This window comes from Sinohyriopsis cumingii, chromosome 5 (assembly GCF_028554795.1).
Source record: "Sinohyriopsis cumingii isolate HCF-2022 chromosome 5, ASM2855479v2, whole genome shotgun sequence".
In the NCBI taxonomy this organism is placed as follows: domain Eukaryota; kingdom Metazoa; phylum Mollusca; class Bivalvia; order Unionida; family Unionidae; genus Sinohyriopsis; species Sinohyriopsis cumingii.
This window is the reverse complement of record NC_142965.1, coordinates 63355839-63427927: the sequence shown is the minus strand read 5'-3', so window position 1 is coordinate 63427927 and position 72089 is coordinate 63355839. Positions and strand designations below refer to the sequence as shown.

The following is a 72089-nucleotide window of genomic DNA, read 5'->3' as shown; positions in this document are numbered from 1 at the left end:
TAACGACCCCCTGTCATCATGGGCAGTAAATTTGAAACATACTACTTCCGGGTCAATCTATTTTTAAGGTGCAATATATACTAGTACATAATGGGAGGTAACTCAAGTTGTGCTATTCAATTCAATTCATTAATGAAAAAATGGAAATAAATAGGTAAAAAGGCAATTATTTATTTTGCAGATGAATATTTATCGAATATTTAATATTCAGCAGGGTAAATATGCATTTATTTTATTCATATTTGTGGCAAGAGTGCAGAAAAGGACGACGTGCTTCGTGGGCAGATGGAAATCTGCCCACGAACTTTTATCTGCCCACGAAACCGTCTGAGGACGACAAAACTGCCCACGACCCACCTTAAATAATAGTATATATATATATATATATATATATATATATATATATATATATATATATATATATATATATATATATATATATACTATTATTTAAGGTGGGTCGTGGGCAGTTTTGTCGTCCTCGGACTGGTATCGTGGGCAGATGAAAGCTTCGTGGGCAGATGGAAATCTGCCCATGAAGCACGTCGTCCTTTTCTGCACTCTTGCCACAAATATAAATAAAATAAATGCATATTTACGCTGCTGAATGTTAAATATTCGATAAATATTCATCTTAAAAATAAATAATTGCCTTTTTACCTATTTATTTCCATTTTTTCATTAATGAATTGAATTGAATAGCACAACTTGAGTTACCTCCCATTATGTACAAGCATTTCTTGCATGGTAAAAATAGATTGACCCGGAAGTAGTATGTTTCAAATTTACTGCCCATGATGACAGGGGGTCGTTACAAAGAAAATCAAGGGATGGGGTTCTAACCTGTAACAATATAATATGTTAATATTGTTACAGGTTAGAACCCACATCTGTTGATTTTCTTTGTAACGAGCCGCTGTGCCCGTGATTATTATTGTGAGAGATCACAACTGCCCGGGAACCAGGATGTGGAGTGAATAATCTGCCAATCGCCAAAAAGCACCATACATATATACTATTTATTATGATATCTAAGAAGTTTTCAATAATGCTAATTAGTAATGTACATGTACTGTTTAAGGTACAAAACTGTTTTGCATACTTCATAACTTATTTATCTAATAATGCAAATAATAGGAGACAGAAGACATTTAGAAAGAATTAATTTGTCAAAATAAGTTAAATATCAAGATTAGTTTAATGGACGTTTGAAAATTTACTATTAAAGTAAAATTGCCTATTTTTGAGAGAAAAATCCTAATAGTAATAAATGTACTTTTATTTAAATTAGCAGTAATGTAGAGGATGCTGATTTATTTATGAAATATACCATAAACGTGTGTTTCATGTTCATTACTCCAAAGTAAAATACCCAAGAACCACCTCAGAAAATCAGTAATGACATATTCATGTAAAACACAAAACACAATTCTAAAAAAGTGTTGGAGATGCAGTTATCAGCTGTGAGTCACATAGCTAACACATGTTGAGTAGCAGACTGGATGCTTGGTATGGTAGGAATTGTATTTGCCTTGTCAGAATAGTTGGTAAAGATTGTAAGAGGACTTCCTGGTTGGAAAAAAGTGAATTTGAGAAATGTATTATTTTTTTCATCGTATGTGTCCTTGTTTCACTTCATTAATAATAATGATATGACTTTTGACAAATCTTTTTGTCTGCGTGACTCAATGCTGATATGTGTAAAACAAATGTCGAGGCTGCGACAGATGTGTCCTCTGTAGAAATGGGTGTTTATTAAACTAGGTCAAAATTAGGTAGCGTAAAAATAGGAAGTGGAACAATACACAATATGGAAAACGCTCGCTTTGGAAGACATTGGGCGGACATACAGACACATCAAGATCTACTTAATAAGATTCATACACATATTATATACTGTTGTATAGCTCTCCTTGTATGCTTCAGATTTATACTATTAACTTTGAAGTTTGTGGTACCGAGGCAAACGGCAATGGTAGATGCACGTATCAAGGATATAAAGATCGTTAAATTCACAACCGATACAGAGTCAAAAATACCAAAAATTTCACATTGCATTTTCTTACATTTCTACTATCACAGATCGATTTAGACTGATGCGAAACATATCAATTTATATCAAATTTGTCAAAATCGGGGTTTATTTACTATTGTTATGAGTTATTCACCTGTATGGAAAACGATCGTATAGGAAGACATTAGGCGAAATGACAGACAAAGACATTCTTAATAAGATACATACACATACTATTTACAGTTGTACGGCTTTAATTATATGCTTTAGCTATATAGCAATAGCATCGAAATATGTAGTACGATCGCAAAACGGCAATGGTAGATTCACGTAGCAAGGATATGAAGATCGGTAAAGTCGCACCCGATATTCAGTAAAAAGAACAAAACCTTCTATTTTGCATTTTCACACATGTCTATTGGCACCGATCGATTTAGTATGATTAGAAACATATCAATTAAAATCAAATTTTTCATCTGATATCAAATGTGTCAAAACCTTGTTTTTGCGATTGTTATGACTTATTCGCCCATATGAAAAACTTTCGTATAGATCGGATCTAGGCGCACGGACAGACAAATAAAGACGTGCTTATTAAAATATATACACACATTTTATAATATTGTATAGTTTTAATTCTATACTTCAGATCTCTAATATTAGCATCGAAGTATGTGCTACAATCACAAAACGGGAAGGGTGTATTAAAGTAGCAAGGATATGAAGACCGGTAAAGTCGCACCCGATATTCCGTAAAAAGTGGAACTTTTTTATTTTGTATTTTCACACACGTCTATTGGCACAAATCGATGTAGGTAGAGGAGAACCTATATATTAATATGAAATTTGTCAAAAGCTGTGTTTGTTTACTATTGGTATAAATTATTCACCTATATGGAAACCGTTCGGATAGGAAGGCATCGGGTGCACAAACAGACATATGAAACCGTACTTAATAAGATACATACACATATTATTTAATGTTGTACATCTTTAGTTATATCATTCAAATCTATAGTATTAGTATCCAAGTATGTGATACTATCGCTAAACGGGAAGGGTAGATGCACATATCAAGGATATGAAGATCGGTAAAGTCGCAAGCCATAATGAGTCATAAATACCAACTTTTTTATTATTAATTTTCTCGACTTTTTTTGGGACAGATCGATTTAAACTGATGAGAAACCTATACATTGATATTATATATGTCTAAATATATGGTTGTTTAAGATTGGTACAACTAATTTACCTATATGGAAAATGTTTGTGTTGGAAGGCATTTGGCGCACGGAAAGACAAATGAAGACGTACTTAATAATATATGTAAACATGTTATATGCTGTTGTTTAGCTTAAATTTTATGCTTGAAATCAATAGTATTAGCATCGAAGTATGTTGTAACCCCCCTCCCCTTAGTACGCTACTGCAAGCAGACTTTGTCAAATGCTAAGAGAAATTAACTTGCTGGAAAATTATAATTTTAAAAATATTTGTGGACTCGTATATTATAACCTTATAATGCGCCTTCATTTTCCATCAGGTAGGTCTCCAGGTCGAGTTGTCATGATAAACAGGAACCAGTATCGTACATTCTTTTCTAAGCGACTTCTCCGATGGTGCAATGTGTCTATAGAGCGTCCGCCTCGGATGCGAGTGGTCGCGTATTCAAACCCCGGCCGAATCATACTAAAGACATAAAAATGGTACTAGCAGCTGCCTCTTTTGGTGCCGATCATTAAGAGGTTAGTGTTCGGATTAGTCGGCCTGGTGTCAGGATAGTGTGACTGGGTGGGACAAGTTTGTCTTGTGTCCGCTAAAATGCAAAAGCCTACTGAACCAAGTCGAACAGGATACGTATTATACAACTTATTTTCGACGTTTCAGCGCCCCCCCCCCCCTTAAATGCGTACATTTATTATCAGCATACCTCCATACGCAAGCCTATGCATTTGGGTTACCCCCCTCCCCCCTCTATGCGTACATTCTAAATGGACGGCCCCTAACCATTCATGAGATGGTATTGATTCAAATTTATGAGTGCGATTGTGATGTACGCATTGCCCTACACAAACACGGGATGGTATTATTCAACCGTACATGTCCACAAAACTATATATATTTATAGATATATGTATACAACCATGGTACAACAATTAGGTATCTAATTACATAATGACAGTGTAGTGGTTAGCAAATTTGAGAAATATGCTTTTTTATTCAGACACCATGCCAAAAGGAAAGAACTAACTTACAGTTTACGCTAAACTGAATTAAATTTACTATTTTTGTTTCCAGCATGGTCGGAATATGTTTAAATGTTTCATATTATGAAACAATTTGCATTATGGCTAAGTATATCTTAGAAGGAAATAACATGTTCTTACGAACTCTTATTTTGTTGGTGTATTGGTTTTACCTCTCAACATATGAACCATTCTTTGCCATCTCACGATTATAATCCGTATGTACTTATGTGTTGTCTCATTTGTAGTATTAATTTTTAAATGTATACTTTGCTTGTAAAATGATCCCACTTTATATAAATGTACAAACACCGCAATCGTGATGTGCTTACAGGAATACATTCTTCTGAGTTCTACTGAAGTCAATTATTCAGTATAATTTGTAAAACGATATGGACTGATTGATAAAAGTGACTGTTTTCTTTACTTTGGTTTGTCGCAATATTTTTCTAACACAATACTAATATACACTGGTCACACATGATGCCCCAAAGAAGCAGTTGTAGTTAATTCTTTTTTCCCTGTAGTAATGGGATTTTTACAATATATGGCAGTGGCAGATGTACGTCGATTATCAGACAATGGTCGGCTTTTGCATTATTCACTTATTTCCCTACTTCGAGTGCGGACTGATTGACCGTTAAGCAAAATCTCAATTAATCTCTGCGATTTATGTGTTATCATTTTGATGCAACGTACGATATTGTCCCCAGTGTTTATTTAATTCCATCATCGTTTAGCAAAACTTCTTTTCTTATCCACTCTAAATCAACTTTTGTTGACCAAAGACAATACATTTTATAAGCAAGGCAGAACGCAAAATCACATTGTCCATCCACGAGTACAATGAAAATATATAAACAAAAATAGTTAATAAAATTCCAAGGTATGTATAATATTGTAATATATTTTGGAGTATGCGCATTTGTTTACAGCTCTCCATTTTAAGGATTCATTATATACTTGCTTGACTATGGGAAGTCGGTGCTGGGATTATAGTCTTTAGACCGAAATAATTAGCCAGTTACTAGGGGCAAACGTTACGGAGTGAAGTGTAAGTGAGTTTCAAGATGACATGGTTTACTTTTGGTGAATTCAGGTCAGAGCCGCATGAGTGTCCCTGTCACTCAGTAGTCCCTATTCAAATCCAGTTGCGTGAATTGATCGTGTGACTCCAGGTGCAGTATTTATGACTGGAGATTGGTAAATTATACAATGGAATCAACAGGAAAGGATTGTTGCTATGGTGGTAAATATGTTACAAAGTTACAGGCGAAATTAAGCAAAAAATCATGATTTAAATGGCCTAAGGTGGTGTAGTAAAAACGGTTTAAAGTTCCCTGTATTAGGTTGTTGAGTTGTATAGTTTCACGGCGTGAAATACTGGTGGTACGTTACGGAAAGTTAACGAAGAGAAGCTTTGCAGTTGTGACCTTGACATTCAATTGGGAAATTGGGATTTGTGGTCATGTATTAATTAGAGTAACATTATTGATAGAATGGACGCGTTGGACTTTCCAGTTTGCAGAAGTAGTTGTACAGGATTCCTTTGAATCAGGGGAAACTTATGACTCGTAGCGGGATTCGCGCAAGGGCTTGACATCGCTCGGTCAAGAAACCCCTTTGGTTGATACAATATTTCTTGCGTGAGCATAATGCAAATATGTATACTGGCTTGCACTGTTTTCAGCTATGATGTACGATGTTGAGATCTCAGTCGGTCAGAATATTCTTTAACAATGGTATCTTTTATCCTAACACGTCTCTCAATACGGTTCCATTTCAATAGGGTACCATTTACCCCTTGCAATAAAGTATATCAGTTGGAGGTTGAGGATGAACTAATCGATATTGAATTTCTCTAAGTACTGTTTGGTCAATGTTCGGATCTCATTATCTTGTTATTGCAAAAAATATATATTGGTTATAATCAATTACACCTTTAGTTTTATGATTATTTAGACATTCTATTTAAATCCAGCCTGGTATTAGTTAATATTTCGACGATATTATTATATGTGACCAGTACATTTGAACAGGTATGATTATAAACAGTAAATATAGGCATTTAAACTGTAGGATAAAAAATTCTACTGAAAAATGTTTCATCAGCATAAAAAAATAAGGATTGTCAAATCCGAGACTAGACAACATTTTATAGTACCTATATTTGCTCTTTTCAGGCCAAGTTCTCACATAATGGCTTGTTTTAGTAGATATTTGAATTCACTTGCTTGTTTTTGTGTGGGGTTTTTTTTTGTGTGCTCCCACACAAAATGCGCATGCGCGGAATTTAATTTCCGTTGCCATGACGAATAAAAGTTACCGGCCATGCACCAACATTTTTCTTTTTGCATCAGATTTGCATAACATGATTAAAAGTAGTTATACTTGAACAAAAAGAACCAAAAAAAAAAAAAATAATAAGTGTACAGAAAAAATAATTTAATTTCTCGAAATAAAAGTATACATCACTGTTACTTAGCTACGAGTTTCCACCTATAGAGGACGCCAGCAGGAAATGACGTACATTTATCCCCACAAGACGAAGTACTTGGGTGGGTGGGGGGTGAGGGGCACCAGACAGATCCCCCCCACTTTTCCAAAAAATTATAGTGTTTTATGTGTATTTATTCCCCCCCCCCCATGTGTTGTATGTTTTATATTATGCAAAAGAATTTTGGTAAAAAACATTTCATTCTAATTTTTAACGGGGTATTTTTTTTAAACTTAGTTTTATCTATAGGGTTGTTTTTCCGAGTAGGTTTCCATCTTTCCATCACCTGACTTGAAATCCCTTCCCTATACTCTTGGTTGACCTTGGCTAGAGGTCGCCTATATCCCGTGTGTGCTATATGTATATAGGCTATAGTTTGTGTATGCTATATTTTGCTTCCATGTTGGGATAGCCTATATTTTTTTTTCCCCAAATCTCCCCAGTAATCTTAGGACCTTATAATCGGATCAAGAAAAGGTTTATTTTTATTTATTTAACATATTTTGGAATTTTGGCTAAGTAGCGGTGTATTATAATTTAATTAAGAAAAAAAAAACTTAATGTGTTCTGTGTGCAAATATATTGTGTCATTATTCACATATTGAATTTGTAAATTGAAATCCGCTGTACTCGAGTTGGAGTCCATACACCTTTTTATTTGCTTGTATTTCTCCCACCTAGAGTTAGGCCGTCTCAAATTATTCATTGGATTTCTGCCAAAATCTCTAAAAATGGTTGTTCTTCCCCCCCCCCCCACACCACAAACACACAGTGGGGATTTACCGTGCAGTGCGAGAGCTGCACATTTAGAGCGAATAGAATTAGAAGAGAGACTTATTAGATCCTTTGTTTTCGTGTTTGTATGTAAAGTTTCCTATATGGGGTGTTTTCCCCGACTCTTTCATAGCCCCATGACGTCATTATCTCATACTTTTCCCATATAGTTTCTCTGTCCCGATAATTAAAATTTGTGATAGGTTGCGTAATATAATTAAAGTCTATTTAATTATTTAATTTTAATTTTAATGGATAATAAAAAGAAACTGAAGCTTTTTAGGAAAATTTATAAGAAATTAAAAGGGTGGCGACTGCAGCAGATTCCAATCCGGGGTGGGGGTATGGGGGCAAGGGTTCACTTTGTGGTGGTCCCCTTTAAGGGGAGACTATCCACTGCCCCATCTCCCTCCCCTTCTTTTCACCCATTGCAGCCCCGTCCCTCCCATTCACAAATCTTCCTAGAAGGTCTTTTTTCTAATTAATTTGAAAGGATTACAAAAAAATTGGCCTATTCATTTTTTTATGTTTATGACTTGGTCACATGCCATCATGGTTTTAGTTATGTAATCTGTTATTTTTCCTATTAAATTTTTGTTAAAGTTGCCGTCTTGATATAAAATTTGGTTTCTTCTGTATTCTTATTTCTTGGATATCTCCATAATAATTGTATCCTGTCTTGTTTCCTAAACTCGCACTGTGCTATCGCATGATATTTTGTGGAGTTCGCACATTTGCACATGAGATATTTTACATGTATGCGTATCATTCTCCTTCGGAGTGCCACTTTACCAGTCAGCCATATGTCGTGTAGATATTTGAATATCAAGCTTTGTATTTTTGGAGAGCCGATGTTGGTCCAGTACCTCCAAGGTCTGTCCCAATTAACCGAGATATTTCCTCCTCTACTTTATTTTTAATTTTAGAGGTTAAGTTTTCCCTTATCTAATTATATGTTTCCTTAGTTTCAATTCCCCAAAGTTCCTCATTTTCCCTATATTTACATAAAAGTTCCTTTATACTTCTAAAGGTCCTTGGTTTTTCTAGTCTTTTTACCAGTTTATTATTTTTGTAGATGTCACTTATGTTTTTCATGCTAAAACCAAACCCGTAAATGTATAAAGCTTCCTAAGGGGTTTTGGGTTGATATTTACTTCTTTTACATTATAAATGAAATACTAGAGAGGAGGCCTAACTCGAATTGGGAGAAACACAAATAAATAAAGAAAGAAAGTGCGGACCCTGACTCGAATACAACCTGCCTCATTTTGAAAATAGACTTTAATGTGAGAAACGCCACACCATAGTCACTCACATAAAACAATCGGTTTTTTTTTTAATTTCAACTGGTAGTATACCGTTCATCTCGCCGGAATTCTGAATTGCAAATTAATTCAAAAGCAACTAATTTTATGCCAGGACAAACAAATAAATTTGAAAAGTCCATAGAAAAATATATATTAAGACAACAGGGACAAATTTGACATAGTATTGCTGTCCCTATACACAGACTATGTAGCATACACACACCATAGCATTGATACACATAGCATACATGGAACATAGGAAATCCTTGGCAAAGATCACTAAAAATCAAGGATATGAAATCTGAAAATGGGAATAAGACCCATGTTTCAGACTACTACCCATTAGAAAACACTAGGACTAATTATAAACTAAACGTTTGATCAAAATTCCTTTTTTAAAACTTTAAACAAGCACACACATCTTGGGGTATACAAGAGTACATGAAAACACTTTATTTTTTGTGGTGGGGGGTGCATCTGTCTGGTGCGTCCCCCCCCAAAAAAAAAAATAAATAAATAATAATACTTTCGTAACCCATACTATCGAAAGATTATCATTTGCAGTCACATTGTATGTTCTTTAAAATAATGATTTTTTTTTTATTTGCGAGATATCGTCGTATAGTTAACCAGGATACAATACAATCTTGGTCCGTTTGCACCTTGTAACTTATCATGCGTGAATGGCAGGCGCCTTCAAGCAATCTGGGGATATTTTCGTTTCTTTTGCGATATTTTTTTTTTATCTGACATTAGCGATTCACACACAGTAAGGATGCATACGCATGCCGGCATCCGCTACATTTACGGAGTTCGTTGATATATTTTGTTCTCTAAATTTCGCATGATGAAAAAAGAAGGAATACATTATAACAATGCAAGGTTAGTTTCTTTTATTTTATTTTCAATCAAGTGTTTGTTTATTGTACCGTGCCGGGGTGGGGTGGGGGTGGGGACACAAATTCAACACAAAATTAGTTCCTTTCTTATCTGCATGGAATAATGGAGCAAATATGATTGACGATATTGACTAGTAATAACAAGCTTTCAATTTACACACACGAAGACAACTTAAAAAATAGAAACAAACAATAAAATTAACTGGCAACTTCGCACTTGTTCAAGGTTTTGTAGTTACAATGGGGGGGGGGATTTTCTTTGCTATTCTTTGGTTAGGCATGACTATTTCGCAGATATACAAACAAATCTTTTGAGATGAGCATAAAAGACAATTTCTTTTCCTCCATACATTTACGATGCTCTCAAAGGACCCACATATTTAGGTAAAATTATGACCGTTACCAGGCGTTACTGAGTTGAAAAGATGCCGAGTAAACTTACGAATTACGCCACGTACAATGTATAAACAACACTTGGCAACTTTTAATGATAAAAGTTGGTGTTTTTATTTATTTACTTATTTATTTAGTTATCAGAACTCTTTCAGAATAACAATGTAATTACCGATTATACAGCTCGCCTCTAAGAAGATTTTCGTAGTTTCCAACTGCCATGCATAAAATAAGTTTATGCCAAAGTGGTCGTGACCTGCAAAATGTTGGCCATTGTCACAGGGCATAACATTCATAAAACAATAAAGAGCATTCCTTTTTGTTCTATCAAAGCAGCGGAACCATAATGAGTTGATAAAACACAAGGATATTTGTTGTTGTTTTGCAAACCATTGCTAATAAAATCAGCTTCAGAAACTATTATTATTGTCCGCCCTAGAGGAAAGATTTTACAAGGTGGAAATCACTGACTGTCAGTATCCCTGGAATGACAACCAGTATGACAACTCTAACTAGTTTGTGCATCAGTAAATAATCTTGAGTAGCCACTGCACCTGAAATGCATGCAGTCCATTCCTCGAATACCTCCTATTCATTTATTGTATAATACACATTTTACTTACTAAGAATACCCTATCACAGTATAAATGTTTAGTCATAAATCGGGAAAGTTTACAACTGGATATGCATATTTATTTCTATTTTAACCGTACTGTCATAAAAGTACTTCTGTGGAGGCTAGTGTGTATATGTCATGATGAAAGGTTACGTCATCAATAATTTTCTTTCTTTGCTCTTTACAAAAAATCAAAATAATAAGACTTTCGTTCATCTTTTGTTAGATTTCATATTTTCTTGAGAATTTTTTTAAAATGTATCTGGAAAGTAAACATAAAAATATACTATAATTTACAAAATGAAATTTGGGTCTCCATCTAAAGAATTTATATATTCTTAGTTACTACTCGGTAATTTTTAATTATTCATAAATGATTGTAAGAGAAATTAGTTTTACAATGTAAAAGTGCGAGTTTGCTCCGTTTACAGAAGGGTTTACTTGCTTTTCTCTTTGTATAATTCTCCCAGCTTTAAACTGCAGATACAGAACATTACATAAGACAGCGAATTTCAGTCTTAACCTAAAGCTCGATGCTGGAGAAGAGGTCACTAAATTACCGTTTCCATAGTTACACACTGATCAGATAGAGCAGTCTCCCGCAGGTATCATTCCCTATAGATGAATTAGAGGCCAAGTAAACTGCCTTCATTTCATGAGCTATACTAGTGTAGTATAGATGAAATAAGTTTTAAATTGCAAAAGTTGTCTCTTTTGTAACAAGGTTGTCTCTTTTGTAACCAAAGTGCAAATCAATAAAGGAATATAATGACATGTAAAATTACATGAACAACAATGAAGGATCTTTTACGAGAGTCGCAAAAGATTGAAACTATTTAATGAATTTCATAAATTTCATTTTAAATAATCTTAAATGTAAGATTATGTTATGTGTATCACATGACAGAATTGATATTCAATAAAAAAGCATAAAAATAGGTTACATAATTGACTTTAAATTACATTCGTCATTACACCTTCAATTCATATGTCGTCATGCCGGCATTTGCTGAGTTATTGGGTGTTATTAAACGTATCATATAGTTACGTACGATACTGGAAAATATCATATGGGTATATTAATCTTAAGAGGAGCCACATTGGCTCAGTGGTTAGCGTCTCAGACCTGCGACCGAAAGGATGCAGGTTCAACCCCTGCCATCGGATCAAATCCTCGACCTTATTGGAAAATAATGAGATAACAAGTACATTCTACAAAGACATGGAACCTATTACTTCCACTGAAACGTACGAAATGATCATCTAAATTTGCAAAAAGTGATCAGGAGAAGTGCGATCTGTTGAACTCGCAAGTTTGATATGTTACACGTTTAAACAATTATGATAAACAGTTACCGCATTTTGAAGTTAGAAATCAAACTTTTATTTCTGCCATCATTATATATAAACAAGAAATTACTGATGTAATAACTAGTCTTGACCTAAACAAAACCGCTGGAACCAATCCAATAAGTAATAAACCTGTACAAGTATAGTTGAAGAAATGTATGTTCCATTGCAAATACTTTTAAATAAATCACTCCCAGCCAGCGTGTTCCTAACATAGTGCAAGCTAGCGTATGACATACCGATGTATAAGAAAGGAGATAAAACACTACCGTCTAAATACAGACTAATTGTTGACTTCGGCTAAATTATATACACTATTCATAAGTCCAACCTTAGAATATACTTCTGGAGTCTGGGATAATTGCTCTATTGAAGATTCGGAAAGATCAGAATAAAGGGGGGAAAATCAGATGGAAGATGCACGGATCGTTCCAGATCTATACCCATTAATTCTTCTAGATAGTCTCTTTATGCGGAAACTGTTTGGTTTGCACAACGAAGGAAAAGGAAGAGATTATGCATTATGTATTCGATTATAAATACTCAAGTACCTAACTATTTAAGCGAACTTCTTCCACAAAGGAGATATGAGGCATCTAATTATCGTCTACGTTACTCTCAAAGTATCATACCAATCTCTACCAAACTTTATATTTTCACACGACCTTTTACCATATACATGCATACACATATTGTATATTGTTGTATAGCTTTCCTTATATGTTTGAGATCTATAATATTAAAATTGAAATATGTGGTACCGTGGCAAACTGCAATGGCAGAGGCACGTATCAAGGATATGAAGATCGTTAAAGTCGCAACCGATATCGAGTCAAACATACAAACTATTTTATTTTACATTTTCACACATTTCTGTTGGCACAGATCGATTTAGACTGATGAGAAACCTATCAATTGATATCAAATTTCTCTAAATCGGGGTTTATTTACTATTGTAATGACTTATTCACCTGTTTGTTAAACGATCGTATAGAAGACATTAGGAGAAAAGTCAGACAAATGAAGACGTACTTAATAAGATTCACGCACATATTATTTACTGTTGTACAGATTTAATTATATTCTTCAAATTTATAGTATTAGCATCGAAATATGTGGTACAATCGCAAAACGGCAATGGTAGTTTCACGTAGCAGAGGATATGAAGATCGGTAATTTTGCACGCGATATTCAGTAAAAAGAACAGTCTTTTTTATTTTGCTTTTTCACACATGTCTGTTGGCAGAGATCGACTTAGTCTCATGAGAAACGTATCAATTGATATCAAACTTGTCAACATCGCTGGTTGTTTGCGATTGGTATGACTTATTCACCTATATGGAAAATATTTGGTTAGGAAGGCACTAAACGCACTCAACGCAAGGACGTACAAATGAAGACGTACTTCATAAGATGCATACACACATATTATTTACCGTTGTGCAGCTTTTATTATATGTTTCAGATTTATAGAATTAGCATCGTAAAAATGTGATACGATCGCAAAACGGGAATGGCAGATGGACGTAGCAAGGAATCGATGATCGGTAACGTTGCAAGCGGTACTGAGTGAAAAATATCAACTTTTCTATTTTGCATTTTCACCCATTTATATTGGCACAGATCTATTTAGACTGATGAAAAACTTGTCAACTGATATCAAACGTGTCAAAATCGTTCTTTGTTTGCGATTGGTATGACTTATTCGCCCATATGGAAAACGTTCGTATAGGTCAGATGTAGGCACACGGAAAGACAGATAAAGACGTGCTTAATAAGATACATACACATATTTTATAATTATGTACAGCTTTAATTCTATGCTTCAGATCTATAGCATTAGCATGGAAGTATGTGCGACCATCCCAGAACGGGAACGCTGTATGAACGTAGCAAGGATATGAAGATCAGTAAAGTCGAACCCAATATTCAGCAAAAGTACACTTTTTTGTATTTTGCATGTTAACACATGTCTATTGGCACATATAGAGTTAGACTGATGAGAAACCTATATAATAATATGAAATTTGTCAAAATTGGTGTTTGTTTACTATTGGTATGACTTATTCGTTTATATCGAAACCGTTCGTATAGGAAGGCATTGGGCGCACGAACATATATATGAAGACGTACTTAATAAGATACATACACATATTATTTACTGTTGTACAGCTTTAATTATATGCTTCAAATCTATAGTATTAGCATCCAATTATGTGCTACCATCCTAAACGGCAAGGGTGGAAGCATCAAGGATACGAAGATCGGTAAAGTCGCAAGCGACAATGAGTCACAAATAGCAACTTTTTTATTACTCATTTTCGCCATATTTTTTTTATTGTGTGTGTGTGTGTGTGGCATAGATAGATTTAAACTGATGAGAAACCTATAAATTGATATCAAATATGTCGAAATCGGTGGTCGTTTACGATTGGTACAACTTATTTACCTATGTGGAACATGTTCGTGTAGGAAGGCATTTGGCGCACGGTAAGACAAATGAAGACGTACTTAATAAAATATATTAACATGTTATGCTGTTGTTTAGCTTTAATTTTATGCTTGAAATCAGTAGTGTCAGCATCGAAGTATGTTGTAAACTCCCCCTCCCCTTAGTACGCTACTGCAAGCACACTTTGTCAAATTCTAACAGGCACTAACTTTCTTGAAAATTATAATTATCAAAAAAATTCTGGATTCGTATATTATAACCTTATAATGCGCCTTCATTTTCCCTCAGGTAGGTCTCCAGGTCGAGTTGTCAAGAACAACAGGAACCAATATCGTACATTCTTTGTTAAGCGATGGCTCCGGTGGTGCAGTGTCTCTACAGAGCGTCCGCCTTGGATGCGAGAGGTCGCGGATTTAAACCCCGGCCGAATCATACTAAAGACTTGTAAAAATGGTACTAGCAGCTGCCTCTTTTGGCGCCCATCATTAAGAGGTTAGTGTTCGGATTGGTCGGACAGGTGTCAGGATAATGGGATTGGGTGGGACAAAATGCTGTATGTTTGTGGCATGATGCCACATTGCTACACATCATTATAAACTGTCACAATGCAGACATGGTAGCGATATGATTGCATTTTTTTAAAGCTACGTAAAAAATTACACACACACACACACTTTGCTAGGGTATTTGCTATTTAAAGAGATGGAATCTTGTTCATATTTCAACCGCTTTTTATTAATGATCATAGCTGTGACCAACATATACGATAATAATAATCCCGATGATGATGATGATGGTTGCTGTTCATGATTTGTTTTATTACTACTGCTCCATGGTTTTATTATATATCGAACTTGAAAACAGAAGCACTACCAGCAATAAAGCAACTTTGAAAACAAATCGCACTTAGTCGATATAAATATATATTGACATCAAAATGAACGTCAAATGCTCTTGTGGAAATGTATCGAAATGAACTATCACAAGCTGGGTTTTTATTTTATTTTTTTAATTTTTTTTTTTTTTTTTTTTTTTTTTTTTTACATTTCTAAACCGAAATAAGTAGTACTTCAAGGCTCTGTCTATGATATAAATATGTTCATGTACACTTTTCCATTGTAACTTTAAGTGTATAGACTGCAAATACGATGAAGCACAAATCGAGTACGTCGAGTGGTAACATTCGGTCCAGAAGGATAGCGACCTATATATATATTCCTGCCCACTACCATGTAGGATGTATCAAACTGTATATTACTCAAGCGCTCTTTGTCGAGCGTGCTGGTGTGTGTGTAAATATAATAACTTTAACTGAAATATATACAATTAAATTATATTTAAAAGTGATGCGGCACCTGGGAGTAAAGCAAAAATGGAAGAAACAAACTTCCGGATCGCTACTATCAACAGCAAGGGGATATGCAAAGCGAAAGCAGACAAAATAGCCAAAGAAACAAACTTTGAGATAATAATGATACAAGAAACACACTATGGAATTAGCCAGAATTCAAAATTTTAGTAGAAGACAAACTTAACGCAATAAAGATATGCAACAATTTTACAAACAATGATATTAGAGTGGGTTGCAACAATACTATTTTTTAATAAAACAGGCAGTAAGCTAGTAAAGGTTTGAGGTGGGGGAATTTTTTTAAGGGACGGTTGCTACATGTTAAAATGTTGAATTGCCATATTATAAATGTGTACATGCCAGCTAATAGAAATAAGAAACTAATTTTAAAGAAAACTTATATACCTACCTACAACAATATTCGATGGAAAATCTAATCATAGGGGAAGATTTCAACTGGGTAGGGGACGAAATTGACAGAACGACTGACCTAACAAGTGACAAAATATACCGAACTGAAATGGTAAATTTATTAAATAAACACAATTTACATGACATTCATAGAAAACTGAACATTTTAAGAAGAGAATTTACCTTTAACTATAAATAAAACCAGTCTAGCAGGTTTTATAAATTTTACGGGAATTTTTATGATCCATTAATATATATTAATACTGTAATAACCAACCAAAAACTATCAGACCATTTCATGTTCATTATTGACCTAAAAATGAAAAAAAAAATAATAGAAAAATATGGGCCAAATAATAAAATAAAAAAAGAAATTGAAACCTTCAAAAATGAAGAAAATATTAATATAATAATTGATTGGGATGTTTTGAAAAAACATAATAAAAAGAATATATATTCAGTACTCAAATAGAGGGCGGAAAAACAGAAAAAAGACAAACACGAACTCAAATTTGAACTAAGCAAAACAACAAACGACGATGGAGAAAAAAAAACGATTGACAGACAAAATTATAATCGTTGAAGAAGACGAAAATCAGGGGAGAATAATAAGGGCGGGAAAATTTATAGAGATCTACAACAAGGCAAAAAACGTATATGAACGAGAAGAATTTAGAAAAGGGGGTGATACAATTTTAAACAAAATCAAAATAAACAATGTAACCCATACTGTAAAAGAAGATATCCTAAATAATATTTCCCAATATTATAAAGAACTATACACCACACAGAACATATACTTCAGCACAATCGACAGCTACTTAAAAAATGTCGACTGTGAGATGACATCAACAGAACATAGAGACCAATGTGATGACGTCATCTCAGATGAAGAAATCACAAAAAGTATATCTACACTCACAACAATCGCCAGGGAACGATGGACTCACCGTGGAATTCTATCAAAAGTTCCACGGTGAACTGACCCCGATCTTAAACGCTTTGTATAACAATATATTTTTAAGTAAAAATAAAATGACTAAATCTATGAGGGAGGGAGTTATCACACTTATATACAAAGGGAAAGGGGATAGAGACGAGATTAAAAACTGGAGGCCCATATCACTTTTAAACACGGACTATAAGATTTTAAGTAGTATTTTAACAAATAGAGTAACGGGTAGGATAAACAAAATAATTATTGTAAATCAAACTTGTGGGGGAGGGATATACAAAACAAAATTTTAAACATTAAAACTATAATTAACTACATAAATGAAACATGTATGATGAGTGTTATGGTACTCTTCGACCAGGAGAAAGCTTTCGACCGATTTGAACAAAACTATATAAAGAATGTTTTTAAAAAATTTGGTTTCAGACCCAGTTTCTGAAATGGACCAAAATCCTACAAACTGGGATAATTTCATGTGTACAATTAAACGGGAAATGCACGAAATAATTTGAAATAAAACGATCAGTGAGACAAGGATGTCCACTATCAATGCTACAATACGTAATGGCAAAAGAAATCCTAAGTCACACGATAAGAAACAACCCAGAAATACAAGCAGGGGCGTAATAACCATTAGGCAGACTAAGCACTTGCTTAGGGCACCAGGGCCAAAGGGGGCACCACAAAGCTGAGAAAAGGGTGAGAAAAAAAAAAGCGAATGAAGATTTGTAAAAAAAAATTGATAAAACTAGTGTCAATTGATCATAATGTTCTGTTTCTTGATCATGGTACACCCTAGGGTTATCTTCCCAGGTGTACGTTGAAAGGAGGGGGTCACCAAGATTTGTCAGTGCTTAGGGCACCAGTGAGCCTTAATCCGCCCCTGAATGCAAGGCATACAAATACCAAACCTAAAAAAGAATAAAAATGCTCTAACATGCATATGATTGCACCAACTTTATAAGAGAGGGGAAATGCTATATGCATCTAGTAGAAGAATTTGAAAAATTTGGTAAAGCGTCGGGTTCCAAAATAAACCACAACAAGCACGAAATCTTTAAAATAGTTAACTGGAGGGGCAACCACCCTGGATTGCCCCCCCCCCCCCCAACACACACACACACACCTACTGAGAGACACGGTAAAGGCTCTAAGGGTTTACTTTGGTAAAAAAGAAAAGAAGCTGTAGAAAACTATGAACATATTATCAACAAAATAAGAGAAAATATGAAAATCTGGCCATGGCGCCATTACGTATCATGGAGCGGGCCCAAGTGGCCAAGACTTATTTATACTCAAATATTAACGACATAATTAAATCCATATATATGGATAATACTATTTTAAACAAAACAGGCAAGGAAATATTAGATTAGATATGGAATCATAAAATGCATTATGTAAAAAAGAGACATTATATAGGGCCAAAAGTAAAGGGGGCTTGGGGTTGCCGAGCCCCCTACTACTATAATTAACTAACATAATCAATAGATTAAAAAATTGCAATCAGACCCGGCTACAGCGTGAGAAGCACTGTACATCTACTGGTTCGGCTTCACCTTGAGAAACCGACCAGAGATATACAAAAATAACAAATTAATATAAAAAATTGAAGTGCCACGCAAATTTAAACATATAAGAGAACTAATTTTAAAATATAGAGACAAAACAGATTTATGGAAAATAGAAATAAGTAAAAGTGACGCTTGGATTAGGGAGGAGGTAACCAAAAATATAAAATGTAGATTAGAGCAGGACAACTGGGGGGTAAATTGGACAAACACTTGGAAAAATTGGTGAAAATAAGATCTGTCAAACACAAAGTATAATTTTTTAAATACCTGCACAACACCTGGCTAACAGACGAAGAAGCAATCAAAAGTCGTATGCTCAGGATAATGCCGAAATGCCCTTTATGTAAAACAGCGAACTTCACCAAACTACATACGATTGCCCAATGTGAAAAAACTAAACATAATAGGATAAAGTTAATAATGGAAATTTGCAAAAAAATATAAGTATAACAAAAATAACATTTTATTCATAGATGTAGACTACGAAAACAAAATCGTTCTAAAAATGTATAGACTATATAGTAACTACGATGATATCCTGTGAACAGGTGATAAAGATTTTTAAATAGGATACGCCGTAAAAATAAGAATATTAACCACAATAAGAACTCAGTACGTCTTACGACGAACAGATACTTACCGTCAGGTTGATATAACGCAATTGGTGTTGGAACTGGGGGAGAGAGGAATAGGTATGACAGACCGAAGGGTCGCGTAGCGCAAGTGCGAGATGATGCCATACCCATACCCCCTCCTCGCACCCCACAACAGCCATATTTCAAATATTTCAAAGAAACCCATATAACTTTTTTTTTAAAAGAGAAAAGGGAAGAAAGGAAGAAAGAAAACAATAAAAGAATTTTGTAATTTATTTTTTTTTTCTTTCTATGAAAAAAAAATTCTAAAGACATATGTAGTAAGGGATACAGGGAAAATATAAGGGGGAAGTAAATAGCGATGACATCATGGGGCTAAGTCACATGGCGCTAAGCGAAGTGGACAGGCCCATCAAAAGTCTTTGAAAACACGCCATGTAGAACATAAACAGACAAAACAGAGACACAAATACATACTGTATAACACTTAATTTAAAACCCTACTAACTTCTTCTCTATCTTAAAATCCATACAGCTCCCGCACTGCATGGTTGACCACTGCACAATAATGTGGTTTGGATCTTTCAATAAAGCATAATCAGATAAACTAAATAAAGGAAGCCTAACGCGACCCAGGAGAAACACATAAAGAATAAAGAAGCGTGAACCTTGGATCGAGCGTAACCTACCTATCAACATCTTTAAAACCTATTATGAGGAACGACACATATTATCACTCGAATAATAAAATGAGAAATTATTTTTTTTTAAACAAAATCTAAATAGTACACCATTCCATCGTCAAAATTAGAAAACCATAAAACAAATTAAAAGATACAATATAACATCATAAAGGAAGAAATACAACTGGGAAAGATAGTTGATCTATACTTGCTGTCTCAAACATAAAGAAAATATAGCATACATACAATATAGCACCATTACATATAGCAAACACTGAGACCTAGGCGACATATAGCAAAGGTCACAAAATATTTCAAGGGAAGGAACTTCGAGCAAGGTGAGGGAAACCAGACTCGGACGAACAACCCTTTAGATAACACTATGGAAACATAAATACCCCATCAAAATATCTACAAACTAAATTTTTTTATATAAAATTTTGTTTTAAATAAAACATACAACACATCTGAGGGGGAAAGACACAAACATAAAATACTTTTTAATTTTTTGGAAATGGGGGGAATATTTCCGGCGGCCCCCCCCCCAAAAAAAGTGTGTTTGTGTGTGCGTGTGTGTGTTACTATACCCATTACATTACTTGCAAAATATATATGGTGCTGACATTTTCGGCAAGAGGGAGACATACCGATATTCTGCATATAATTATTTTAATGTTTTTCAGAGCGAGGGGCCTGATCTGTTCAATATATTTCTCAACTGATATAGCGGGTATAATAGAGGCCCCCCCCCCCCCCCCGAGTTCGCCACAGAGCGCTCGTGTAATATACGGTTTAATACAAAATACATGATCGTGGGCAGGAATATACAAATTTTGGTCGATATACATGATCGTTGGTATCTATTCAAACGAGGGCCATGAAATACATTAGCAAATCCCTACAGTATTTAAGGCAGGCGATTACGAATTATTTAAACCACATTCTTCATCTGTCACAGATTTTATAATCATTTTGAAGTGGCTGCTTTATCTCGAGGAAAACGAGCGGTAAGTGTTATATAAAACAAAATCTTAATAGCAATTTGATCACTTTTGCGTCATTTTACAGTAAGAATAGTAACAAATAGAGGATAATTTCTTTTCCTACGTTAGGCCTAATACCTGGTATGTTTCTTAGTGTGATACACACACACACAAAAACCAAAACAACACCAACAACATTTTGAAAAACCCACAAAAACGAGTGGCGCGCCGAAGCCACGGGCTAAAATGTTTTTTTAAATATTTATTTATAGTATCAATCACAAATTGAAATATATCCAGTATTAGCATTGGAAAAGAAAGTTTTCTTTTTGTTTTTTAAAAAATTATCTCATCCTAGCGAAACACTTTCTGCAAATGACCTTAATAAAGGAAAATAATAAATTAACCTAAACCACTTTGAATGTCGACCGTAACTTGTATTTACACGGCATCATGCGCGGAAGAAAATATCAACTGAACCGGGATTTCAGACAGCAGATGAACTTGATTCATTGAACTTCATGAGCGATTGTACAATCAAACAAATGCAACGGTGAAAAAGTGGAACTATGAAAAATCAAGAATGTTAGATTTGCGGAGGATTTATTCCGAATTATTGTCTGCTAATAGAGAATTCATGTCAGTTGCTGTGTCAGGGATGCCCACACAGCACGCCGTCCAAATGTGAAGTTGCGTCGTGCTGAAAGACATAACACTGTGCCATAATTTATCTTATGTCATGTAAAGAAGCTGCCTAAATTATAGTATTTAAAATTTTCTTCATTTTGTAAGGGCTCAAGAAATTAATTCTGGTTTGAAAGACAAGATGACAGTAAAACTCAGAAGACGTATCTGTACAGTACCGTTGGTGTTTGAGACATCATAAAAAAGGTAACTGCGTTAACTTCGCTTTTTGTTTGGTAATATGTTGGAGATTATCTTTTGCAGATCTTCTTTGAGCTTGGAGTAACTTTTACATTCTAAACATTTTTATTTGCACTTATCTGCTTAACATGTATTGCTGGGATATCATATAGAATATGAAGTCAGTATAATGGTACTATATTTTAAATATTTGAATGATAAATTACTGATAAATGTTATAATGATAAACTACAAAATAAATAATTTGCCCATTATCCAAAATATGTTAATTAAAACAAACATTGAATGTAAATTCAGATATAATGAGCAGTTGTAAGAAGTCAGAAATAACATTTTATCAATTGAACCAGTTATGTGTTATCATCATCAATTGTAAAATAAACACATGGAGACAAGTATGCTTAAATTCTAAAATGAACACACACACACACACATATGGTATTTTAATTTAATACAGAAAAGGTGACATTGATATATGCAGACCAATAATTTTTTTCTTTTTCAGATACAAATTAAAAAGCCTAATTCTGAGAGTTTCACCTACAACATTTATGATGGGAAAGGGCCACTAATTAAGAGCTGACATATGTGGAAGAAAAATACCATCCATGTTGAAAAGGGCTAGAGGTAATGTGAGAAAACATAATTTATCAATCTGAATTAACATTATTGTTGCTATTTTATCTCAACTGGTCAAAAGGCTAAGTGGGTTTATGTAATGGTCCAGAGTGTGTTATTTATTTCACATCCCTTCTGTCTTTCAACAGTAAGAAATTAGCTACTTTGGAGTCCATAGTTCTGATCAATTTGTTTATATAAAACTTGGTTTTGGGCTTAAATCAACATCTTGGATAAATCTAATAATGAGCAAAATCCAAGTATATACACGAGGTGATCATGTATAAGATTAGTTGAGTTCTTTTAACCAGCCTAAAAGCCATACTTCCACAATATAGACTAAAATCATTAAGTTGTCCTCGAAGTTTGATGAGTGTTAACCATTAATAATAATAAAGTGATCTTTCACCTGACTGAGCATGTTACCACCGCATGCAGTATTTATGCATATAGTGCAGTTTTTACTAAATTTAGAATACATGCTTATATAAATGAGATCTAGATTGAAGAAGTGAAGATGCATACAAATACACGAGGTTATAACCACTACTGCTGATTCAAGTTTGATCATACTTGGCCATTGGGCTTGTATAGTCAAGCTTCACAATGATGCTTATTATGAGTGTGATAAAGGTATGTTAATGAAGTGACCTTGCATCTGATTGGCAGAGTTTCTTACGACTTGCACAACAGTGTTTATGGTCAAATTTAGATCTGACTTGTTTAATTATTTGCTTGTATGTCTGAGGCTGTAAGCAAATTCTATGCAAATAATGTGGTGGTTCTACATCTCACTCGCCATTCTTGCTACTGCTCTTAAAACTATTTCTCATTAATTTTATCAGACTTGGTAAATAGATTTATCTCATCAAGATATAGCAAAGGAGCAATTTTGTAAAAAAAATATTCATTCATATTAAACTCAAATTCTGCATCTGATTGGTTGACCTTGCAAATACTATAAGGGCTCTATTTCTGACAAAAAGATTATTTTGATCTAATGTAGCAGAAATGCTTATATGATCAAAACATCTAACATATTTGATAACAAATAAGAAATAGTTTTTCATGTAAATTTGATAAACATTGATAAATCGGTTCATATCATTAAAAGCTTGGAAGAGTTTGATTACATGCGAGACCTTCACATATTAATCATGCTTTATTTAGAGAATTATTTTTGTCACGATTTAGTAAAATAGGTAAAATCAATATGGACTGGTTTTGTTATGTACAGCAACACTAGTTGTTTACTGAGTACTGAGGGAATTGGAGTAAGGCAAGGGTACATTGCAGTAGGTAACCTGGTTGACTTGATAACAGGATTGTAACACAAACATTTTTATCAGGAGTCTATCATACATACCATTGATTCACTGCAGATCCTGCCCCCATTAGTTACCTTTTAATACATAAAGCATTTGGGTTTTTTATGTCACAAATCCCATAGGGATTAAAATTAACATCATAGGTCTCACTGGATAATTTTGTATTTTGACATACACCTAATTTTTAAGGTAGAAGGCATGAACCTAATTATCACAAGCCTAGCATTTCTAAATTCACACATAAGCTAAATCTATAATGTGGTTTAGATTTACTTTGAGTTAGGCATGGAAATAGGTTGGCTTGTTAGTGACTGCCTGTCACAGTTAGATGAGCATTGGAGATCAAATGCGTAACTTGATCTGCAAATGAGCTGCTGACCATTATGTGTGTCTGCTACAGAGGCAAATATAAAAAAATCTAGATGGTTGAGGGTTGATGAAAAGTATGCTAATTTGTTATAGTACTAGTGAACTTTATTCATGCATAAGCCACATACTGATTCTTTTAGCTGCCTTGTCACAGAAAAATATTGAAAATAGCTATTTCTTGTCAAAAATGAATGTAAAATTTAGGAGATGGTGGCAGTGATGGTTCAGTATAGAAATCAATAGCTGCATCAGGAATTAACCTGATTACTGCAGTCAAAATCTCACATGTATGCTTTCTACAAAAATCATTAGTTTGTTTTTGTTAGTATCTTCAGTGTAAAATTATTCTCATTTTTCTGTAATTGGTCATTGTCGGATGAAAATTCACCAGATAAACTGTCCAGTGAGACCATAAAATACACAATTAGAAAATAAAATAAATTTATTCTAGAAAGAAATATTGCATGCAACTCTGTGACACAAATGAAATTAATGAGAAAACACTTAAACAAATGGCTAACATTACTCATCTGGCTTATATAACTTAACAGTTGGCCATTTCACTGTGGAGTAGTCAGGTATATCTAGTATTGTAAGAACAGAGCCTAAACAGTAATCTCAAAACTTTTATCAGATCAATTGCATACTTAGGTTTGGAAAGTATTACATGGGAATTATGTTAATTTTTAAAGATCAAAATGTACCTGCATGTTTTGACCCTACCAGAACCAAACTAAAAGCTCAAATGTGTGCAGTGCTTTTGCTCATCACAACATAATTGGGATTATAACTGCTAACCCTACCCTCTAGCACACATTTAAGATCTTTAGAGCTTTTAAATACAGCCTTCTAGTTATATAAGTTTCATTACATTGGTTAATAATTAGTCACATGTGATGACACTTGTAACTAATCAAACCTCAGCCACTGAGAGCAGACTAAGCATTGATATTTATATGGTACAGTGGCAATATACAGTCTGTCTGCTGCACAGTTAGTTACCTGCCCATTAAACTGACAACACTTGAAACAAACTGGACAATTCTGAAAGCCTTGAATTTGACTTTATTTATCTGTATGGTAGAACAGAACATGAGTTGAAAAGCTTTTAATGAAAGACCTTGATATCAAACCTAATAATAACTGCAGGAGTTATATTATGGATAATTAACCATTCTCTCAGTTTCAAACTGGGCATTCCATCCCATGGGGTTCTAAATGTAAACCAGTGTAAATGATATCCTAATGAACTGTAAAGACCATAGCAGCACAACAGCAGGGGACCAGATATGTCCAGATCCAGGAACCATAGACCAGTTTCAAACTGATAATGAGCCACATAAAAATGACACATCTGCTAGAACTTATGTGATGAAGATAACTTAAACTGCATTATTATTAATCCTCCTCCTCCACATCATCATAATTGAGATGCATCATATATGTTTTATTGTAAAATAGTTTATGCAACATAATTCAGTGAAGACCTTTACTGCCAATTTACCAGTGAACCATTTGTTTCAATGAACATATCTTATGTTGTAACAAGGAGCATCATTTAAACATTATGATACACTTATCATACCTGTATATGAAATCTTAATACTAACACTTATACTTGCAATACTACTACTAATAAAAACACCTGCACTGATAATTTGATTATGTTCAATTGGACTTGTATCTAAATGATCACCAGCTGTATGAAAAGACATATTTTAATATATAGATATTGGATGGAATACTAGTTACCACAATTGAATAGTCATATGATAAATGATATATTATTATTTTAAACAATTTATATTTGCAGTGAAACATACTTTTACATTATCTTCCCTTAAATTTCATTTATAGAGCAGTATACTCTGCATTCATTAAATTACTGAAATGGTTAATAATACAACAACAAATACTGCAACTTCCAGAACCACAAAAATCAAAAGATATAAACAAAAACTTCCCTACATGTATCAACAGTTGTCACTTTATAGACAGAACCATGAAGATTTAGGACAGGATGTTAACAAATTAGGTATTCAAGTTAAAAAGAAAAAAATACCAAGTAAACTTACTACCAAAAAAATCAAACAATAACAGTGAATTTTAGTACATTCCCAGGAAACAGAATATATAATTTTTCTTAACTTGATCTGATACATCTTAAATCTATAGAAAATGATTCATATTGTATGACTAAAATATTATGTAAACAAAAATTCCATCACTTTTTTCAGATGCAACATGCATACCCCAACCCATCCTTCTTGATCATAAAGTATACTAGCATTCCACTATAAGATGGGGAGCTGTAGTTGCTCAGTGGTTAGCTTTCTGGACCTGTGAAATAAGGTAGGTTCAAATTCTGCCATCGGACCAACCTGGGTTAGCTACCATGGTGCGTCCTTGGGCAAGGCACTATACTTAAAGTGCCTTGGCACTAAATAACTTACTTGTGTTGCTTTACCATAAAAAGCCAAACCAAACACAAAACAACAACTTTAAAATATGAGTTGTGTCACTACTAAGTAAAGGAAAATCATACTGAAGAAATGTTTTTGTTAATACAATTTAATGGATCTAAAAATCTCTTTCTTCTGCAGGAGTTTAAAATGTTAAATTAAAAGGTCATGGCACACATCGCTTTGTTCGTACACATCAGGCTGCGTATCCCATATCCAGCTAAAATTTTCAGTAGAGTCTGAATAAAAAATATTTTAATCTGGATGATAATATTCTTTCTCCATTCATATATTACACCAGCAAGATTGATCCAGATAAGATTACATTTTACTATAACACTGATGATGAGTATGCCTCTTAACAACTGACAAATGTGGAGAGAATGGAGTTAAAATAAACTTTGATTTCTTTTCAGCCATAACACAAGATGATCATTTATTATGAAAAAACCTGAATAAAGTTGGAGTTCATAACCATGACAGTCTTGATATAATATAAATTCAATATATTATTGTTGTCTTGAGGTATAGTTCTGTATATTACAATCTCACACAAGATCAGGGTATATTTTAGTACCATACAGTTAATTCAGGATTGTATTAATACCTATTCTGGTGAATGAAAACTGAATAAGTTTTACTATTTTGGAACCAGTTGCAATAAAGTTCACTACACAAGAGAAAATATGACTTTACTGTAATATCTAAAATGTAAAATCTGCAAACAGAATACTTGCTTGACTTTACACTTCAACTATATCATAATATTTGTTTGAAATGAATTTATACAAATGGCATTAAATTGGGTTTCAGGCTGGTAATGACAATGGTCGCACTGACTTAGACCCAGGGTGGGCAACCTTGTCACCAATTGCCACAAGTGGCAAATTGGCCATGTAAGTTTGGCTCAGTTGTGGCATCGTATGATGTTTTTCACTTCTCATTCGCCACACCTGTGGCTACATTGAAAAATAGTTTGCCCACCTCAGACTTAGACAACTAGTAAATTATGAAAGAAAAATGTCATTAAATTATGCTTTTCTGGATTGCTAGATTAATAAGTTATTGTTGACTTGAAGTTAGAATATTATGTCAGTGAAGATAACACTCACAGTGACTTTGACATTTTGAGCTTTTTGTGAAGACATTGGAATTATGTGTATGAAGTGCTAGATTAAGTGTGTGTGTGTGATTTGGATTTGTTACATTACAAAAAAATGTAATGTAATTTAAAAAATTACTAGTTTAAAAAAACCTCAATCATATCATGGATTAAGTAATGATTAAATTGTATTGCAAAGATCAAATCAGCAAGGATAACACTCACAATGACTTGGGTATTCTATATCCCTAAGAACATTTTTGGACCTATACTGTATAAGAAATTGAATCATGTATTGCAGCATAAGAAAAATTTCTCAGGCATGGAATTAGAGTCTTAAATACAGAAAATCAGTACATACAAAATAAACGTGTTGGTATGTGAAGATAACACTCACTTGACAATATAGCCAAGTTCTTATAACAAATGATATAACTATATGTAGTTTGCTTGTAAAATAAGTTAGGAATGAATATTAATTATATAATTTAGAATAGAGAAAAGCACATTAAATTCCATCAATAAATATTTTGTGCTTAAATAAAATCTTAAACAAAAATGTACAAGTCCAAAATATTTTGTTTTAGTGCTATGTCTTACTACCCAAATAACGGCCATGTATATGTGTTCCAATGTCAATTGTCATCGGAATGAGTAGTCCAAGTTTCAGGAATGGCTCACACACTTGGCAGCCTATATCGACACTCTTCCACTAATTTATGTGTAATTAATACACTTACAGTGCTGTCTTTATTCTGGTGGAGTGAAAATATGACACTAGCAAATGGACACATTTTCATGTTCCATTGACATACATTTGAATTTGTTGCAATGCAACAGTAGTCGAGGTACGCCAAAGTTTGTTTAAGTAGGTTCATGTGGGGAATATGTTTCTTGAATGAAACGAAACATTGCTTACAGTTCCAATAGGCAAAACATATTTTTATTTGTTTCCTTAAAGAGTAATGTTTCAGCTTAACCTGATTTTGGCATTCCTGACTTTCATCGCTTTCCAGCCAACTGAAATGTGGGCCAACAAAACTTGAAAACAGGTCTGGTTCTTTTGTGAGAATTTGAATTTATTAGAGAAAAGACATCAGGGTAAGTAAAGTCTGACAAAAACATTATAACTTTACTTTGTAGAAATGCATTGTTATTGGTTACCAGTTGTGTGTGATATTTCTGAAAGTTTGACTTTCATTACACTGTTAGTCGACATCAAAACGCTCCACACAGCACCCTTCGTTAGGCAGTAAGACCCATCAGCCCCCCAACAAATATATTGGGTGATGCGTCTTATGTTATCGGACTAGTCCAAAATATTGCTTAAAGTTTCTAAACTATATACAGAACAGTAAGAAACAACTTAAAGAAAATAAATAACTTTTAAAAAAGCTCATAGTAATTGCAATATTAGTTAGAAAGCTGCTGAGCTGTCTTCATACATGCAGCCCACAACACCTTATATACTTATGACATATTGCATAAAAACCCCAGCTTGTTAGAACCTTTAAACAAACATGGGACTTAGTATCGCAAAAGTACATTTAGTAAATCTGCACAATAATTATATTTAAAAAATTACCAACTTAATAGTTTACACATTAGTACCTAATGATTTTATAGCCAAGAAGAAAAAAGTTGATTTCTAGTGGTACATGCCATGTTTACTGCTGCTGCTCATAGCAAGAGTTCGAAACCTGTGTTAAGCTATGCACTTTTACAGTATGATCGAGATACACCACATGACAAAATTAGTCAGCATGTGTTTGTATCAAGTGAAATAAAACAGAGAAAATCAAAACTTAAACACAGTGACATACAGAAACTTAATATTGGTATAAACACATTGAGAGTAGTGAAGTGGGACGATATAGCATCATTGGGACTTACCATTAAAAACCACCCTGGGACGATATAGCGTCAATGGGAAATTTAACATTGTGGAAACCCCTGGGATGATATAGCGTCAGGGGGAATTTAACATGGGAATATGGGACTGTTTAGCGTCAAGGGGAATTGAATAGGGTGGGACTGTATAGCGTCAAAGCGAATTTAACATGGGCAAAAAAAATTAAAAAAAATCTTGGGCCTGTTGAGCGTCAAGGGGAAATGGAGCAGGGTCGGGACCCTATTTTAATAAGGTCCCGACCTGATGGGTCTATGGAAATGGAACAGGCGAAAATTCAAACAGGGAGGGGTCTCTATTTTTTATTTTTTTTAAAAAAAAAAAAAAAAAAAAGGGTAGGCAGTGAAAGTCAAGATCTTTTCGAGACCTATGAGTGGCCCTGAAAAGGGCCTTTGGGTTTATGTTAATATGCCCTTAACATAAAGGGCATCTGTGACTTCTTCTTGTCCTTAGGCTTCGCCTGACTGCAGGACCATAGACTAAAACTCTTTTGAGACATCCTTGCCTCTCCACATAGATCCTACGTATCCATAGGCTGGTATCTGTCCTATGGACAACTGTCCACTTGGATCGGACGTACATCGGTATGTCTGTCCTGAACATCATCGAAGACACAAGCGTAGAAGATTGAACGTTGGTCCACATGTTGAGGTGCCGAGAACAGGTGAAGGAATGCAGTGAACTGCACTTATTTATAGGGAGAGGAAGGATTGAAACGGATTGAGTTCATTGACCAATCCAAACACGCGTTACAAAATTCAGTCAGCCCACATCCAATCCGAAGAGAGCAGTCTGTGACGTCATGTGGTCTATATAGATTTGCTAGCACCTGTGTGCAGTCAATTCATGCGACAGTTTTTCAACATGACGGAAACTCAGAAAACGATAAATTGGGGTGCACCAGCTCTGGAGACTACCCAAGGGAAACCGGACTTACTTTCAGAAGAGGTGAATTGGGATTTTGTGGATTTTCTTACCTCGCAAGAATTTGTTCCGGAACCTTCGTCACCTTCTCCTTCATTACCACACGTGGAGAAATTTAGACAGAGACAGAAAGAAGAATTGGAGAAATTTATACAACAGCAAAAGGAAGCGGAACAAGCTTTTCTCCTACAGCAACAGCAGCAAAAAGAAGAGGTAAGAAAAAAACAAGAAGAAGAAGAAGCAGCAGCAAAGAAACAAGGGTGTGAAAATCAAATGGTCACGGTACTGTTAGACATTTTAGCGGAGTTAAGACGTCTGAAACAAATGTTATCAGACTTCTTTACTATGACCAAAGAGAATACGACCTTCCCGAACTAAACACTCCAACCCTGTGACAAAGCCTCCCGTGCCACCCTTAGTGATTTCAACCAAATCATCATCATCAACACTACGCAGTCCAGAAGTAGGCCTTGGCCGTGGCAAAGGCTTAAGGCAGTTAAAGTTGATTGCTTAAACTCACCCCTACACCAAAAAAGGCCCTTTTCAGGGCCACCCACGTCTATTGAAAAGAGATAGACTTTCAATTGCCAACATCCATTCAAACTAAAAAAAAACAACATTTTACCTCTATAGTACGTGTGTATGAGTGTGTGAGTGTAGGTTCTTATTTTAAAATCAAAACCCAAAGACACTTACCTTTTAATACCTAATTTATTCTTTTATAAATATTTACAATCCAATTCACAATTCACAACAGAGCACTTTAAAAAGTTCATAAACTTCTTCTGTCTCATTGTTCACTCTCTCTGTTTTTTGAATTTCTTCACCATCACAGTCTTTTCCTCCTATTCCTCCTCACTTTCTTCTCTTCTTTTCTTCTCCTGTTTCTTTTTCTTCACCTGTTTTCTTCCTCTTCTTCCTCTGAAGAATCCCTGTTCGATCTGGGTAGTCTCTTCCATCGTTGTGCTTGGTTTGAGAGTGAAATGAATAGTGAAAGGACAAGACACATACCCTTTTATATACGCTGGTCTGCTGTGACTATAAATTAGTCCATGGTGTTTAAACTTTAGTCATTTGACTTTTTGCTATCAAGATGAAACGATCCAATTCATTTGAGAAGAAAGAAGAAGAAAGTAAGAGGCAGAAACGTGCTTTATCGCCTCGTACCAGGGCTGAAGTCTTGGCACAAATTCATGCCAGTGATTTTGAAGAGGACATGAGTGAACCAGAATCCAAACCCTCTAAACAAACTTCACCACCCTTAGTCAACCCTGAAAAGTACTATTCCATTCAAGAGACGGAAAAGCATCCCTCTAGAAAATTTAGAACTACGGCTTACAAATACACGGTGAAGTTTAAAGATTTCAAGTCCGAAGTACTGTTAGAGAAAGCAGAAGGGTTCATCACCGAGATGTGGATCGAAATGCTCAGCATGTTTGGCCTCTCCACCCTGTCTGAGCGAAGGACAAGAACGAGTGCATTGTTCAACTTGTCTGCGCACGTTTGTCAGCCCTGCCTGTTACCAACAACATTTGAAGATGCAAGGTTCACAGAAGAAATGTGCTTGTCAGCTGCTGAGATTGTGCCCTACCTGTGGACAAGGCATACTTACCAATAATGCCAAGGCACACCTATGTCGAGGAAAGAAAAAAATGTCACATTTGCTGCCACATCGTGGACTTGGAACACGAATGCTATGTGCAAAAATACCAACCCCAACCAGAGAAAGAGATCGGTCACAAGAAGAAAGGCAATTTCATCTTTTTCGATTTTGAATGCATGCAAGAGACTGGTATTCACATTCCTAATTTCTGCGTGGCTCATCGAGCGTGCGAGAAGTGCATTCAAGAACCTATTTTCAGTCATTGCCCTCACTGCAGTAAGATTTCTGGAGGATGTGAAAAAATCTTTCGAGGACTGAACACGCTAGCCGATTTCGCTCGATGGGTCTTACACCCCATCGACAAGACGTGGAGCCAAGAGGACATCGAACGTTACGGAGATTGTCATCGTCATGCCACAGTGATGGCTCACAATTTCTCAGGATACGATGGACAGTTTCTTCACAGATACTATACAGAACATGGCACCGAACGTCCTAAAGTCACTTTGAACGGAGCCAAAATCATTTTCATGCAATTGGGACAATTACAGTTTAAAGATTCGATGAGTTACTTAGCCATGCTTTTGAGTCGAATGCCTAAAACGTTTGGAATGACAGAAATGGCTAAAGGGTGCTTTCCACACTTTTTCAATACGGAAGCCAATCAACACACCGTTCTACCCCATTTGCCTGAGGCTCATTATTACGACCCTGACAACATGCGTACCGAACAACGAGAAGCTTTCTACGCTTGGTACCAGGTTCACGCCTCTGACCCTTTCGACTTTCAGGAAGAAATGCTAAAGTATTGTCGTTCCGACGTGGACATTTTACGGCGTTGCTGTGGAAAATTTCGAGAACTGTTCATGGAACACGGAGGGGTCGATCCTTGAAAGAAGCTTGCACCATTGCCAAAGCATGTTCCTTAGTGTACCGGCAACGATTCATGCCTGAAAACACCGTGGCTGTCATCAGTCCTCAAATAACCAACTATGTCAAACGTCAATACTCGGTCAAAGCCTTGTGCTGGTTACATTACTTGTGCGACAAGGAAGACAAATGGATTCAGCATGCCCGCAATGGAGGGGGTGAAAAGACCATCAGAATGCATTCGGTCGATGGTTGGGACTTAGAAAACCCCAAGATTGTGTACGAGTTTAAAGGTTGCTTATTTCACGGATGCCCCGTCTGTTACCCTGACCGTGGCACTAAAAATCAGTTTTTACAATGAACCATGGAAGACTTGTACCAGGCCACATGTCAGCGACGCCTAAAGTTAGAACAGGAAGGATACTAAGTGGTGGAAATGTGGGAACACGAGTACAATCACCGTTTGAAAACCGATCCCGAGTTTAAACGCCTCATGGAAAGTTACCAGTTCATGGACCCTCTGAACCCGAGGGATAGTTTGTACGGAGGAAGGACCAATGCCACCAGTTTGCTGTACCAAGCCGACGAAGAGAAAGGAGAAGAAATCAGATACTTGGACATGTGTTCACTGTATCCCTACGTGTGCAAATATTGTCGCTTTCCTGCAGGGCACCCACAATTGTTGACGGAACACATCAACCTGAAAAACATTCGACAATACGAAGGCTTGATCAAAGGTAAAGTTTTGGCTCCCACTGACTTGTACCATCCCGTTCTACCTCACCATTGTCAAGACAAACTGATGTTTCCTTTGTGCCATACTTGTGCTGAAACGTGCAACCAAGACCAGCCTTGTCAGCACACCCAGGAAGAACGGGCCTTGACGGGGACGTGGGTCAGCGTATAATTGTTCAAAGCTCTGGACATGGGATACCAACTGTTAGAAGTGTACGAAATTTGTCACTTTCCCAAGACAGAACAATACAACAAGGGTGACCCCACTCAGAAAGGTATTTTGGCAGACTACGTGGATGCCTTTATGAAACTAAAGCAAGAAGCCAGTGGTTATCCGTCCTGGTGTCACACTCCTGAAGACCAAAAGACATTCAAAGAGAAATACTGGGCACAAGAAGGCATTACTTTAGATCACATCGAGAAAAACGAAGGCAGGCGATCGTTTGCCAAAGTGATGTTAAATTGCTTGTGGGGTAAAATGGCACAACGACCATGTTTACCCAAGACGGAATATTTGACAGAACCTTCCTGCTACTTCCAGATGATTCACAACAAAACTAAATTCATCAAACACGTGGACGTCGTTCGCGAAGATTTGATCTTAGTCAATTACGAAGAAGATCTGGACTTTGTAGAAGCCGATCCTTTTGGAAATGTCATCATTGCAGCTTACGTGACAGCTCATGCTCGCTTAAAACTGTACGTAGTTTTAGAACTGTTAGGGGAACGCGTCCTGTACTTTGACACGGACAGTTGCATCTTCATCGATCACCCGAGTCAACAGCACCCTAACATCGAAGGAGACCGTTTAGGAGCCTGGACAGACGAGCATTCTGACGACAAGATTCTAAGTTTCGCCAGTGGCGGTCTTAAAAATTACGGCTACGAATACCGGGACAAATAAGGAGAAGTGCACACGAAGTGTAAAGTGAAAGGATTGACTCTGAATTATCGTACCAGTCGAGTGGTGAACTTTGGCGTATTGAAAGAAGCTTTGCAGTCTAGAGAAGATGAACACTTTAAAGTGACCACCTATCAACCGAACAAGATTGTACGTTTACCCACTCACCACATCGTCAGTCGACCCTTGGAAAAAGTCTGTCAAATCGTGTATCAGAAGCGAGTGCGGCTTCCCAATCACTTTACATTGCCATATGGACATGTCAGTATAAAACATTGGTTGTAAGTGGATAGCCACTCACCAGCAGCATGACTACGCCACAGCAAGAATCAAGTGAGAAACCTGATGAGAACTCCAAGTTCAAACCCTACCATTTTCCAGTCTTCTTACTTGACTATTGTGATTGTGCCTGTCGATTGGACACGTTTCAAAAATAGTTTACGGATAGGGAAGGATTACCTTCTTCGCATGTTTTAGCTAGAACAGGATTTGTCTACTTGGGACCTGAGTCAGGATTGGGATACGAAGTACAGTGTTTCGCTTGTGGACTGAAGTTATGAATGGATCTATGTATCTATAAAGGTTCAGCTATTCTGGAACACACTCGATGGTCTTTGCACTGCCCTTACCTTTCTATGGCCTTTCCACCCATTACACTACGGTACAATTATGACGGTACCTTAGAGACAGTACCTTCCAAAACTAGATTTAAAAAAGGAACAATGTACAAGCTTGAGATTGCATTGTGACTAATATAAAAAGGGGCTATGGTCAAGATCGATAGTTCATTGTGACTACCAAGACCAAGCGAACAAGATGAATACTTTCAGAGAAACAAAACAAGTTCAGGAAGGCACAATTCAAGTTTGGGGCTTCTGAAGTGGAATGTGATGGTGAGCCTTGCGATGGGAACGATGCTGTACGCTGTGACCTTAGCGATGCGGTAAAGCATCATGAGAACTTTGTTCTCACTACCCCTCTCATGGAAAGTGATGCTGTGCATGTCAAACCTGAGGGATGCGAAAGCGATGCTGCTCGTCTTCTTGGACACTTTACTGGGTTTCATTTTAAATGTGGATGTTCACCTTCACGTCTACCCCCCTACGGATGTCATCCAGCCCTGAGCAAACTCCTGTCCATGTCACCCAACCCTCATCGAAACGAACCTGTGAAAGACGAATATTCGTTCCCTGTGTGTTTGTCGGAGTACTGCGACTTTGAAAATCGTCTTCAATCGTTCAAAGGAAAATGGCCTAAGTATCTGGGAGGACCGATCCCCAAAGAATTAGCCAGAGCCAGATTTTTCTACTTGGACGAAGGGGATAAAGTCAAGTGCTTCAGTTGCGGTGTGTCACTTCACCACTGGGAACCACAAGATTCGGCCTATCTAGAACATGCTTGTTGGTCACCGAATTGTCATTACTTACCCTTAGTGGGACCGAGACATTGAAGTAACTTGCCATGTCGTTGAAGAAGAAACCAGATTGGTTAGGAGTCAAATGTTGGACATCACCGAGACCAGTATTTAAACTTCATTTCAAAAACGATATTGAATCATTACCTAAAGAACTGCAAGAGAAGATTTACAAGGAAGTTTGGCAGGGGCTTGCCAGAGTAAAATCTCAATGGGTAACTGTAGAACTTTTATTCCGAGAAATTCACAAGAGATAAGTGAAAAAAGTCAACCAGTGTGTTAGATTTCTCTGGGTCAAGGGTGCATTCATACTATTATATCTCTTTAGACCGTTTACATCAAAAGAGTTCAATGAGATTCTTGAACGTTACCCTGAATGGCAGTGGTCTGAAATTACTCACTATGTGGATTATGTTTGCTCTAGGAGAAGATTGTGAATTGTACGTTTTAAGTGATGATCTTGGTAATATAAGATTTTAGTCTTAGGGGATGTTTTCCTTCACGTCCGCGCTTTAACTATAAGAACCCACAGTATTCGTCATTCAGACCGTGTGATCGACGAGAGAATCTAATCCGAAACCGGCTAAGCAATGAAATTATCTAAATTACACTAATAAATACTTACATAAAATATATATATATCAAATTTGGACCAATGGCGAAGACAAGGATTCGGTCTCCCCGAACTCTCCATTTATGAGAGGCGAGTGTGATCGATGAGGGAATCTAATCCGAATCTAGCCAAAAGTATTACAAAATAAATACACTCACAAAACAAGTACCAAATTCTGAACAACAGAAAAACTCATTTTATCAAAACTAGCCCACTGACTGATAAAACTCTACAAACAAATATCATTAAATTAAAAAACACCTAGTTCAAATACCAGGAAGAAATATACAGGGGGTGGGTGGTGGGAAAAACAAAACAAACCTTCTCCACTTCTAACTTAATACTCACCTAACACCCTAACTAACAGCTCCAAAAGTCTATCTTCTACATAGGTGACAGCTAAGACAAAAACTAGGTATAACCATATAGTCCCAAAATAGAACGTATAAGGTGGTCGCAAGAATAGACCATCAGGGATCCCCCGTATTAACACCCTAAACTTACACATATAAGGTAGTCAAAAAACCCAACGACTATCGGGCCCGGCGGCACAATGCTGCAAATATAACAAATATATAGAATACCACCCCAAAAATTACTTGCATAAGGTAGTCAAAAAAACCCAATGACTATCAGGGCCAGCAGCACAAGGCTGCAACCAAAATTTACAACTAGATAATTAGGACCCAAAAACAATTACTCACTAAGATGGAAAAAACACCAACTCCATCCAGGGCCAGCAGCACAAGGCTGCAAAACCAATCGACAAATGCTGTCACCTAAAAGCTAACATCGACCTCAATAGACTCTATCTCTCTTAAAAACAGCACAGAGTTTTTATGATTCAAAATTCCAAAGACGGAAATGTAGAACAAAAATACCCTGGATCGGAAAAACCCTGCTAACCTGTGGCAAGACAACTCCGCCCGAGCCTGACCACTTTCGCCCTTTGCGACGGACAGACATCAAAACACATACGTGCAGTGCACGCATCATAAATTAAAAATACGGACTAGATCGGGTCCAATCCCATTAGTCGCTAATCAATGCAAATGAATGACAGAGTGTGTGCTGGGTCCAATCCCACTCAAACAAAACATAGGCCTTACAATCAGATCGATGTGTACACAAAAGTACCTTGACCTGACGGCCCAATCAATTAGTGTTCTGTGAACACAGAAATGCCTGGAGGAAGTGGCTCCATTCCTTCCTCCAAGGAGTAATCAGTTAGGTGCCTGTGGCATCATAAACCAGTGGTACATGCTCAATGCGAAGCGCACGCCACTATAATTCAACTCAACAACAACAACAATCGTTCAGACCATTCCACGTAATAAACAAAGAAGATGGAGGTGACAAAATTATTCAATCTATTAAGAGATATCTATTTTTGGATAATGGATGTTGAATATGTTGTAGGAAGAATAGAAAAGGAATGGAGTGATGGAAATAGGCAAGACTTGTTAACTATTCAAGTCAAAGGACTAAAGGTGGCCGGAGATCTCATCGCAGGGATGATAGAAGAAGAAGTCAACAAGTCAAGAGGATTTACTGACCCACCTTATGTCAGAGTGGGAAGTTTGAAGGAAGCACTGGACCGTGTCATCCAAGTCGGGTGCTTCCTGGAAAAAGTATTGTATTGGATGGAGTGGCGATACGTAAAATGGGGGTTCGACCAGTTGACAAAAATGGAAGAAGTAATGAGGAAAGTGCTGACGGAAGAGGTAAAGAACATCAAAGAAAGGTGGTCTAAGGAAAGAAAAGAAGAAGAAAATAGAAAGAGAAAAGAAAGCTTTGAGAAACTCAACAATAACTGGATAAGAATACAGGAGAAATTCCGAGTGATAGGTCATCCTGACTGGATGCCTGAGTCAGAAATAAAGAAGAAGATGACAGGAATATTGGTAAAAGTTAGAAGATGGTTGAAGAAGTGGAAGAGTTAGAAGAAGAAGAAACCCAAAGGCCCTTTTCAGGGCCACTCATAGGTCTCGAAAAGATCTTGACTTTCATTGCCTACCCTTTTTTTTTTGTTTTAAAAAAAATAAAAAATAGAGACCCCTCCCTGTTTCAATTTTCGCCTGTTCCATTTCCATAGACCCGTCAGGTCAGGACCTTATTAAAATAGGGTCCTGACCCTGTTCCATTTCCCCTTGATGCTCAACAGGCCCAAGATTTTTTTTTTTTTTTTCCCATGTTAAATTCCCCTTGACGCTATACAGTCCCACCCTGTTCAATTCCCCTTGACGCTAAACAGTCCCATATTCCCATGTTAAATTCCCCTTGACGCTATATCGTCCCAGGGGTTTCCATAATGTTAAATTTCCCATTGACGCTATATCGTCCCAGGGTGGTTTTTAATGGTAAGTCCGATTGACGCTATATCATCCCACTTCACTACTATTGAGTATATATTTATAAATCTGAAATGGTTAATTAAAAATAGTTATTAGTCAAATTATCAAGGATGCCAGTTACTAGCTTTGATACTCTGGTTTTGTTAACTGAAAACATGTAGACTCAAGCCACATCTATAATGATAATTTCTGGCACTTTCAAGGCTGATATAACCCTTTCATTAAAACCTGCAAAAATTTTTGACAATTTTATCTGCACACATTGCTGGACATTTTATACACATCTGACTTGCCAGTATTTCTCCCAGCCATTGAGCTACCATTGGCAGAAGAGATCTTTTTGCGAAAAATATTTCCAAATCAAATCCTGTTTGGTTACTTGTAAATCGACATGGAATAGCACAACCCTAGCACAAATATTACTATCCCTACTTTGTGGAGACATTGAGGATATGACATTGTAGCTACTCAACCTTCTGTCCTATGACCATTTTGAATTTTGCGCTAGATATGGCTGTTACCAAATACCGGTGTCTAAACAGTACATAGGTGCTTTCTGGAAAGATTTGCATGCAGTAAGATTGCACATCAGATCCACAATATTTCCATCAATATCAACACAGATTGGTGGGGGGGCCATTGAAATTGTTTCTACATATTTAAACAGGTTTTCAATGAATTGTTGCTTTTTGTTTTTATTAGCAGGTATTTATACATTTATAAAATGAGTGTCCTCTATCACAATATGTATCAATCTTCCTGCAAAAAAGTTTCGTTTGTTTTTTTGCTCCCAAGTTACTCCCATTTTATTCTTGATAAAAGTAGCTACCCCTCCCCTTACATCTCCTTATAATCATTCACAATTATAACCCCATTTAATTTTTCCTCACATGAAGTTATTAGTTCTTTAGTCAACTTATTATGTGTTTCTTGTATGAAAATCATATCATAATTTGTCTTGTTGTTTAGTTTAATTATTTTTTCCCTATTTATTCAGTTTAAATTTGCTGAGGCTATATGGAAGTTTTTTATATCCATTTTCGCCTCTCCACCAGGTTGTCGCATTTTTGGTTATACATTAAGTATTATTAGTTTTAATTTAGAATTGAAATATCACCTAGGGGATCAAATAGTAATTTATTAGTCAACATGTAGACCCACTCCATGACCTTCTTGAATCTGTAACCCAGAAATTCCGATTAACTATGCATCTTTTAGAATCATACAATACATTATATAAAATATGGTAATGTATACCTTAAAACAATACTGCATTTTAATCCAAGTTTCCAATTTTGCAAGAAGTTGTCCCGCACATGCAAAATCATCTGCTACCCAATATGTAAACTTGTCGCCAGAACATAAATTCTCAAAAAATTCCCCAGCGTATAGTCTGTTTCTAAATTCTTTAGTAATTTTCCCCCATCAACAAGACGCAAACACATTGCATCCTATTTCATTGTTGTTTCTCTTCCACATAATAGCTTATTTTTTATAAAATGTTAAACTTTACTAATCTTTTTTCAAGATCACTTTAGTTTGCAAAAATATATCTTGTCATTTATTGGCATTCTACATTGAATTTTGTAAACTGGCTATAAACCTGACCTAATTACTCAACTTAAATGCTGACAGAAACAGTCTACAGTAAATGTATTTCATTTCTATAGCTCGATGGATAAACATTACATCTTTTCAAAGCTGTGCACAGAATAGGCCGACATATAACGAGTCAGGAAAACATGGGGGTGGTATCCCCTGTGTCCAAAATTAATATCATTTTAAATAGAATATTCTAGTGACAGTTGCCTCTTTTCAAATGGTAAGCATTGCTTTATTTTATTTTCGTCAATCTGTCAAATTCGGTATGCATTTTGCTTTAATATTTGAGATGGAAACCTTAGGTGCATAGAAATGTCAGACAGCATTGTACATCATGGATGGTGTCCAACATACTTTTATGATCAGAAAACAAAATCCCATTGTTTTAGTTATGGCCACTGATTTTAAAAATATTCATCCAAGCTAAATATAATAATAATAATAATGAGGACTTTGTATAGCGCCTAATCTTTAGAAGTTCTAAGCGCTTTGCAACATTCGACAACATAAAAACATACACAATGATATGATTACAAAAACAAACACCATGAAATTAGAAAACATAAAAAACATGCTGAGAATATTTAAGGTAGTTAACATTATTAAGTCTTTAAGTTTGTTTTTGCAATCAGAATAAGTAGTTTTGTGAGCACTCTTGAATGGGATCACTGAGTCTTTGTGTCTAAATTCAGTGGGCAATTCATTCCATGTTGCTGGGCCCTGGTATGCAAAAGAATGCTGTCCATATGACTTTGTTTTCATAGTGAGAATAATGAGTATATGATTGTCGGAAGAGGAGCGTAAGTATCTTGCTGGTGTGTACACATAGGTGAGGTCGGATAGGTATGTTGGACCAGAGTCTGTCAGTGAAACGTAGCACAGAGAACAAATTTTGTGTTTGATTCTGGATCGAATGGATAGCCAGTGTTGGGTACAGAGCAGTGGGGAGGTGTGCTCTGATTGTGGTACTCTAAGTATGATCCAAGCAGCTATGTTTTGAACTTTTTGTAGTCTCTGCAGTAGATATTAAGATGAACCAGACAGAATTGAGTTTCCATAGTCCAGTCTTGAAAGTAGTAATGAACACACAAGTGTTTTAGTGGCATCAACTGAAAGATATCTGAGAATGGAGCTGATGCGTCTCAGCTGAAGATATGCAGCCTTGCATATGTTCATGACATGTTGGTGCAATGTGAGAGTACTGTCCAGAGTAACACCTAGGTTTTGTACTGATTGTGTGAATTTAACATTGATGTTGCTGATATTTATTGTGTGAGGTAAAGGATGTGAATGAGAAAGTCTTTGTGTTGTGATCAGAATGGCATCAGTTTTATCATCATTCATCTGCAGCTTTTTACAAGTCATCCATGATTTCACATCAGAAATGCACATCTCTACACCTTGGATGGTAGCATCAACTTCATTTGGGTGGATAGATTTGTATATTTGGGTGTCATCAGTGTACAATTGGTGAGACACTGGATGATGATCTATGACACTTGAGAGCAGCTGAGTGTACATAATGTAAAGAACAGGTCTAAGAACAGACCCCTGTGGAACACCACAACATAGATCAGCTGGGCTGGAGTGTAATCTATTTGCAGACACAATTTGTGTCCTGTGGCAAGGGCGATATGCAGATTGTACATTGCTAAAGAGACTGTTTGAATTCAGACATGATACAAGCTGGGATCGAACAACCTTTTCTAAGATTTTTTTTATGAATTGGAGATTAGAAACCGGGCAGTAGTTCTTTAAATCATTATGGTGTAGTGTTAGTTTCTTCAGCAGAGGTTTTACAATGGGAGTTTTGAAAAATGATGGAAATTATGCTGATGAGAGAGAGGTATTAATAACGTCAGTTAGTGAAGGCAATACTGGATCTAAGCACTGAAGCAGCAGTAATGTTGGAATTGGATCAAGTTCACATGACTTTGGTGCACTCTAGGATGATTACTTAAGAATGCATTTATTGGTGGTGAGAGACTAAATACACGACTTGATACTTATGTTTAGCATTAATTGGAAAGCTGAAGATTAGTAATCTTTTGACATACATATCTTAATTGTACCATTTAATTTGCAAAATTCAATGCAATTTGCATTGGTAAAATGTGTAGCACAAGAAAAGTCATTATGAATCAGAAATAAATCATGTCTTTGTTTTGTCTGGAGCTTGACTAATTTATTGCACATTTCTGTACACTATTTTGTCTTTGATCCAGGATTATTCACTGCATTCGGATGCATTTCATGGTGAAAATTCACCAGCTGGATTTAAAAGTGGTGAATATTGCTAGCGAGTGTTCTGCAAACCCTGTATGTCACAAGGAGTCAGTGTATTCAAGGACTCGTACAGTATTTACAGATTCTCATTGATATTTCAGATGAAAATGAAGAACTGAAAAAAAGATGAAAATCTCAAGTGGAAACCTTTCTGGTCAGCCATCTCATCCAAAACCTCCTGAAATGGAGATTATTTTGCAGACTCCAAGATTTCCTCTTATCCTGCTGGTATGTTTTATTTAGTTTATCTGGTCTTTTTTCATCAATTGCTTTTATACCATACCACAATTGGAAATTCCTTATCAAAAGTATGTATAAATTTCATCATTTTTCTGTCTGTTTAATAAGATGTGTTTAAGAGTACTTACTTACTCATGATGCTGTATATATGAGATTAGATGTTTTGTTAAAAAAGAATGCATTTTGTGATATATTGTATCACTGCCTTATATACAGTGGTCATTGCAACCAGTATGCATTTTATTTACATGCCAAACAATCCAGTCAGATTTCTTTGTTTCTTTTTTACTGCAATTAAGGACTAGTGATTATTTTTATACATTTAGCTGCATCCAGAAGGACAACACCATCACCATCCCCATCCACTCTGGAGTGGAGAATATAAAGATTTCTCTCTGCCAGTTCCTCTGCAAGTAGTAAGTATTGAGGATGGAAAAAAATGTACATTATAGAATAATGAAACAAATACTACAGGTGTTGACTTTTATATAATCTCTTATTTCATTTACAGCTCGCTAAGTACGAGTAAGTCAATTATACACTGTATTCATAAATTTAATTCTCATCTAAGGTAGTAGAACTGTTTTATGTTTGACAAAATGTTGGGTAATTTGTGGCAGTACACTAAAAACACATTTTGTAGCATTTAAAAATGCTTATGTTCAATGCACGTAAAACTCATTGGTTTGTTGTCACTTCAGTTGATAATAGTTTTGTCATCTTGTAGACATTTTGAATGTTAGTGTTCAATGCTAAGGTCATATACATTGAGTCAACATCAAAATTTGTTTGGAAAATGGAAGATTATGACATGAAAGCACAAGCTCTTGTAGCTTAGATACTGTTATTTCAGAACATTGTGAGATGTTAATTAATTAAATTATAGGTCATAAAACATACTGTTCAAGACTTATTTGTGCAAATAAACAATGAATTGTTTTTCATTGATGTGTCGACTGTTCATCATTCCATTGGTTTTTTTTATTTTCCTTTCTTATGTATACCATTGTTTTCTGTAAGTCAGACGCCTAAACCATCTACATTGAATGCAGAGTTTACAGACACCAGCAGTGAAACAACATATCCAGGGAATAAAAACATAAAGGATTATAGGGAAAAGTTTTATTTATTTTCAAATAAACTGTACAAAAACCATGTATTTCATTCCATAAATATTTTTCATTGTTAAACCCATGTTCACTGTACAGGTCTTTATAAGGAGTTTATAATAATGATCTTGATCTTTCAAAACTAATTTCATCACAAATCTCTTACAGATTTCCAGTTCAATGTACTTATGAAACTGGACACAAATGTTGAGAATTTGTTGGAGCAGCTGGCCCTCCAAGTTCATACACAAGGCCCAGACACAGAATATAGAGAAGAAATTCTTGCAATGCCATGTGATTCAGTGGAGGAACTAGAGGGCCTTTGCCAGAGGTTGGAGGAGAATCCCAAACTCTCCAAGAAGATGGTAAATTGGGGCCTTATTTTCTATTTAAAAAAACTGTTATAACCTTTATTTGCTGTTGTGAACCTCAATATGCATTATGCAAGTTCTGCGGTGCCTGTATAATTATTTTTGGGGGTGGGGTGAACATGTAGTGGTCAGCTGTTTTGTCTTATGGATGTAGGCCAAAACATGTTTAGAGATGAACATGTAACAGGTATTTTACTACATGCACTATTACATATTATGTGGCTATTTTAATTCAATCCTTGAGTGAATGTCATTTATGAAGTTAATAGATTCACGGTGGTTAATTTGGTTTATAATTGCTGTTAGTACATTGTGTTGCATAGTTAATGTTATCAAATTTTTTTCAAGTTAGAGAAAATAAATTTGCTTGCAAAACCATGGCAAAAAATAACCATATACAAGCATATTTTGTTACATCGATCATGAAATACTACTAATAATAATAATATCAAAATCAAAAAATAGTAATATTATTATTATTATTATTTTCAGATATGCTACTTGAGCTCCCTTGGCAGGTTTACAATTGGGGATAGTGTCTGCAGGATGATGAAAAAGCTTGGAACAAAAAGACTGGCCAGAGTATAGTCCAAAGGGACGTAAAGGGAAAAAAGCATTTCAAGAGCTTGTGATATGTCAGGTTTTGATAAGTAAGTATGGCTTGATTTAAATTGTGTTTTTCATGTGACTTGCCAGAGATTTTTAAATGAATTGATAAAGTAACTTGAGACCACATTTCAAAGTACATGTTTTAAAAATATTCCATTGATTATTGCTGGCATTTAGAAAAATGCAATGCATCCTTTTGTTGTGAAACTTATTTTAAAACATCGTATTACTCTTGCAGAAGCCTGTTTGAAAAATAATGGCAAAGCAAAGGCAAATGGAATGGAAGAGGCCATATCAGAGACCCTCAAATATGCACCCAACCAACGCAGAATGATAAAAAACAAGGTAATCCAAATGACTCTTATTTCATCAATACTGGATTCAATTTCGTCTTTTAAAGCATAGTATTTGCAAAGCAGATGCATTTCTAAACTGATAACAAAATCAGCTTATCCTATTGCCCAGGACTATCAGAGCTAGAGTACAGCTAACTACAATATACATACATCTTGTCTGATCGGACAAGTTGGTCCATTTGGAATTTTTATTCACATGAAATGTTTGGACAAAATAAATTCATCTTTGTGCAAATTGATTGCACTATCCACTTGCCAGAAATGACAAGTGCAAAGTTATCTTGTATCTTGGCTTAACGATATTAAGGGAAGCACAAGTGCAGTGAAGAAAATTTCATACATTTTTATAATGCTGATTAACATGACTTCTGCATATATAAGTAGTGCTGAGGTGATAAGACTTTATTTAAGCATGACAATTTTGTTTTAATTTGCAGGTGCCTGAGCAGAAGAAGTAATAGATAAACTTTACAGTGGAGTTGGAGACTGATTCTGATTCATAATCTTAATTAAATCTAGAAAATAAACATTAAAGTCATATTAAAATATCTGTTGTATTGTTTCCTTCTTTCATTTTTCTCTTAAAAACAAATGTCTGAACCTTTAGTCTGTAAATTCAGTGGATTCCTTATCAGCCCATCTACTTTTACCTTACACCATGCTACTTCTAAAAAAAAAATGAATTATCCCCATTGGGGTAGGTCTTCCCAACCCCTCACCCTACTTTGTCAACTTACCTGCCACATTTAAATCTAATGGAAGGCCCTGCTGTAAAGCCTGTTAGTAAAACTACCCAACAAGAGGATTTCTTACATTTGCAACTCCTAGATGGATGGTAATGTTTTCATTTTTGTAATGTAGATTTGGACATTCTTGCCACCAGTATGGAATATGTGTTTCAGAAACACAAGCAGCTTTCATCAGATTTGCATATAGGTTTTATATGTTGTGAGTATGTTGTAGGAAGTTTGTTTTAATAACATTATACAGCATTCTAGCAAGTTCACCAAATCACATTGCCACAACGTTATATGATGTTGCCACAATCTTATGGCAATGTTATTTCAACATGTAACTGTTAGCTCTGTTACACCTCTCCATGATGATGACACCGACAGCCTGGAAGAGGACCCCTCCCACAGACTATTATGAAAGCAAGTTCAATTACAAATTTTATTAAATCTCTCTAGGTCTTCATTGCTTTCATGGCCAAATACATGGAAATGGAGGAAAATGAGGGAAGATCATATGATCTGAAGCCAGTGTAAATGGCAGAAAAGTGTCTGTATTGTTCACCAACTACACCTTGTTCTTACAAAATGTGGCTGTTACACATTCCCATGATGATGTCACTGACAGCCATCAGTGATGAATGCCCCAACAAGCATAATACAAATTGCTTCCATTATAATTGTTACAATTCCATTCTGACCGCTCCGATGTCCTAGTGGTTAGAGCATCCGCCTCAGAAGCGGGAGGTCATGGGTTCAAACCCCGGCCAAGTCATACCAAAGACTTACAAAAATGATATTAACAGCTGCTTCGCTAGACGCTCAGCATTAAGAGGTTAGTGTTAGGACTGATCGGCCTGGTGTCAGGATAATGTGACTGGGTGCAACATCATACTACATGTTTGCAGCATAATGCCCCAGTGCTATACATCACTATAAACTGCCACACTGCAGACATCGTAGCAATATGACTGAAAAATTATTCAAGCTACGTTAAAAATCCAATCACACACACACAATTCCATTCTACGATCCAGAACCGACACTAATTCCGTACTACAGTTCTTGCATTTCAATCCAGTTTTGCTTTTGAAATGTAGTGCCACTCGATTCATAATGAACCCATTCATTTCAAACACTCGCAAATACTTACTATTCCTGTCTACAACTGAAAAATATCTATATAAAAAAACGTGTAACTGTGTTTTATGCAAGGGCATGGACATGCACAAAAACTTGCACCTGAAGCTTGAATAAAACCCCGACTTTGGATAAGACTTTACCCATCGATTACTCCAGCTTGGGGTAAATTCCGACCATGGCGATTTATTATATATCCATTGACTGCTCCAGCTTGAAGGCAAAATCCAAACACATCCCTAAAAAGATAACAAGTATAACTGCTCTTTACCTTCTGTAAATGCCACTTGAGCTTCCTGATGCTGTTGTATCTGCCATTTGACAGAATCACAAACGTGGATATATTTCTTAATTGCCTCTAGTTGTTGAGCTAGTTTAGGTGTATGAAATTCCATAGTGCAGACTCACTTATTAATATTACAACAGTGATTTAATTACACATCACCTGTCAGCACACCAATGATAAGTCAGTTATTTTATAACACATCAACAAGCTTGCCCCTTGCACCCTCCCCCCCCCCCCCCCTTTTTATTTGGGCACCTGTGGACATGAATCTGCAAGGCTCAAATTGTCATTTTTAATATAAGATCTCAACATTTTTAAGGCCTTAATTTTAAAGACTGATCCTTAAAACCCCCAAAAGGTCAGTTCACCCCAACCCGTCTGGTGGATACAAGGCTCAGATCGGCATTTTACGAGGTTTGTTTACCCCTGTCCCTGCTGGTTAGAAGTACATAATAAATACAAAGTAGAACCTTGGTATGCATTTTCTTTGGCCATGTTTCTCATTTCCTCACACTTGTTTTGAAATCCTTATGTTATCAACTGGGTCACCATCCTTCGTTTAGAGTAACAGCAAGTACATATATATTTAGGTCCAAGGAAACACAATAAAAATGTTTGATTTAACAATGACATATTTGCCTCAGGTCTGTGATCCTGAAGTGAATATTAACTGTCCATTTATTTTCTTGGCTTTTCTTTACTAGGAAATTGATAATAGAGATTTCTGCGATGGTGAAGGCAATGTAAAAATTGGTTACTATACCATACTTTTTATGCCATGTTTGAAAAAATAAATCCAATGGAAAGGTTATAGTCTGAAAATCTTCATTAAATTAAGTTAATATAGGGGAACAAACTTTAAGAATTCATAAATATTTTTCAGTGCTGAATAAAGATATAACATAACACTTTCTGCTGTGATTTTAATAGTTTCTGGCAGCATGAAAAATTTCTAGAACTATAATGTATAAATGTTCTCAAAAGATTATGTCAATATGGGGGAAAAATCTGTTATGAAATAAACCGACAAGATCTTGCATGAATTCATGTTATCTTTAAATATGATATTTGTGTGAAAATATCTGGAAGAAAAAACAAGATGGTGCCACTCACACATACAATGTGGTTGCCACAGTGGCCATATTAAGAAACTTTTTATCACTACTTCTGAATGGATAATTGTGTCAGCGTGTCAACATGTGTACAAAATACTTATGTTGATGTCTAGCAGGTCCTGAATGAGAATTATGGTGCTGTACAGACATCCTATAAGGCCACCAATGTGGCCATCCTGAAAATCTTGTTATCACTACTTCTTCTGAATGAATCGTCATATCAGTGAAAGACTTCTTATGTCTAGTTGGACGTAAATGAAAATAATGCCAATATAACCTCCAATATGGCTGTTTTAATGGGCATCTGGAAAACCCTTTCCTTGCTACTTCTCCTAGATGGCTGGTCATTTTGACATTGTGCTTTCACTAGATGACCTATTTGATGTCTAGTTGGCCGTGAATGGAACTGTGCATATGGTTTTGATGTCTAGTTGGTGCTAAATGTGGTTTTTGCTCATAGACTTCTAATGGTATTATAGTTGGTTCCTTAATGAAACTGCTGTACAAAATTAAAAGGCCTTCTCGCTTTCTACCAAGTTTGGATACAATTATCTTCACCAGCTAGGATTTCTTGATCCTCTTTTTTATACATCAACCCTTCGCATATGTAGTTAGCTAAAACAGTATTTTGAACAATTAATTGCCCTCTTGCAAATAAAATCCCAATTGCATGCTTTTACCAATGTGAGAGCTTCTTATAATAAGTAGCTAAGTATTCAGTAACTGAATTTCCACATCCACATGCATCAACTCAGAATTAAAAGTTGCAAAACATATACAAATTGGAAAATCTTGAGACATGTGTCACTTTGCATGATGGGTGTTATGATTTAAATGCAACAAGGATTTTAAATTAGGGTTAATTTCTTTAAGCTGTATTCAATCATGGGGCCCTGGGTTATAGAATGGTCTAGGCATACACATCACTCAAACTAATCAACTCTCTCTAGTCCAACCAATGTGTATATATGAGAAAGCTTGCCAGTAGCGTTATGTGTGTTGATTTCCTCCAATAAATATGCTGGCTGCCATGTAAAGCCTATGATGTCCTGAAAAATGGTGTTAAGCTCCATACAAGCAAGCTAAACAGTCAATGATATAATGGAACAGTAGACACCATTTTAGCTAAATATGCCAAGAATTGATTTAGAGACTTGGTTAGTGACGATGACTTAAAATTGGCAAGAGATTAAAAAGATAAAAGAAAAGACCTTTCATGGCACTGTAATGTAACAAATGAGGAAAAACAAAAGTTTATTGCATCTGAACCTTTTGTTTTTTCACAGTTTCAATTTAAGTCATAACGCCCCTTATTTTGCCTTACCAAACATATAGCAAGTTATTACCTTAAGCCCTAGCACTGATAATGCCTCACAAGTAAGCAGTCGTTTATGCAGTCTCGGGTCTGAGTATATGTCTAGCAATACTTATGTCCAGTTTGTTTATAAAATTCTTTCTCACATGGTACAGTTTTCAGAGAGACACGATAAATTCAACAAGTGTGGTAATGAAGGGACAGGCATTCTTTATTTATACACACATCCCAAAGGGACATTGCTATGTTTGAATCAACACTGAACTGAAGAATGGAGCATCAGCTGCATCAATTAAAATATTGTGGCCCACACAAAATACTGCAAGGACTGTGAACTATTTATGAGTGCAATGGGCATGAATTACTGTAGCAGACTGGAGGAAGTAATCCGAATTTATTAATATCTTGAAGTTAAATATAGTAAAGTTTTCATCTATAATCTGTTTTTGCACACAGTTTGCAGGATTTGTCTTTGGGTCATTGTTTTTCTTTTTCTTCATCTTTCTAGCTTATGGTATCTTGATAAGTCTTATGGTGCCGTGCAACTGCACTTGATGATTACCATAGCCAGTGACATTGTATCAAATCTTCTGGGATCAGATGATTCAATGCAGATTCCACATAACCTATCACCATCCGACTTAGTAAGTTATTTTGCCTAAATAATAATAAAAACAATCTGGTCTGATGTATTGATAGTGTTCTGAATGACCATAATATATTCTCTGTATCTACCCTAGAAAATACTGAGTGGATCGCTGTTTGGTTTTAATAAACCAAAGTAATCCAATGAAAGGCACTTTACAGACACAAGTGTCTGTTTCCTGTATGCAGTGTTTAAATGACAGTATTATGTCTTTAGTTTTTAAAACTGATGATACATATGATCACCTTCAATATGCAATATTAGTTGTATTAATTAACGAGTGGACAATATTTGAATTTCAAAGATAAAGTGTATGCCATGATCACTTTAGTAGGATGATTTGTCAAGTGAGGTGATCTTTTCTGTTAGAATAAATATTGTTAACTAAACTATTTTCGCAAGTTATGACATAAGAATGATTCAAAGAAAGAAAATTTATTAAATTGAACATATAAAATGTAAGACTGCAACAGAGTCTAGATGAACTATTTCTTCAGAGACATAATCCAGACTCTGTGGCAGCAAAATTATCAAATAGGACACAACTAAGAGACAATCACATTTTCAGTCACAATGGTTTGACAATTATCAATGGCTTGAATTCATTGACTATGAAGGCAAAGTGATTTGTAGTTACAACAAAAAAAGTTCCCAAACTGTCACAGATTTTAAATTCTACCAGTGGACTTGTAAGTGTAACTGACAAATTCAGGATTTAATCAAGCAAGTCTCATGATAGTTTTATACCTAATAAAGCAAAATGTAGCACAGTATATTCATGACACTTAGGCCAGCATGTACAAAATATTCCTCAAGTTACAGTTGCTAGCATTCCACTAAGAAATGTCATTTTATAATAAATAAAAATGTAATGGAAAAAAAAATTGATAAAGTGATTGCACTCTTTAACATAGCCTACTACCTAACTCAATAATGAAAATGATTTGGTTCATTATATCTTTGTGTTTTATGAAATAAATGCATACATCTGATTGAATTTTAGGCAAGAGACTGAACTTTTGGGTTAAGTTAAAATGTATGTGGAACAAATGCATTTTCTAAAACCACTTGTATCAGTGTGCATTGTGACTTTTCTTTAAGATAACTCTAAATGGTACTGGGTATATATCATTTTCTTCAACTGCACACTGTTGTCTTCCATTTGATTTGATGACTTACAGCTATACTGTCTACACAGTAGGCCTCAGCATCAGGAAAAATTCTGTATACTTCAGTTACAGCTGAAATAAGTTTTGCATTAGCACCTGAATCAGACAAAAAAGGTTGTGTTCTGGTGTGTGAATAGAAATGGCTAAAAGTAATACAGACAAAAGCCGTAAGAGTACACAAGTTACATATGAAAACCACCAATTCGCTTGCATGTGTGGCATACAAGTTCAATGATTTGCTTCATGTTTATTTGTGTACACACATTATTCAACTCATAAGATATTTTAAGAGCTATTTCTCTATTGTATGCATAATTCATTTACAAATATGATTAGTGGGCCACACCGAAGGCTATACTATTAGTTCACTTGGCAATGTGGTAACGTCAGCTGAAAAGCATAATCATCCATTAAAAGAGCATTATGACATGAAAATTAGGTATTTAGAACATATAGATTTTTCTTTTCCAAATGGAGTCCAAGTAATTATTGCCCAATCCAGGTATAATTTTGTACACAAGTAAAGAACAAAATAAGATAAATCTTCATTTATTTGCAATTGATAATACACTTCTTAATGAATATACACTTTTACATTTATTTTGTATCACTTGAATAAACAATATTTCTTTCAGTTCATTTTAAACTTTTATTTTATATCACTTGAGTAAACAGTATCTCTTTCGTTTCATTTGACACTTAGAAACAGGTTCTTCCAGTTACAATAATCAACTTTGGAAACAATAAACAAACTGGAACTTTTGACCTAATTATGTTACATTTACTAGGGTTAAAACAATAAATTCCTTAACATAATAAATTAACAGTTCCAGTTAATCAAACACAAAATCATCTTTTATACAGGGTGTGAACTGTTAATATTTACAGAATAAAGCTTATAGTTTCCAAATCGATTGAAGCTTACATGTTGCAGTTGCTGGCACATATCTATTTCCAGCATGGTTTGCATACATTCCACCTTTAATAATTTTGTTACTTCCCCCCCACCCCATTCAGTAACAAGTATCAAAAATCAGGATCATTCTAAGGCAAAGTTTGTAACTTGTGTACCACAGTCATCAGAGAGACAAAGATGCAAAACTTTATGATGCCTGTCAAAGGAAGAAAACACTTTGTTGTTTTCCCAAGTTTTGAACCAGTTAACTTGAATTCTCAGACCATCAATTGCTACAGCCCCACTAATTACAATTGTTAGGGAATAATGAGAACTCACCTTCAGTTATCTGTGTATATATATAATTTTAATAACCAAGAATACCGCATGCCTAGGAACATTATAGCATTCAATGGTAAAATCAGAACTGAGATGAGAGAATTAAACAAGCATAGTACATGACATAATATATCCATAAACTATTGACTGGGAAAAATACTACAGAACACCATTTCTGCTGGCAGTAAGATGTTGAACCTATATGTCATAAATATCAGGTTGGACATCTAGAACCAGTAATATTCATAATGGGTAGTAATCCCCCCGCCCCCCGCCCCCCATATTGAGAAGGGCCTGATTTGTAATCTCAGCCACCCAACCTATCACAGTCTTTATAGTACCTGAAACAAATATTGAGCAATAGTAAAACAAACTCTGAAAGTTATTAAAACCAATTTGTTATATGTCCATAACTCTGCTTAGCTAACTGTGCAAGCAGGCTTAAACATATCAGTGTATGACAGTTAAATTGAGCTATAGCATCGATTAACAGAAGCTACGAATTCATCAACAAGCAGTGAACAATCATCTTCACAATAAATGTCAAACATTAGCATCCATAAGCTGTCAAGACAAGTTGTTACACTGGATATATAATCATCCATTTATTTCAAACAAGCTGTGAAAAACGAACCTCACGTCCGCTATATGTACGCTGGCCATTGCAAAGGATGTTTTAATAGATTAATGTTTATCGTCGTGTCTTGACAACCATTTTGCGCGCGCACACCGGAAAGTCATGCTATATATTTGTTACTTGTGAACGTATTTGTGGGCAGTACGCTATATATTGTTCCCGTGGTCGCATTCGCGGGCAGAATGCTATATGTTTGTTCCTCGTGAACGTATTTTTGGGCAGTTACTTTGTCAACTTCAACCTAAAGGTCAAAACTGCCCATGAAATTTATATATCTGCCCACGAACCGAAAACATGAATAGGACTATAACATAAGTATATATACTTATTTTCAACATATACATAATTACTATGTAAGAAATACAAGCTATGTATATATATTTTGATGTGAAATGTAAACTATATCATGTCCTTCCCGTAAACCCACTTTCGGGATGACTGCCCACAACGCACCTAAAACGTGTATATATATGTATATATATATATATATATATATATATATATATATATATATATATATATATATATATATATATATATATATATATATATATATATATATATATATATATATATATATATATATATCGATATATATATATATATATATATATATGTATATATGTATATATGTATATATATACATATGTATAGATGTATATGAATATATCTATATATATGTATATATATATATATATATATATTTCTATCTATATATATGTATATAGCTTTATCTATATATGTCCATATATCTATCTATCTATATATATGTATATCTATCTATCTATCTATCTATCTATCTATCTATCTATATATATATATATATATATATATATATATATATATATATATATATATATATATATATATATATATATAGATATATATAGATATATATATATATATATATATATATATATGTATATATATATATATATATATATATATATATAGATATATATAGATATATATATATATATATATATATATGTATATATATATATATATATATATATATATATATAGATATATATATATATATATAGATATATATATATAAATAAATATATATATATATATATATATATATATATATATATATATATATATATATATATATATATATAGATATATATATATATATAGATATATATATATATATATATCTATATATATATATATATATATATATATATATATATATATATATATATATATATATATATATCTATATATATATATATATATATATATATATATATATATCTATATATATATATATATACCTATATATATGTCTATACCTATATATATATATGTATATCAATATATATCAATATATATTAATATATATCTATATATATATATATATAAATATGAAGATGTACATGTATGTCTATATATAGAGATATGCATATGCATATGTATATGTATATCTATATACATACATTTACGTATGCATATGTATATGTATATGTATATCTATATATATAGATATAGATATGCATATGTATTTGTATATGTATATCTATATATAGATATGCCTGTGCACATATATTTGTCTATGCATGTCTATATATAGTTATGTGTGTGCATATCTATGTGTATGTATGTCTATATATAGATATGCCTGTGCATATGTATATGTATGTATGTCTATATACAGATATGCGTGTGCATATGTATATGTATGTACGTCTATATATCGATATGCGTGTGCATATGTTTATGTATGTATGTCTATATATAGATATGCGTGTGCATATGTATATGGATCTATGTCTATATATAAATATGCGTATGCAAATGTACATGTATGTATGTCTATATATAGATATGCGTATGCATATGTATATGGAGATATGTCTATATATAGATATGCGTATGCATATGTATATGGATCTATATCTATATATATCCACGATTATGCATATGTATATGGATCTATATCTATATATATCTGTATATGTATCCACGCATATGGATATGCAGCTATATCTGTATATCAATACACGAATATGGACATGCAGCTATACCTTTATATCCGTCCACGCATATAGACATGCAGCCAAATCTCTATATCCGTCCACGCATATGGACATGCAGCTATATCTCTATATTCGTCCACGCATAGGGACATGCATCTATATCTCTATATCCATCCCCGCAAATGGACTTGCAGCTATATCTCTATATGAATCGACGCATATGGGCATGCAACTATATCTCTATATGCATCCACGCATATGGCACGCTGCTATATCTCTATATCCAACCACGCATATGTGCATGCTGCTATATCTCTAAATACATCCAGGCATTTGGGCATGCAGCTATATCACTATATCCATCCACGCATATGGGCATGCAGCTATATCTATATATCCATCCACGCATAGGGACATGCAGCTATATCTCTGTATCCTTCCACGCATATGGACATGCAGCTCTATCTAAATACCCATCCACGCATATGGACATGCAGCTCTATTTCTATATCAATCCACGCATATGGGCATGCAGCTCTATCTTTAAATCCGTCGACGCATTTAGGCATGAAGCTATATCTCTACATCCGTCCACGCATATGGGCATGCAGCTCTTTCTCTATATGCATTAACGCATATTGACATGCAGCTGGACATGCAGCTATATCTCTATATCCATCCACGCATAAGGACATGCAGCTATATCTCTATATCCATCCACGCATAATGACATGCAGCTATATCTCTATATCCATCCACGCATATGGACTTGCCGCTATATCTCTATATCCATCCACGCATAGGAACATGCAGCTCTATCTCTATATCCATCAACGCATACGGAGATGCAGCTACATCTCTATATGCACCCACGCATATGGAGATGCAGCTATATCTCTATATCCATCCACGCATAGGAACATGCAGCTCTATCTCTATATCCATCCACGCATAGGGACATGCAGCTCTATCTCTATATCCATCCACGCATAGTGACATGCAGCTCTATCTCTATGTCCATCCACGCATACGGATATGCAGCTACATCTCTATGTGCACCCAGGCATATGGACATGCAGCTATATCTCTATATCCATCCACGCATAGGAACATGCAGCTCTATCCTATATGCATCCACGCATAGGGACATGCAGCTCTATCTCTATATCCATCCACGCATAGGGACATGCAGCTCTATCTCTAATATCCATCCAAGCATAGGGACATGCAGCTCTATCTCTATATCCATCCACGCGTACGGATATGCAGCTACATCTCTATATGCACCCACTCATATGGACATGCAGCTATATCTCTAAATGCATCTATGCATAGGGATATGCAGCTCTTTCTCTATATCAATCCACGCATATTGACACGCAGCTGGACATGCAGCTATATCTCTATATCCATCCACGCATATGGACATGCAGCTATATCTCTATATCCATCCACGCATAATGACATACAGCTATATCTCTATATCCATCCACGCATATGGACTTGCCGCTATATCTCTATATCCATCCACGCATAGGAACATGCATCTCTATCTCTATATTCATCCACGCATAGGTACATGCAGCTCTATCTCTATATCCATCCACGCATAGGGACATCCAGCTCTATCTCTATATCCATCCACGCATACGGATATGCAGCTGCATCTCTATATGCACCCAAGCATATGGACATGCAGCTATATCTCTATATCCATCCACGCATAGGAACATGCAGCTCTATCTCTATATCCATCCACGCATAGGAACATGCAGCTCTATCTCTATATCCATCCACGAATAGGGACATGCAGCACTATCTCTATATCCATTGACGCATAGGGACATGCAGCTCAATCTCTATATCCATCCACGCCTACGGATATGCAGATACATCTCTATATGCACCCACGCATATGAACATGCAGCTATATCTCTATATGCATCTATGCATAGGGACATGCAGCTATATCTCTATATGCATCCACGCATATGTACATGCTGCTCTATCTCTATACCCATCCTCGCATATGGGCATACAGCTCTATCTATTTATCCATCCACGCAAATATGTATGCATGCCTATCTCTATATCCATCCACGCATATGGGGATGCAGCTCTATCTCTAGATCCATCAACGCGTATGGGTATGCAGCTCTATCGCTGTATCCATCCACGCATATTGGCATGAAGCTCAATCTCTATATCCATCCACGCATATGTGCATGCATCTTAATCTCTATATCCATCCACGCATATGGGCATGCAGCTCTATCTCTATATCCAACCACGCATACACGCATATGGGCATGGAGCTCTGTCTCTATATCGATCGAAGCATATGGGCATGCAGCTCTATCTCTATATTCATCCCAGCAGATGGGCATGCACCCCTATCTCTATATCCATCAACGCATTTGGACATACTGCTATATCTCTATATCCATCCACGCATATGGGTATGCTGCTATATATCTATATACATCCACGCACATTTGCATGCTGCTATATCTCTAAATCCATCCTCGCATATGGGCATGCAGCTCTATGTCTATATCCATTCACGCATATGGGCATGCAGCTCTATCTCTATATCAGTAGACGCATATGGGCATGCAGCTCTTTCTCTATATCCATCCACGCATATGGACATGCAGCAGGACATGCAACTATATGTCTATATCCATCCACGCATATGGACATGCAGCTCTATCTCTATATCCATCCACGCATATTGGCATGCAGCTATATCTGTATATCCATCCACACATATGGACTTGCAGCTATATCTCTATATCCATCAAAACATATGGACATGCAGCTATATCTCTCTATCCATCCACGCATAGGGACATGCAGCTCTATCTCTATATCCATCCACGCATATTGACATGCAGCTATATCTCTGTATGCATCAACGCATATGGACTTGCAGCTATACCTCAATATCCATCCAAGCATATGGACATGCAGCTATATCTCTAGATCAATCCAGGCATAGGGACATGCAGCTCTATCTCTATATCCATCCACGCATAGGGACATGCAGCTCTTTTCTCTGCATCGATCAACGCATATGGGCATGCAGCTCTATCGCTGTATGCATCCACACATATGGGCATGCGGCTCAATCTCTATATCCATCCACGCAAATGTGCATGCAGCTCAATCTCAATATCCAACCACGCATATGGGCATGCAGATCTGTCTCTATATCCATCCACGCATATGGGCATGCAGCTCTGTCTCTATATCGATCGAGGCCTATGATCATGCAGCTCTATCTCTATATCCATCCACGCATTTGACATGCAGCTATATCTCTATATACATCCAAGCATAGGTACATGCAGCTCTATCCCTATATACATCCACGCATAAGGACATGCAGCTCTATCTCTGTATCCATCCACGCATATGGGCATGTAGCTCTATCTCTGTATCCATCCTCGCATAGGGACATGCACCTCTATCTCTATATCCATCAAGCATACGGACATGCAGCTCTATTTCTATACCCATTAACGCATGGGGACATGCAGCTCTATCTCTATATCCATCCACGCATAGGGACATGCAGCTCTATCTCTATATCTTTCCACGCATAGGGACAATAAGCTGTATCTCTATATCCATTGACGCATAGGGACATGCAGCTCTATCTCTATATCCATCCACGCATAGGGACATGCAGCACTATCTCTATACCCATTAACGCATGGGGACATGCAGCTCTATCTCTATATCCATACACGCATAGGGACATGCAACTCTACCTCTATATCTATCCACGCATAGGGACATGCAGCTATATCAGTACATGCATCGACGCATAGGGTCATGCAGCTATATCTCTATATGCATCCACGCATATGGGCATGCAGCTCTATCTATGTATCCATCCACGCATATAGGCATGCATCTTTCTCTCTCTATGTCCTTTAAAGCATATGTGCGTGTAGCTCGATCTTTATATCCATCCACGCATATGGGCATGCAGTTCTATCTTTGTATCCATCCACGCATATGGGCATGCAGCTCAATCTCTATATCTGTCCACGCATATGGGCATGCAGCTCTATCTATATATCCGTCCAAGCATATGGGCATGCAGCTCTATCTCTATATCCATCCACGCATATGGGCATGCAGCTCTGTCTCTATATCGATCGACGCTTATGGGCATGCAGCCCTATCTCTCTATCCATCAACGCATATGGGTACCCAACTCTATATCTATGTAACTTAACTAATATGGCATGCAGCTCTATCTCTATATCCATCTAAGCATATGGGAATGCAGCACTATCTCTCTATCCATCCATGCATATGGGCATGCAGCTCTATATCTGTCTCAGTCTACGCATATGGGCATGCAGGTCTATCTCTGTATCCACCCATGCATACGGGCATGGAGCTCTATCTCTGTTTCCATCAACGCATATGGTAATTCAGCTCTATCTCTGTATCCATCCACGCATATGGGCCTGCAGCTCTATCTCTATATCCATCCACGCATATTGACATCCATCTATATCTCTGTATCCATCCAGGCATATGGACCTGCAGCTCTATCTCTATATCCATCCACGCATATTGACATCCATCTATATCTCTGTATCCATCCAGGCATATGGACCTGCAGCTCTATCTCTACATCCATCGAAGCATAAGGACATGAGCTATAACTCTGTATCCATCCACACATAGGGACATGCAGCTCTATCTCTATATCCATCCACACATAGGGACATGCAGCTCTATCTCTATATCCATCCACGCATAGGTACATGCAGCTACATCTCTATATGCATCCACGCATAGGGACATGCAGCTATATCGCTAAATGCATCCACGCAAAGGACATGCAGTTCTATCTCTCTATGCATCCAAGCATATAGACTTGCAGCTCTCCCTCTGTATTCATGCACGCATATGGGGATGCACCTCTATATCTAGATCCATCCACAAATATGGGCATGCAGCTCTATCACTGTATCGATCAACGCATAAAGGCATGCAGCACTCACGCTGTATCCATTAACGCATATGGGCATGCAGCTCAATCACTATATCCATCCACGCATTTGTGCATGCAGCTCCATCTCAGTATCCATCGACGCATATGGGCATGCAGCTCTATCTCTGTATCCATCCACGCATATGGGCATGCAGCTTTATCTCTGTATCCATCCACGCATATGGACATGCAGCTCTATCTCTTTATCCATCCACGCCTATGGGCATGCATCTCTATCTCTATATCGATCGAGGAATATGGTCATGCAGCTCTATCTCTATATCCATGTCTATATCCATCCACGCATATGGCATGCAGCTATGTCTCTATACCCATCCACGCATTGGGACATGCAGCTCTATCTCTGTATCCATCGACGCATATGGGCATGCAGCTCTATCTCTGTATCTCTGTATCCATCCACGCATATGTGCATGCAGCTCTATCTCTGTATCGATCCACGCATATGGGAATGGAGATCTCTCTCTGTATCCATCCACGCATATGGACATGCAGCTCCATGTCTTTATCCTTCCACGCACATTAGCATGCAGCTCTATCTCTGTATCCATCGACGCATACGGGCATGCAGCTATATCTCTGTATCCATTCACGCATACGGACATGCAGCTGGACATGCAGCTATATCTCTATATCCATCCACGCATATTGAAATGCAGCTATATCTCTATATCCATCCACGCATATGGACTTGCAGCTATATCTCTTTATCCATAAAAGCATATGTACATGCAGCTATATCTCTATAACCATCCACGCATAGAGACATGCAGCTCCATCTCTATATCCATCCAAGCATAGGGACATGCAGGTACATCTCTGTATGTATCCACTCATAGGGACATGCAGCTATATCTCTATATGCATCCACGCATAGGGACATGCAGCTATATCTCTATATGCATCCACACATATGGACATACAGCTCTACCTCTATATCCAACCACGCATATGGGAATGCAGCTTTATTTCTGTATCCACCCAAGAATACGGGCATGCAGCGCTATCTCTGTATCCGGCGACGCATAGGGACATGCAGCTACAACTTTATATGCATCCACGCATAGGGACATGCAGCTATATCGCTAAATGCATCCACGCATAGGGACATGCTGCTATATCTCTATATGCATCCACACATATGGACATACAGCTCAATCTCTCTATCCTTCCACGCATATGTGCATGCAGCTCAATCTCTATATCCATCCATTCATGTGGGCATGCAGCTCTATCTCTGTATCCACCCATGCATACGGGCATGCAGCTCGACATCTGTATCCATCCACGCTTATGGACGTGCAGCTCTATCTCTTTATCCATCCACTCATATGGGTATGCAGCTCTATCTCCGTATCCATCGACGCAAATCGGCAGGCAGCTCTATCTCTATATCCATCCACGCATACGGGCATGCAGCTCTATCTCTATATCCATCCACGCCCATAGGCATGCAGCTCTATCTCTATATCCATACACGCATATGGGCATGCACCTCTAACTCTGTATCCATCCACGCATAATGGCATGCAGATCTATCTCTGGATATGGGCATGCAACTTAATTTTTATATCCCTCCACGCATATGAGCATGCAGCTCTATCTCTATATCCGTCCTGGCATATGGGCATGCACCTCTATCTATATCCATCGACGCATATGGGCATGCAGCTCTGTCTCGATATCTATCGACGGATATGGACATGCAGTCCTATCTCTCTAACCATCCACGCATATGGGCAAGCAACACTATACCTATTTCCATCCACGCATATTGGCATGCACCTCTATCTCTGTATACATCCACGCATATGGGCATGCACCTCTAACCCTGTATTCATCCACGCATATGGGCATGAGCTCTATCTCTACATCCGTCCAGGCATATGGTCATGCAGCTCTCTCTCTATATCCATCCACGCATATGGGCATGCATCTCTGTCCCTATATCGTTCGACGCATATGGGCATGCAGCCCTATCTCTATATCCATGCACGCAAATGGGCATGCAGCTCTATATCTATACTCATCCACGCATAGGGACATGCAGCTCTATCTCTATATCAATCCACGCATAAGGACATACAGCTCAATCTCTATATCGATCCACGCATATTGGATGAAGCTATATTTCTATACCAATCCACGCATAGGGACACGCAACTCTATCTCTATATCCATCCACGCATTGTGACATGCAGCATCATCTCTATATGCCTCCACGCATAGGGACATGCAGCTGTATCTCTATATGCATCCACGCATAGGGACAGGAAGCTCTATCTCTATATCCATCCACGCTCTATCTCTGTCTCCATCTACGCATATGGGCATGCAGCTCTATCTCTGTATCCAACAACGCATACGGGCATGCAGCTTTATCTCTGTTTCCATCCACTCATTTTGGAATGCAGCTCTATCTCTGTATCCATCCACGCATGTCCGCATGCAGCTCAATCTATATATCCGTCCACGCATATGGACATGCAGCTCTATCTATATATCCGTCCACGCATATGGTCATGCAGCTCTATCTCTATATTCATCCATGCATATGGGCATGCAGCTCTGTCTCTAAATCGATTGACGCACATGGGAATGCAGCCATATCTCTATATCCATCCACACATATGGGCATGCAGCTCTATCTATATATATATCCACGCATATGGGCATGCAGCTCTATCTGTATATCCATTAACGCATAGGGGCATGAAGCTCTATCTTTTTATCCATCCACGCATATATGCATGCAGCTCTATCTCTATATTTATCCACGCATGAGGGCATGCAGCTCTATCTCTATATCCATCCACGCATATGGGCATGCATCTCTATCCATATACGCATCCACGCATAGGGGAATGCAGCTCTATCTCTATATCCATCCACGGATAGGGACATGCAGCTCTATGTCTATATCCATCCACGCATAAGGATATGTAGCTATTTCTCCATATGCATCCATACATAGGGACATGCAGCTTTATCTCCATATGCATCCACGCATACGGACATGCAGCTATATCTCTATATCCATCCACGCATATGCACATTCAGCTCTATCTCTTTATCCACCCTCGCATACGGACATGCAGCTATATCTCTATATCCACCCACGCATATGGACATGCAGCTATATCTCTATATCCAACTACTCATATGGACATGCAGCTATATGTCCATATCCACCCACGCATATGGACATGCAGCTATATCTCTATATCCATCCACGCATGTGGACATGCAGCTATATCTGTGCATGCATCCACGCGTATAGACTTGAAGCTGTAACTCTATATCCATTCTCCCGTATGGACATGCAGCTATATATCTATATCCGTAAACGGGTATAGACATGCAGCTATATCTCTGTATCCATTCACGCGTATGGACATGCAGCTGTATCTCTACATCCATTCACGCGTATGGACATGCAGCGATATCTGTATTTCCATCCACGCGTATGGACATCCAGCTCAATCTCTATTTCCATCCACGCATATGGACATGCAGCTATATCTCTATATCCATCCATGCATATTGACATCCAGCTATATCTCTGTATCCATCCACGCATTTGGACTTGCAGCTATATCTCTGTATCCATCCAAGCATATCGACATGAGCTACAACTCTGTATCCATCCATGCATTGGGACATGCAGCTGTATCTCTATATCCATCCACGCATAGGGACATGCAGCTCTATCTCTACATCCATCCATACATAGGGACATGCAGCTATATCTCTATATCCATCCTTCCGTATGGACATACAGCTATATCCCTATATCCATCCAACGTTATGGACATGCATCTATATCTCTATATAAACCGACGCATATGGACATGCAGCTACATCTCTATATGCAACCATGGATAGGGACATGCAGCTATATCTTTATATGCATCCACGGATAGGACATGCAGCTATATCTCTATATGCATCCAGGCATATGGATATGGACCTCCATCGGTATAGCCATCCAGCCATATGGGCATGTAGGTCTATGTATATATCAATCCACGCATAAGGGGATGCAACTCTATCTCTAGATCCATCCACACATATGGGCATGCACCTCTATCTCTGAATCCATCCACGCATATGGCCATGCAGCTCAATCTTTATATCCGTCCACGCATATGGGCATGCAGCCCTATCTCTATATCCGTCCAAGCACATGGGCATGAAACTCTATCTCTATATCGATCGACGCATTTGGGCATCCAGCTCTATCTCTATATCCGTCCAGGAATATGGTCATGCAGTTCTATCTCTATATCCATCCTCGCATATATGCATGCAGCTATGCCTCTATATCGATCGGCGCATATGGGCATGCAGCCCTATCTCTATATCCATCCACGCAAATGGGTATGCATCTCTATATCTATATCCTTCCACGAATATGAGCATGCAGCTCTATCTCTATATCCATCCACGCATCTGGGCATGCAGTTCTGTCTCTATATCCATCCACGCATATGGTCATGCCGCTCTATCTGTATATCCATCTGCGCATATGGGCATGCATCTCTATCTCTATATCCATTCACGCATATGAGCATGCAGCCCTATCTCTATATCCATCCACACATATGAGCTACCAGCATATGGGCAAGCAGATCTATCTCTGTATCCATCCACGCATACGAGCATGCAGCTCTATCTCTGTGTCGATCCACGCATATGGGCATGCAGCTCTCTCTCTGTATCCATCCACGCATAAGGGCATTCAGCTCTATCTCTATATCCGTCCACGCATGGGGGCATGCAGCTCTATCTCTGTGTCCGTCCACCCATATGGGCATGCAGCTCTATCTCTGTATCCATCCACGCATATGGGCATGCAGCTCTATCTCTGAATCCGTCCACGGATATGGTCATGCAGCTCTATCTATATATCGAACCATGCATTTGGGCATGCAGCTCTGTCTCTAAATCGATCTACGCATATGGGAATGCAGCCCTATCTGTAAATCCATCCACGCATATGGGCATGCAGCTCTATCTCTATGTCCATCCACGCATATGGGCATGCAGGTCTATCTCTGTATCCATCCACGCATATGGGCATGCAGCTCTGTCTCTATAGCCATGCACGTATATTGTCATGCAGCTCTATATCTATATCCATCCACGCATATGGGCGTGCATCTCTATCCCTATATCCATCCACGCATATGGGCATGCAGCCCTATCTCTATATCCATCCACGCATAGGTGCATGCAGCTCTATCTCTATATCAATCCACGCATATGGGCATGCAGCTCTATATTTATATCCATCCACGCATTGGGGCATGCAGCTCTATCTCTATATCCATTCACGCATATGGGTATGCAGCTCTATCTCAATATCAATCCACTCATGGGAGCATGCAGCTCTATCTCTATATCCATCCACGCATAGGGGCATGCAGATCTATCTCTATATCCATCCACGCATAGGGAGATACAGCTCCATCTCTATAGCCATCCACTCATAGGGACATGCAGCTATATCTCTATATCCACCCACGCATATGGACATGCAGCTATATCTCTATATCCATCGAAGCATATGGACATGCAGGTATATCTCTAAATCCACCCACGCGTATGGACTTGCAACTATATCTCTATATCCATCCACGGGTATGGTCATGCAGCTATATCTCCATATCCATTCACGCGTATGGACATGCAGCTGTATCTCTACATTCATCCACGCGTATGGACATGCAGCTATATCTCTATATCCACCCACTAATATGGACATGCAGCTATATATCTGTATCCACCCAGTCATATCGACATGCAGCTATATCTCTATATCCACCCACGCGTATGGATATGCAGCTCCATCTCTATATCCATCCACTCATTGGGTCATGCAGCTCAATCTCTATATCCATCCCCGCATAGGGACATGCAGCTATATCACCATATGCATCAATGGAGAGGACATGCAGCTCTATCTCTATATGCATCCACGCATACGGACATGCACCTATATCTCTAAATCCATCCACGCATAAGGACATGCAGCTATATCTCTATATCCATCCAAGCATACGGAAATGCAGCTCTATCTCTTTATCCACCCTCGCATACGGACATGCAGCTATATCTCTATATCTACCCATGCATACGGACATGTAACTATCCCTCTATTTCTCTCCACGGGTATGGACATGCAGCTGTATCTCTACATCCACCCGCGCGTATGGAGAAGAAGCTATATCTCTATATCCACAAACTCATATGGACACGCACCTATATATCTATATCCACCCACTCATATGGATATGCAGCCATATCTCTATATCGATCCACGCAGATTGACATGCAGCTATATCACTATATCCATCCAAGCATATGGACATGCAGATATACCTCTATATCCATCCACGCATACGGACATGCAGCTCTGTCTCTATATCTTCCCACGACTATGGACATGCAGCTATATATCGATATCCACCCACGCGTATGGACATGCAGCTATAACTCTATATCCATCCACGCTTATGGAAATGCAGCTATATCTCTATATCCATCCTCCCGTATGGACATGCAGCTATATCTCTACATTCATCCACGGGTATTGACATGCAGGTATATCTCTATATCCACCGACACATATGGACATGCAGCTATATCTCTATATCCATCCACATCTACGGGCATGCAGCACCATCTCTATATCCATCCACTCCTATGGGCATGCAGCTATATCTCTATATCCATCCACGCATATGGGCATGCAGCTCTATATCTATATCCATCCACGCATAAGGACATGCAGCTATATCTCTATATCCATCCAAACATATGGACATGCAGCTATATCTCTATATCCATCAACGCATATAGACATGCTGCTCTATCTCTATATCCATCCAAGCATAGGGACATGCAGCTCTATCTCTATATCCATCAACGCTTATGGACATGCTGCTCTGTCTCTATATCCATCCACGCATAGGGACATAGAGCTCTATCCCTATATCCATCCACGAATAATGACATGCAGCTCTTTCTCTGTATCTATCCACGCATAGGGACTTGCAGCCATATCTCTATATGGATCCACGCATAGGGACATGCAGCTATATATCTATATGCATCCACGGATATAGACATGGAGCTCTATCGGTATATCCATCCACGCATATGGGCATGCAGCTGTATCTCTATATCTATCCACGCATAGGGACATGCAGCTATATCTATAAAATGGATCCACTCATAGGGACATGCAGCTATATCTCTATATGCATCCACGTATATGGGCATGTAGGTCTATCTCTATAAAAATCCACGCTTATTGGGATGCAACTCTATCTCTAGATCCAACCACGCATATGGGCATGCAGCTCTCTCTCTGTATCCATCCACGCATATGGGCATTCAGCTTTATCTCTATATCCATCCACGAACATGGGCATGTAGGTCTATCTCTATATCCATCCACGCATATTGGGATGCAACTCTATCTCTATATCCGCCCACTCATATAGACATGCAGCTATATATCTATATCCACCCAGTCATATGCACATGCAGCTATATCTCTATATCCACCCACGCGTATGGACATGCAGCTATATCTCTATATCCACCCACGCGTATGGATATGCAGCTCCATCTCTATATCCATCCACTCATTGGGTCATGCAGCTCTATCTCTATATCCATTCACGCATAGGGACAAGCAGCTTTATCTCCATATGCATCTATGCATAATGACATGCAGCTCTATCTCTATATGCATTTACGCATACGGACATGCAGCTATATCTCTAAATCCATCCACGCATACGGAAATGCAGCTCTATCTCTTTATCCACCCTCGCATACGGACATGCAGCTATATCTCTATATCTAGCCATGCATATGGACATGTAATTATCCCTCTATATCCATCCACGGGTATGGACATGCAGCTGTATCTCTATATCCATCCACGCGTATGGACATGCAGCTGTATCTCTACATCCATCCGCTCGTATGGACAAGAAGCTATATCCCTATATCCACAAACTCATATGGACATGCACATATGTATCTATATCCACCCACTCATATGGACATGCAGCCATATCTCTATATCGATCCACGCAGATGGACATGCAGCTATATCACTATATCCATCCAAGCATATGGACATGCAGATATACCTCTATATCCATCCACGCATACGGACATGCAGCTCTGTCTCTTTATCCAAACTCGCATACGGACATGCAGCTATATCTCTGTATCCATCCACGCATATGGACATGCAACTATATATCTATATCCACCCACTCATACGGACATGCAGCTATATCTCTCTATCCACGCACGCGTATGGACATGCATCTAAATCTCTATATCTTCCCACGCCTATGGACATGCAGCTATATATAGATATCCACCCACGCGTATGGACATGCAGCTATAACTCTATATCCATCCACGCTTATGGACATGCAGCTATATCTCTATATCCATCCACGCATATGGACATGAAGCTATATCTCTATATCCATCCTCCCGTATGGACATGCAGCTATATCTCTATATTCATCCACGGGTATGGACATGCAGGTATATCTCTATATCCACCAACGCATATGGACATGCAGCTTTATCTCTATATCCATCCACACCTACGGGCATGCAGCACCATCTCTATATCCATCCACTCCTATGGGCATGCAGCTATATCTCTATATCCATCCACGCATATGGGCATGCAGCTCTATATCTATATCCATCCACGCATAAGGACATGCAGCTATATCTCTATATCCATCCAAACATATGGACATGCAGCTATATCTCTATATCCATCAACGCATATAGACATGCTGCTCTATCTCTATATCCATCCAAGCATAGGGACATGCAGCTCTATCTCTATATCCATCAACGCATATGGACATGCTGCTCTGCCTCTATATCCATCCACGCATAGGGACATAGAGCTCTATCCCTATATCCATCCACGAAAAATGGGATGCAGCTCTATCTCTATATCCATCCACGCATACGGACATGCAGCTCTTTCTCTATATCTATCCACGCATTGTTACATGCAGCTATATCTCTATATGGATCCACGCATAGGGACATGCAGCTATATATTTATATGCATCCGCGCATATAGACATGGAGCTCTATCGGTATATCCATCCACGCATATGGGCATGCAGCTTTATCTCTATATCCATCCACGCATATGGGCATGTAGGTCTATCTCTATATCCATCCACGCATAGGGACATGCAGCTCTATCTCTATATCTCTCCACGCATAGGGACATGCAGCTATATCTAAAAAATGGATCGACTCATAGGGACATGCAGCTATATCTCTATATCCAGCCACGTATATGGTCATGTAGGTCTATCTCTATATCCATCCACGCATATTGGGATGCAACTCTATCTCTAGATCCAACCACGCATATGGGCATGCAGCTCTATCTCTGTATCCATCCACGCATATGGGCATGCAGCTGTATCTCTATATCCATCCACGGATATGGGCATGTAGGTCTATCTCTATATCCATCCACGCATATTGGGATGCAACTCTATCTATATATCCACCCACTCATATAGACATGCAGCTATATATCTATATCCACCTAGTCATATGGACATGCAGCTATATCTCTACATCCACCCACGCGTATGGACATGCAGCTATATCTATATATCCACCCACGCGTATGGATATGCAGCTCCATCTCTATATCCATCCACTCATTGGGTCATGCAGCTCTATCTCTATATCCATCCACGAATAGGGACATGCAGCTTTATCTCCATATGCATCAATGCATAATGACATGCAGCTCTATCTCTATATGCATCCACGCATACGGACACGCAGCTATGTCTCTAAATCCATCCACGCATACGGAAATCGCAGCTCTATCTCTTTATCCACCCTCGCATACGGACATGCAGCTATATCTCTATATCTACCCATGCATATGGACATGTAACTATCGCTCTATATCCATCCACGGGTATGGACATGCAGCCATATCTCTATATCGATCCACGCAGATGGACATGCAGCTATATCACTATATCCATCCAAGCATATGGACATGCAGATATACCTCTATATCCATCCACGCATACGGACATGCAGCTCTGTCTCTTTATCCAAACTCGCATACGGACATGCAGCTATATCTCTGTATCCATCCACGCATATGGACATGCAACTATATATCTATATCCACCCACTCATACGGACATGCAGCTATATCTCTCTATCCACGCACGCGTATGGACATGCATGTAAATCTCTATATCTTACCACGCCTATGGACATGCAGCTATATATCGATATCCACCCACGCGTATGGACATGCAGCTATAACTCTATATCCATCCACGCTTATGGACATGCAGCTATATCTCTATATCCATCCACGCATATGGACATGAAGCTATATCTCTATATCCATCCTCCCATATGGACATGCAGCTATATCTCTACATTCATCCACGGTATGGATATGCAGGTATATCTCTATATCCATCGACACATATGGACATGCAGCTATATCTCTATATCCATCCACGCATATGGGCATGCAGCTCTATATCTATATCCATCCACGCATAAGGACATGCAGCTATATCTCTATATCCATCCAAACATATGGACATGCAGCTATATCTCTATATCCATCAACGCATATAGACATGCTGCTCTATCTCTATATCCATCCAAGTATAGGGACGTGCAGCTCTATCTCTATATCCATCAACGCATATGGACATGCTGCTCTGTCTCTATATCCATCCACGCATAGGGACATAGAGCTCTATCCCTATATCCATCCACGAATAATGACATGCAGCTCTATCTCTATATCCATCCACGGATACGGACATGCAGCTCTTTCTCTATATCGATCCACGCATAGTTACATGCAGCTTTATCTCTATATGGATCCACGCATAGGGACATGCAGCTATATATCTATATGCATCCACGCATATAGACATGGAGCTCTATCGGT

The 72089-nt window shown here is 37.1% G+C and overlaps 1 long non-coding RNA gene across 2 annotated transcripts; it reads left to right on the top strand.

Annotated features, from left to right (window-relative positions):
• Positions 1–21584: 21584 nt before the first annotated feature.
• On the top strand, positions 21585–46309 carry LOC149799316 (uncharacterized). 2 transcript variants are annotated; one of them, XR_016421149.1, is made up of 9 exons: positions 21585–21992; positions 22492–22613; positions 26539–26653; positions 43178–43304; positions 43643–43732; positions 44594–44790; positions 45289–45446; positions 45644–45750; positions 46199–46309. It is a non-coding gene; the product is annotated as an uncharacterized LOC149799316 (long non-coding RNA). The 2 variants fall into 2 exon arrangements; XR_016421150.1 differs by lacking the exon at positions 26539–26653.
• Positions 46310–72089: the final 25780 nt, after the last annotated feature.